Raw genomic sequence first — 72,089 nt, forward strand, 5'->3', positions numbered from 1 at the left:
GAAAGGCTTGCCTATTAAAGGCTTACAAGATTGTTAGATCTTACCCTGTTAAAGGATTTCAACACCCTCTTAGAAGTGTGTGTGATTAAAGGACTTAAAACTCACAATGAAGTAAGCACCCTGTTAAGGATTTACAACAACCTATTAGTACTACTATGTTAAGAGATTTAATTGATTCACTAGTTAGAATATCTCATCAATGATCTTGCGATTAGCACTCTACTGCTAGATAGTAGATCACCTCTTTCTTGATGTGTACTTGATCCTCTATGATAAAATGCATTGATTCAATGTGTCTCAATTCACAACTCCTTAGCCACCATGAATTCTCTATTTGTGCATGCAAACTTCGTTCTTCACTCCTTCCACAATATTTTCTTTTAGGGTTTATCCTCCTTAAGAAGACTTAGGTGACTTAAGGTTACGTATGAATCAATGACTATGATTCACCCATTTTGCCTCTTAATCCATCCCTTCAACTGATTGATTGTAGGTACTACATAGGGATCCTTAATATAGATTTGTCCTTATCATCTAGAATTGCAAAATGATCCTTAGTCGGCTCAAAAATGGCTTACATAGAAGTTTGTACCATTACAAACAACTATGTCCAAAACTATTTACTTGGCACTTGAAGTGACTGATGCTCAACATCCACTGTATATTCAATGTTGTAACTCAACCTCTAAATGACTTGACATCCATTGATCACTTGATGTCTACTATATGTGTGACACTTGAGTGACCTGGAACTTATTGCTTACTCAGTATATACTATCTGAGATCTTATGCTTGGCATACATTACTTATTCAACATGGACTGAGAAAATGAATTAAGTGTATTGTCACTCATATGTCAAAAATATTCTGAGATTAACAATCTCCCCCTTTGACATGAGTGGAAAAAACACTTGGTCATGCATGAATAACCTTATCTCTCAAGCATAACTTAGATAATCCCCATTTAGTACTTGGCTTACATACAAAATTTTGCAAAACTTATGACTTATCAGTCACACCTCAAAATTCTATAACTCCTCTTGAGTTGATTGTTCTGTTCTAAATTTGAAAAAAAATACTCCAATTGAGTAGACATGTTGTCCTTATTCTATACTGTAGTCTCCTTTTTTGATCTCCCCCAAAACTTATTTTCTCTTTTTGTTCATCTGTCCCTTTCTTCATTCTCCCCCTTTTGACATTGATGTCATCGGTGGTACACAAATAGTGTATTTTTCCAAGAATGATTTATGGATCTCCATCATAATCTTTAGTGTTGCATCCTAGTTGTCAGACGCTACCTTTAGAGATTTGATATGAATGTCCAACATGGTAGCAAGGGTGACTAGACCTTCATGAGTAGAAAGATGGGGATCTTTCTTCATCAATGTTTTTGAAATGAGACTGACCTTGACCAAGAGATTTTTGTAGAATGTTAGTTGTTTTCTTCAAATCTCCCACGAGATGGTCAATGTGTCTCTAGACTTCTTGTGTGAATAGGAGAAAAGAGAAAATATTATCCAACATCTTCTTCACACCATCAATTTTGGTTGCTAACTCAACCTAATGTAGTGCAATAGCACTTGATATCTATTCATTCACCTTTGTTTTTTATTTCTTCTCAGACCATTCCAATAATTTGACCTTAGTATCTACATCTTCATCATTGATCTTCTCCACAATATTTTCCAACTACTCGATGATTGGCTTTGTTTCATTAGGTGTAGGTAGGTTGAATGAATCAAGAAATATGTCCTTGCTATCATGAAGTGCTTGTTTCTACCTATGCTCCCTTTTGAGCAGTTATTGTTGTTTCTTCCTTGCCAAAGCATCCTGCAATATGTTGATTTTCTCTATTGTGATTGATGTAAGATCAAACTTTGGAAATTCAATCACCTCATCTAAGTTGATATCACCATATGATATCACCTTATCAACCTTAGATGTGCTAGGACTACGCCTTGACTCTTGTAATGGTGTAGCTTAAATGTACTTGGCCTATGAAGTACTTGGCTAGGAATAGGAGTAGTAGTGTCTGGTAAGGTAACCAATGTTTGAATTGCTATCACTTCCTCTAGTTTTGTAATCAAGACCAAATCTTCATTCCTATCCTTCTCCTTTTATTTAGTTTCTTCTCCACCTTGTGCTTGTAGTGTAGGTGCACGACTGGCTTCTTGACCTGTTTGGACTAGTATCCCTTCTTGCTCAATTATTGTAATTTTTGGTATTGAGACATTTTGTACCATGGTACTAACAAGTGAATTCATAGTGTCCTTCCTTTTGTATACTACAATAGACATTGTAAGTTTCACTTTTATAGATTTAGTGGGGGCAATTGATAATCCATGTGTCATATCCTCTGCAGATGCCAATTTTGCCTTCTCAACCTCATCCACACTCACCAAAATAGGATGACTACACATAGTTGTGCTTTGGTGGTGGAATTAGTCAATCTCTTCTGCATATCCTTCTTTGTTAGGGGATTGATGTTTTGAATGGTGGTGTTAGAGACACTCTTAATCTTTACTGTATCTGCTTATGGACTGGCACTCGACATATGTACTTCCAGTACATTGTGGTCTTGATGTTGCTCTTCCTCAGTTGTTGCCTCTGTCGTGCTTTCCCCATGTACTTCCCTTATAAATTCATCATTTGTTACTTCAACTACCTCTTGTTCTTCTCTATCTTCACCTACTTCCTTAGGTGCTTTCTCAATAGCCTTTTGTGTTGTCAGCCCATAGATCACTTTCCATAAATGTGTGCTTTTCTAAATAACCTCTTTAATTTTGTTTTGTAAAATATTTAAGGTTTGGTGTTTTGGAGCTAATTTCCCCTTATACTTGTTAATAGCCTTTGTCATTTTAGATTTTTCCAAATTTGGCATTACTCTTGCAAGTTTAGTCTCTTTAATATTTCTTATAGTTGTGAGACTATATTGTCACCTTTGATCAACTCTATCATATAGGCTAATTGGTAAAGAGATGGAAATCTCAATTGGATTCTTCTTAAAAGTTGCCATCATGGCATATATAGATTCTTCTATATTATTCATTTCTAATTTCCAAGTTTAGCAAAATTAACATTTGTAAATCCACTTAAATCAACATTGTTCTTTATATTTTCACACAAGTTGTCCAAATTAGAGGAGGGATTGTGACTTACCACTTTTAATTGGCTATTTTCATCTGACTCAATCCTCTTCTCATCTATTTCATTTGGGGTAATATATTTCCTTCTTTGCTTCTACTCAGAGTCATCTTATTTTCTAGTTGTGCTAGCTCTCTTGCCTTTAAGCTTCTGAACTTCCTAAGTCTTCTTAGTAGTAGCGCTTGTGCTAGCCTTTGTAAAAGGAACTGTAGGCTTTTTTTGTGTAGGTTTCACAACCTTTTTAGGTTTTCTTGTTGATGGCTTCCTTTCTTTTGTTTTCTTCTCTTCTATGGAAATAGGTACTTCATTGGCTTCTTCTCCCTTGACACCTTCATCAAATTCTACTTCTTCTTCTCCTTGGTCCTCACCTTGACCCTGTGTGAGAGAAAATGGTGCTTGGGTAGGTGTATCTTCATCATTTTCATTATCTTCCTCTTCTTCATATCCTTCTACCTCTTCACCAAATTGTTCCTTGAGCTTCTTCACAATATTATTCTTCTTCCTAATCATAGAAGTTATCTTCAAGTCCATTCCAATCTTTGACTTTGCTACATCATAGTTTCCTAATGTAGTAGCATTCTTATCTACTTCCTCTACTAGTAAAGTAGTGATGGTTGTAGATGCCTCATTCACATTAATATCATAAGGCAATGGCCTAAGCCATCTCACCCTTGTAACAACAACCTGGACATAAGTGAAACCAACATCAACTAGAAAAAAAACATCATTCAAATGCTTCTGTACTAGTAACACTAGAATTCTCAGTCTTTGTTTCATTGACTTCTTAAAGTCTTCAAAATAACTAGTCATCACAGTTTGCACTGCACTAACCTGTTAGTCTTCCAAGATACTTTCCCAAATGTGGGAAAAGTGTTATGGACATTAAAAAATAAATACAAATAAGTATTGAACCAAATTTTCATTGTGCAATTTTTGTCTTTCTTATGGCTCCCAATTTTTTTGATAATTGCTAGAGTTGTAACTCGACAAGGTCATAAAAATGGTCTTTCTTTACTATCTTGTAACCCAAATCCATAGCCATACATGGTACACTATTCAACCTGTTGGACTGAAAGAATTTATGTGAAATAACTCTCATTGAAAATGCAATTAGGGGATTGGTGATTGTGTCTATAATCATCCCTCTCTTTTTTCTTAATGCCTCTATATTCTTCTCAATTAGCTCTTTTGTATCACTCCTTATAGTCTTTGGTCTATCTAGGATAATCCTCTTTGTGATTTTGATAAGGTCATCCTCCAACTATATAGAGTTGTCATGAATTCTACTAAGCACAATCTTAATCCACTCTATCTTGAATAATTTAGGAAAATCTAGGGCAGCGTTTAACCCTTTTCTCTCTATAACCTTGTTTTCCTCTTTCAATACTCCATTCTCACACAATTTTCCATATAATTCTCTTATTTTTCTTTAAAACTTGTGGTGGTATTGTAGATAATGCACCAAATGGGTCTCCTTGATAAGAAATATGAGGAAAAAATCTAAAAATTGGTTGTTTGATCTCATTTCTTATCAATTTCATATTTAAAACTTCTTTTGCTTCCTTAACCACAACAACAAAAGAGCTAGCTGCCATAAAAACTAACTAGGGTTTACGTAAATTCAAAAAGCATACATCAACTCATGATAAATAACTTGAGAAATATGATTTCTGGTGTCAAGTAACAGTTGAATTAAGTATGAAAACACTTGAATAAATTTCTCTAATTTTCCTTATTCTCTTTGTGCTCTCTTCAATCTTGAATAATTGCAAATGAGACATAAATCAACCATAGAGCCCTTGAAACTTCGCAATAAATGCTCAATGCTTACACAACTATAAGCTCAACTCCAATAGAAATTTTGACTCACCCAACTTCCATGTAATTCCAACCACGCTTGGCAACCACAAAGAGCTTGGGTAATAGTAGCACCTTTGATATCTTGGAAACAACTAAAATTTCACTTGGCAACAACAATGAAACTTTGCATGCTCGATGGTAACATGAAAGCTTATAGATTTCTTCTAAATTATAACCAATACTTTGTATCTTACTACATGCATATATGATCTTTTTAGAACTAAATCCTTGGAACTGATGTATAATTAAAATTTGAATTATCAGTCCCATATATACCTCTTCATTGCCTTGTTGGGGGTGGTGTGATCATTTGATCCATTGGATGAAGTGATCTCATATGAACTTGATGTAGTTCAATCTTCCTTTTTGTTCCATGTCTTTTTCATCTGCACTTTGACTTCTTCAACATCAACCTTTCCTTTTCCTTTATCGAATTCATTGATAGGTGCTTTTGACCTTGTTGGACAATTTATGCTTATGTGACTAGTCCCATCTACTATAGTAACTTTTGAAATGTGTTCTAATGTAACTCTCAACAACATGTCCATACTCTTGAGAATTGACAACTATATCTTATATTGTAATCCCAATTGTAGGATCTATTAGTATGGTTTACCTTGGCTTGCTTGTTTGATGACTAGTTACGCTTTCATTTGTGCTCATATGCTCTATGTCCATACTTCTTATAGTTGTAACAATAACCTTTACATATTTGTGTGCTTGATATGTTGGTCTTGCATTCATCTACCTGATTTCTTTGATTGTTGCACTTATGACATTTACCCATGAATTTCATCTTATGGTTCTGATTTGCATTGTTGCTCCTACAAACATTTGTTGTACACCCTATCTCTCCATAATTATGACAAGTATTTTTGTAGTTCTTACCTTTGATTCTTCTTTGTTCACCACTTTTAGATGATTTTTCTTCTTTAGTGCTAGTGTAACCCAATCTAGTGGTATCACTATTGGATTTGGGAGATCACATCAATTGCTCAAAATACTTGATGGCTTCACTAGGTCTATTGAAACATTCAACAAATTCTTTTTCTCTTTTTAGATCATTTCTCAAATGTTCATTCAACAACTTTAGTGTTGTGATCTCAATATCTTTTCCATTCAATTTGTGATTGGAAATCATCATTTGATTCAATTTTTCTTGTTGCATGTGAGCAATCCTATTCACCTCTGATATCTTCTCTTCTAGTCTATTGGTAAGTATCCTTTTGTCATCTTTAATCATGACTTTTTCTTCTTCAACTTTCTTTTTTTTCTTTCTCACCTCACATAGCAATACCGATTGGACTTGTTCTATCTTAATATTTTTGACCTCTTCAATCAGGGCTCCATTCTTCTCCATTAGATCTACAACTATTGCATTAAATTCACTTGAATTTCCATTTGCAAATAATTTAGCAGTGTCAATCTATTGGTAATGTGTGTCATTCTCTTCAATGAGAACTTCAACTCATCTCTTGCTTCATTCAGCTGATATAGGGCAAGCTTGATTTCAATCTTTTTATTCTCAATAGTCTTTCCCAACTTGTAGACTTCTATCTTCAAGATCTTTCCTTAGAGTTGCAAAGGTTTCCTTTCTAGAGAACTACACTCTAATACCAATTGTTGGAAATACAATAGGGAAAGTAAACTCATAGGGGAGGAGGGAGAGTGAATCAATCCTTCAAAACTTTAACCCTTAAAACATACACCACACATTTATCTCACAATTTGCATGTAAATAGAAGTAGCTAGCTAAACATATTCATTCATAGCATGAAAACAAGTAACATTCAAGACATATATGATACAAGATATTTTCTTACCCAAAAACCCTCCAACGAGAAGGTAAAACTGAGGTGGGGATGACACCCACAAATCTTTACTATTGTAGTAATAAAGTGTATCCAATGAAAGCTACAATGTTTGATCATAAACTATGATCTACCCTATGAAAAGTTTTCCATGTTAAAGGCTTACAAGATTGTTAGATCTTACCCTATTAAAGGATTTCAACACCCTATTTGAAGTGTTCTTGATTAAAGGACTTAAAACTCACAATGAAGTAAACACCCTATTAAAGTATTTATAACAACCTGTTAAGTCTACTTTGTTAAGAGATTTAACTGATTCACATATTAGAATGTCTTAGCAATGATCTTGTGGTTAACACTCTATTTTTAGATAACAGATCACCTCTTTCCTGATGTGTACTTGATCCTCTCTGATCAGATGTATCACTTCTATCCTCTAACTCTTTTCCACTATTTTCATTTAACTGATTTTGTAATGTATCTCAATTCACAACTCCTTAGCCACCATGAATGATCTATTTATGCATGCAAACTTCATTCTTCACTCCTTCCACACTATTTTCTTTTAGGGTTTGTCCTCCTTAAGAACAATTAGGTGACTTAGGGTTAGGTATGACTCAATGATTGTGATTCACCCATTTTTCCACTTAATCCATCCCTTGAAATAATTGGCTACATGTAATGCATAAGGATCCTCAATATAGATTCATCCTTATCATCTAGAATCACAAAATTATCTTTAAGTTGGCTAAAAAATGGTTTATATAGAAGTTTGTGTCATTACAAACAACTATGTCCAAAATTATTTACTCAACACTTGAAGTGTCTGAAGCTCGGCATCTACTATATCTTCAATGTTGTAACTCAGCCTCTAAATGACCTAGCATCCATTGATCACTCAACATCTATTATCTGCTCGACACTTGAGTGAATCGAGACTTACTGCTTACTCGACATATACTATCTAACATATTATGCTTGACATAAATTACTTGTTCAAAATGAAATAAGAAAATTACTTAAGTGTATTCTCACTCATATGTCAAAACCATTATGAGATTAGTAGATTATTGTTATTACTTGTCCTTTCAAAACCAATCTTTACCAAAGAATTATGCAGCCTTTTGTACCATTCTCTTGGGGCTTGTTTTAATCCATAAAGAGCTTTGTTCATTTTACATACCATATTCTTCTTCTTTGGATCTAGAAATCCTTCAAGTTTTTCAATGTACACTTTTTCCTCAAGTATACCATTTAGAAATGCAGATTTGACATCCATTTAATATACATTGAAATTCTTGTAGGCTAAATATGCAAGAAGAGTTATGAATCCTTCAATTCTTTCCACAACAGAAAAAAATTCTCCATAGTCAAATTCTTCTTGAGAATAACCCTTGCATACCATTCCTACTTTGTTTCTTGTGACTTTACCATTTTCATTAAGTTTATTTCTAAAAACCCATTTTGTTCCAATAACATTATTGTCTAAATAGGTCTTGGCACTAAGGTCCAAGTATTGTTCTTCTCAATCAATATAATTTACTCGTTCATTACCTGAATCCAATCTTCATTATATAGAGCATCTTTTATTGATTTGGGCTCAAATTCACAAAGTAAGCATTTATCATCTTTCAATATTTTTCTTGTCATAACACTTGATTCAACATCACCAATGATTTGTTTTAGTTTGTGATGTCTTCTTACAAAATTTTATAGCATAGTTGGTTTCCTTTTCTATTCTTCACTAGGTTCATCTTGAAAAATAATTTCAAACTCTTTTTCTTTTTCTTGTCTAGGTTCTAGTCCACATTATGCATGCTTAGGATTGTCTATCTCATGGTCAACATTTCCTATCTATGACTCACCATCCACCATCTATAGCTCGGCAACTTGTTGTTGCGCTTCGTCATTTTCAGTCTATTGGAAAACTATAACTTTATTTTGTTGTCCACTTGGAGCTCTAGGAGTACCATCATCCACATAGATGAATGTACTATAATCTTCAAGTTTTTCATTGCATATAATGTCATTTATTTCTACAATCTCATCAACTTTCACATTTGCACTTTTCACAACTTTGTTAGTGCTAGAGTTTAAACACTAGTAAGCTTTACTCTTGGTGGAATATCATAGGAATATACCTTCCTTACTCTTTGCATCAAGTTTTCTATTCCTATTATCTTTAAGTATATAGCATTTACTTCCAAATATTTTGAAATATTTCACATTAGGAGCATATCCATACCATAGTTCAAAAGGTGTAGCATTTGTGCCTTTCTTGACTTGTACTCTATTTAGGATATAGACAATAGTACTGATATATTCTCTCCAATACTTCTTTGATACACCCTTCTCCATCATCAATGTTCTTGCATAGTCCATTATGATATGTTTCTTCTTTCAGCTATCCCATCCTGAGAAAGGGTCCTTGGTATTGACATTTGTCTTTTGATTCCTCTGTCATTGCAGAATATATTGACCTAATTGGAAATGAATTCACCACCTTTTTTATATCTCAAACACTTCAGACTCTTCCCTATTTCTTTTTCAATTCTAGCTAGATACCACTTAAACAATTGAAAAACATTAGATTTAGCTTTAAGGAACATCACATTCATCAAAAAATATAATGAAATACTTATCTCCACAATAGCTATGAACATAAATACGTCCACTTAGGTTAGTATGAACCAATTCCAAAATATCACTACAAGTGTATGTTTAACTCTTGGAACTAAACTTGGTCATTTTTCCTAATTGACATTGTTTACACATAGCATTTTTAGGCTTCTTTAGTTTTGGAATTCCTCATGCTTTCCTCATTTTACTAATTTTCACCAAATTGTCAAAGTTCACATGACATAACCTCTTCTACCATAACCAAAGATCTTGTTGTGCAAACAAACATGTCTCATTAGATAAATCTAGATAGAACAAGTTACCTCTTGTCTAATCAGCACTTCCAATTAGCTTACTATCAACATCATATATATCTTGGCATCCCTATAATGAAATTCAACTCTGTAACTTGATTTGTTTAGCTATGAAACACTCAATAGATTATACTTATGTCTTTCAACCTAGTAAACATTGTCACATTTGATCTTGTCAGTTAGTTGAATAGTACCTTTACCTTTACAAGCATGGAATATCATTACCAGATCTAACACATCCACCTTTGTCCTCAAATTTATCTTTATCACAAGTCATATGATTGAAGCATCCATTATCAATTATCCATCTATCACTTTTGTTTACATATGGGATTAATGCAATTTTCTCATCTTCATCAAAATATTCTTTCATAGCAACATAAACAACTTCATCATCATTACTTTCAGATTCATTGCTAGTTTATTCTTCAACAATATAATAATATTTCTTACCTTATTCATCCTTGTTTCTTTTGTAGTCTTGGTCATCTCTTCTTCCTTTGTTTTTTTTTTTTTTTTTTTTACATCCTTGTCCTCTCTGTCATCTTACCTAGCAACAATATGACCAACTTTGTTGCATGGAAAACAAATAATAGGTAGTTTACCTTTGTATTTACGTCTTTCTCTTGCAAACCTTTTTGTAATAAGGACTTCAAGTTCATCAAGTTCATCATTAGAACTATCATTATCACTCTTTATATGTTTTCTTTTCTTTTTGATAAGAACCAATTATGACTTAAAGGAATATTCAAAAGCAGCAGGTGTGTAGTTATCAATGTTAGACATCTCAAAACCAATAAGTCTACCAATTACAACTTCCAAAGTGAAATTGTTAATTGGAATGCATCTCAATTCTTGAATTGCAGACACTTCAATGATGTATATAGGAAGTAGAGTGCTCGATACCTTTCTTATCATTATTTCATCTTTGATTTCTCCATTTATACCATGAATACCATTAACAAGTTCTTTGACTCTTGTGAAATATTGCATTATGTTTTCACCTTGCATCATTCTCATTTCATCAAATTTACCTCTTAGGCTCTTTGATTTGGCTCTCAAGACATTGTCATCACCTCCATATATGGTTTTCATTTTGTCCCACATTTTATTTTCACTATCACATTCTTTGAATTCAACAAGTTCAACATAGCTTACGGCTGAGGAAATCTCCAACATTTCTTGATTGTATTCTTGTTTTTGCTTCAGTTGATTAGCTATCAAAGGACTAGTTGTTATCTCAACACATACTCATTTTCCACAAAGTCGATAGCAGCAATACTAATACTAGATATATGCAATTTCATCAAGGATTTCCATGTAGGAAAGTTCTCCTTGTTCAACTTTGGTACCTCTCTTTTGTGAGTCGTGATCTTTAGCAAGTACCTTCAAACTTTTCTCTGTAAATAGTTAGCTCTAATACAAATTGTTGTAAATGTTTAGAATAACTAATAGGGAAGGCGGTTGAATCAGTTAATCAAGGTCCATAAGTACTATTTGAACAATAAAACATCAAAACATCCACTATTCTACGTATCATGTTGTTACTCAATCTCTACTGTACTGATAAGTAAAATTATTGTCCTAAACATAACATACTTTGTTGAATATAAAATTCATTAGATGAAAAACATATAAAACATTCAACACAAATTTGACACTAGGATTTTACATGGAAACCCAATTTGGGAAAAACTTCCAGCAACATGTCACCACTATTTAACTCTTTTGAAGTGAGCTCTATTAGGAGTGACACAATGCAAGGTAGGAGAATCTCCAAAGCAAATGTCCTAGCCTCCAGAAAATAACCACATAGCTGAAACACAAAAATAAATAAAGATTTTTTTACCAAATCACAATAATTTATTCATATATATAATTTTTTACATGCAATATGCCTGGTTGTAAGGCCTTTTAGGTTAGTGCCAAATGAAAAAAAAATTACAAAATAGTTCTACAAGATCTTGTAAGATCCAATCACAACTCTAGCTAGTCTAGATCTACACTCTGGAATAAAACCCCAAGGAAATCTAAAATTGTGCTTGCAAGCCCACTAAGCAATCTCCTAGTTTTCTAAGCCACAACTACTAGCTCTTCAAATTTCTCTCCTACACTTCATCCTCTTCTCCAAGCTAGATGACTAATCACTAAAGACTCTAAAAGACCCCCTACTTATACCCAACTAAGCCAAAAGTCATCCTAGCAATTATAAATTAAATAAACCCCTTGCATTGAATGCATATTTAAGCCACAAGTTAGCTCACAACAAACATTAAATACAAAATGTTAACCCTCACATTTGTTGTAGTTAACACATGATATAAACACACAAAATACTTAGGAAGAGCCCCCAAGTTTACAACCATGATTAAACTCACATAGGATAGGTAACAAAGACCACATAAACTCCCATATCAATCCATGTCATGATCACATGCTACGTGCATTAAATGGACCAAGTCAGTAGATCCAATTGGCAAAAACTCCACCCTAAAAACTACTTTGCCAAGCATTAGTAAAACCATAAGAATAGTTGAGATCCCACAACCATTTCTGAGTTTCAAAGCATGCCAATCACAATAGTGAGTGCCGAAAAACCAACACATGCTAAGCACAATAGTGAGTGTCAAGCAATAGAAGATGTCCAGCTCCTTTAGTGACCGAGTTCCCTACAATGACTGAGCTACTCAGCCAAATCTAAACCCAATAGAGATCAAGAATCACTCATCCTTTGACCGAGTACTAGTCCAAGCATCCTCCAAAGAAACTATTGAGCCTCGTCCCATGAACTCTAAAGTAGTCATCAAGAAAATTGAAGATGCTCCTAAGTCAAGGAGCCAACCCTGTTAAAGGTTACAATATGTACACTATTAAATGCTAGTTAGAGGATTTAATCATCTTGTTAGGAGTGGCCTTATCAGAGGACTTTGATCATTCCATTTAGAATGTCACCTTTCTAAAGGATTTACATAGACTATTAAGTCTTGTATTGTCTTAAAATGGAAGCACTTCTATGTTAAGAATGTATGGCCCTCCGAGTAAGTGGTCTACAGTCATGTCAACTACCTTGATTAGGTCTTTGCATGGATCTAGCTCTTTCCCCCCAGTTCTTCTTTTCTCCCCCTATTTCCAATCCCTTTTCCACTTTCTTTCTGCATTTTTCTAGCATTCTTGACTGAGATCTTGAGATGTGTGACCTCAAGGTCAAGGTAGGTCTTTTAGGTCAAGATTGGCCTCAATCTTGACCTAGGTCAAGGTTGGCCTCAACCTTGACCCTAACCTAGGTCAAATTTGACCTCAACCCTGACCCAAGGTCCAAATTTTAAGGTTCCATGATTTTCAGACATCAGGTTTTGGAAATAATTATTTTCTCACTTCTAAGTCAGCTATTTTGGTCTTTGAAATGGTAAACTCTTAAATTTCATTTAATCTAGGTTCATTTCTAGGGGTTAAGGTTAATTGAGATTTAATTATCCAATGTCAACGTCTCTAGAAGTTTGTGCCCCATAGATAAGGAAACATCCTCTCATTTTCTCTAACACGATATATTAGACGATCCATTATTTACACAATCAAGAAAGATCAAGCAAGCATTCCATCAAACATTTTAAAGGAATAGTCTAAGTCATTGTCTCCATTCAAGTTCTTATTGAAATCAAGGATTCAAGCATTCAAGCCTTTGAAGGGTCTTAGTTCAAGCAGTCAAGATTCATCATTCAAACGCTAGACCTATCCATCATAGTGGTGTGATCTTCCTTCAAGATGCTTTGTTCATCTTCAAGATCTATTCATTCTTCCCTCAAGGTGGATTTCAAGCATGCAATCATGGAAGTTTTGATTTGCATTTATGGTTTTGATTTACATTATTGAGTCCAAGCTTTCATATCAACATACTTTTTTACATTTCAAACATAGTTGCATATCTATTGAATATCCTAGCTTCATTGTTAGATTACTTCTACTACTTTCTAGCATTCTCTATTTTGATTCCATTATTAAGGTTGATTCCAAACCAGGGTTTTACCAAGGTAAACCCCTCATCTAGATAAAAAAAACCATTTTTCTTGAAAGCATAGGTATAGGACAAACAATTGAAGTTTATATTTGAGTACCCTTTTCGCCAAACTTTTGGGATATGCAAACATAATTTTCGTCAGAGCAATGCAAGTCAAGGTCAACTTTTTGGGGTAAAATTGTGCCTCGAGGTAAGATTGTGCCCTACTATCTGGGTTAAGGTTGACCTACCCTTAGAAAGAAATTTTTTTTCTAAGTTTTCTCTATCTTGGCATTTCTAGTCCAAAACATGTTGTAGAATTTTTGAAAACTATGCACAAACATCAAAAATCAACATTTTCAATATTTTCCCTACTTTGAGCTTAGTATAATTTGCCTTCTATTCATTCAAGATTTTAAGTACATACTTTCTATAATATATTATAGGATTTCCTCATTTCTTCATATTCTCTATCATTTGATTCATTGGTACATTGATCACTTCTTTGTGATCAATCCATTTGTATCTTTCCTTTTGGCAAATTGGATTAAGGATAGGTCCTATATTCACCCTCTTAAATCATCACTTTCATATTTAGCCCACTCACATCTACCCATTTTTATCCTATTCAAGTCCTTCAAATGATTGTTAGGTCAACCTTTGATTAAAAATATTTCAATACAAATTATTTATAATGATTAGAAATAAAATAGTAGGATTTTTCATCTGTATGATTACATTTCACTTTTGCAGGTTAAGATCATTGTTTAGTTCATGTGTTGATTCATTGATAAGCTCCCCATTGTCATCTATGTTCTTGATTCTCTTAGAAACTCTTCAAGTAGTCAATCTTCTCCTTCCAACTAAACTTAATCCATATTCTCATATTCACTTATCAATATCAGCAACATCTAAGTAAGAAATCTCCTTTTTCTTTTCTCTTGCTCTTACATACTTTCATTCACCCTTGTGCATCTCTATTCCACCTTCTCTATGTGCATCCTCATAAATTTTGGCTCTATACCTCCTTATATAGGTAATTCTTTCTTTTTTATTTTCTATGATCATCGAAGATCTTATGGTTTACAATCTGGCTCATCAAGTTAATTGTATATGTTCATCTTCTTTCTTTTATAGAAACTTCTCGTCCTTGAATAAGATCATATGTTTTATACCTAATCATCACCTTGAATTTAATGATCCAAATCATCAATCTTATCTTTAACACAATTTCCATATCCCAAGAAATAAATTGAGTCAACTGGAAATCATGATTCCTCAAATTCATTCAAAATGTTGTTACTCAACAATCACCAAGTTTTGACACTCGATCATCACTTAATCACTCATTCACTATAAAACTTCTAGCTCAACATCAACTATCTTGCTTGGTTGATATTGATGCTTAGCCAATGCTAGATTTTCATGGCACTTACTATGGCTCAGTTGACATTAGCATCACTTGGCACTCTTTGGTGTTTTACTCTATTGCTCAGTTAAGCTTTACTTCCATGATATAAACAATCACATTGTCTTATCAAAGTCTAACTAATCAATTGTCCATTGTAGCTTTCTTTACATAACTCAACCTTTCCTCTAGGTGCTATTGTTATAAGAAATCTCTCAAATCCACCTCATCAATCAAATAGATATGACATTTAGATCAGGGAGTAATATGTCTTATCAATAGAGTTGACATTAATGACAAAAAAATAATTGTTCCAATTGTAAATTTCAAACAAACTTTTTTTTTCCACTATTACATAAATTTTTTTTTATAAATATTATTTTGATGTATTATTATAAAATTACTTCTAAATTCATAATATTAATACAAAGTTAATTATTACTTTTTATTTTTTACTATTTATGCATAGATTTATATATTAAATAAATATTATTTTATATATGTATATTACATTTTTTACATTGTCATTGCTTTCATTTATGTACTATAATTGTATAATCAATTATATTTCTACAATGTATTTTTATAATTAAATTTTTTATATTAAATATTATAACTATAATTAAAAAATACTAGCCACTATGTGGCACTTATTTTAACATTACCTCCATTTTATAAGGAAAAGCATGTGAAAAATGGAATTTCATTCCCTTGTAGGATTTTGATAAGTGTAAAGTTAGGGTGTTCAAGTATTGGGTCCTCTCCCCTATAACATCTTATTCATTGTATCTAGTTATCATTTCTAGGCGAACAAGTTATGTGTATGATTCATAGAGTCTGAGTATGTTTATTTTCATAAAGGGATATGCAAAAATGAAACCCATGTTGTCATGACTAATGCATTGTTTTAATTAAATTGATTGTCATGACTAATGCATTATTTTAGTGAAACCCATGTTGTCGTGACCAATATCATCATCTCTTTTGATATAAAATTTGCTACCAAGATTTTTGAAATACTTAATTGTAGGTGAGTGGCCAAACCACAATTCATAAGGGGTCTTGTTTGTTTCTTTCCTGACTTGCACTCGATTCATAGTGTAGACTGTTGTATTCACAACTTCTCTCCAAAAAATCTTGGATACATCATTCTCAACTAACATAGCTCTAGCTACTTCTGTTATTGACACGTTTCCTCTCTCTGCAATGTCATTTTGTTTAGGGGTTCTTGGAGCTGATAACTATCTTTTGATTACATTAGCTTCACAAAAAATGGTTAACTCATTTGAAGTAAATTCTCCCCCTCTATTTGATCTTAAACATTTAATCTTCATACCTAATTCATTCTCAACTCTATTCTTGGATATCTTGAACTTATCAAATGCCTCAAATTTTTTTTTAAGAAATACAACTCACATCATTCTAGAAAAATCATCAAATAAAATAATGAAATAACTTTCACCGTAGAATCCTTTAGTCTTCATAGGACCACTAAGATATATATGTATAATCTCCAATTTTGCTGTAGTAGTAGACTTTTGCTAGAAAAGGAAGTTATGTTATGCTTTGCCAATACACACTCCTTACAAATTATGTTAGTAAGCTTTACAATCTTAGGAAAATCTATAACTGCAAACATACAACTAGTCTTCACAATGTTGTAAAAGTTTATATGAAAAAATCTCTTATGCCATAACCAACTGTCATCTACCTTTTCAACAAAACATGTTATTTCAGTAGGATTTAGGTGAAATACATTACGTCTAGATCTAGTTCTTGTTCCAATTAACTTTTTATCTTTGTCTCTGATCATGCATGTCTTCTCTATGAATTGTATTTGATAACCTTTATCCACTACTTCTCCAACACTTAGAAGATTGTGTTTCAAAACATCAACAAAATATACATCCTTAGTGTTATTCTTACCATCAAGAGTTATAGATCCAATACCTTTAACATGGCATTTTGCATTGTTTCAAACTCTGACAATGCCCCTATCATGACTTTTGAAGTCAACAAACTTATTCATATCACCAGTTATATGATGTGAACAACCATTGTCAATTATCCAATTAGATTTCTTTTCAACCTATGATACCAAAGCCATTTTCTCTGGACTTTCCTCTTTAATTGCTAAAAATCTTATTTTATCATCACTAATGATAAGGCCAATTATTGCCTCTATTTTATGTTAATTTTAATACTCTACTTGTAATGTTGTGAAGACATTTGTGAACTCATAACTAGTTAAAATTATGCTAAAGTCCAAATAGAATTGTTAAACCATGGGTAGATAATTATGACATATTTTGCCAATATTATACATATAATGCAATATTTCATATAACTATCAAAATGTGTGTTCTAATAGCTAGATTTAGTTTGATTATGCTTATTTGCATATATATTTTGTATTACAACTAACTTGCTAGGAAAGGGAGAGTTGGACAGTGGATGAAAGCATTCAAGGAGGAGTGTCAAGGTCGAGTCACAGTGGAGAAATCGTCATGGCACCAGAACACATGACTACTACAAAAGAGGAGCCATTATCTAGGAATGCAGGGATGAAGTGTTGCTATATTCCCTCTATGTTTAATGTTATGTTGAGTTGGTTGCCCAAACTTTATTACTTACTCTATGGGTTGTTATATTTTCCCTCTTCTTCTCTGGTGGATCTCTTGATAGTTTGTTTTTCTTTTTGTTTTAGAATAAGTGTCAATCCTCTATTTATAGGTATTAGATCAATAGTTTTAGGAGTTGGAAAAGTTTATGAAAAATGTTGTTTTATCTTGTAGCAAGTTATCTGCAATTTTATGTGTTGTTCTCATGCAAGGAGAGATTGAAATATAATGTAGTTCTTGGTTAACATTTCGTGTTATTAGATTAGTAGAAGCTGACCAAGGGGGCCCACTTGGGAGGTGGATTATATTAGAGTAGTGTAGATTTATTCCCAACATCTACAATATTTCAGATAGAAGTTACAGTTTCTTCTTGCAACATCGTACTTTGTGAATGTTCTTGTAGCATCTGCAAGAGTAGTTATAGTGGATGATCTAGGTTGAGATATAGGTTAGCATAGAGATACATTTCTAGCATTCATTTTAATAAGGAGTTAAGTGTGTTACTTTCTTGCAACACTAGTGTAGATTCTTTATATGAACTTTACTTTCCTGCAGCATAAGCAAAATTACTCTTCAAAGAACCTAGTGCACATACTATGTTGACCATTTCAAGTATACACCCCTAGGTTGACAAATTAAATACTCCTCATGTTAGGAGAAGTAATCCTTAGATTGAATAAACTATTCCTAAGTAAGGATTTGGGCATGATTATCACACACCTATTCTGAGGCAGATCATTTTTGGCATCATTATCCAGGATGGTGTCAAACCTAGGATCATTTTTGAGTCATAGTGTTTTTTTCATAGTTAGTTTTTGAATAAGATTTGCAGTCCTAAAAAATAGCTTCACAAGTGTGAAGAACTCAATTACATGCATCGAAGAGGAAGACAATGAGATGAATATGGTAGATTTCTTCTACAAGGGACTAATAATTTGAATGACGAAATTCAAGAAGTTGAGTTTCCTTTTATGGACATGAGCCCTGATTTTTGTGTAGCATCTTCCTCTAGAGAAGAACCTTTGGATATAAGCAGTCTTTAGCCTTTTGCTAGAATATGGGCTAGCTTTCTTGATAATTTTGGTCCAAAACTACCTATTGTTAACCATCCTATAGCTAATGCTCCTTTTTAGTAGCAACCTCATAATTAAATACCTCTAGTAATGGCACACCCTACTTTTTCATTCCCTCTCCAAAGCTTTATAAACAATGCTAATCTCAAAAATATACCCATAGCCACTCTTCAAAAGTTTTATAGCCTTCTAACTAAGGATCTTGATACTTTCTTGTTTGATTTTGACATACTTTGTTGTGGTTTTGATGATAACACTAATGCCCACAAGCTCAAGTTGTTTCTAGCAACACTAAAAGAATCAGCCTTATAATGGTTCATGGACTTAAGAGCCAATGCAGCAAGTACCTGGGATGAGATGTAGACTATATTTCTAGAGAAATATAAAGAGTATTGCAAGCAGAGTGATTCAAGAAGAGAACAAATTTTTAAAATGTCACAAAAAGAGGATGAAACTTTGGAAGACTATGTTTCACACTTTTTGTTTACACTGCAGAAGAACCCGCAGCATGTACTAACAGAGGATTCATAAAAACTAGTCTTCTTGAAAGGAGTCAATGATAATTGTCTAGAAGAATTAGAACTAATGGATGGTGGTGATATATACCAATCTTCTTGGGATGAACTTAAGAAAATCTGTCTCAACTACTCAAGGTCAACTATGAAGAAAGGCAAAGGGTATCGACCCACCATCACAAAAGGGATTAGTTAGGGCATTTCAAAGCTTGAGATATCTAATTTACTCTCAAATTTTAAGCAAGATATCATAAATGATGTTGCTACCCATCTCAACACCATGATTGCAAATAAGAAGTATGCAGAAACTAAATCACAATTGGTGGAGTATTGTCCTCACTGTCATAAATAAAAGCAAAACTGCACATGTAAGCTAGTATCCAACCTAGAGAATCAACATTTGCCAACTAAGTACATGAAGATAGATGGGGACAATGATCAAGTGTTCTTTGTTGCTCAACATCAACAATGGGCTTCAAGACAAGGTGTGCCTCAAGACCCTCTACAATTTTCAAATCCTTACAATAATCAATGGCAAAACCAAAGTTGTTAGAATCCTTCTCCATACTCCCAACCTCCTTGAAAAAACTAGCAAAATAACCAATGGCCTAATAATCAATGGACAAATCAGCAAAACTACTAATGGGAAAATCAACAAAATTAATGGCAACCACCGCAAGGAAATTGGCAGCCAAATAAACAATCGAGGGGACCTCCACAGTGGTCTAACCAAAATTTTGGTAACCCACAACTACCACCTCTAGTACAACCACTTGCAATAATGTCACTTCCTACACCAAATAATGCCAATCCTAAGCCAACCCAATTGCCTACTCAATCTCAACCAAATCCAAAAAATGCAATAACAGTAGGAAGTGTACACTACTGGTACTTAGTAGTGCCCTACTTATTCATAAGAGATATCCGATATCCATTTGAGATCTGGTACAACTTTGCCTACACCACAATATCCTATTATCATAGAAGTTGCAAACACTCCTGCAACCCTACTTATAGAAGCTACACTACCAAATCTCAACCTGTCAACTGATGTACCTAGCAAGACTACTGACAACACCTCAGTAAATCCTCCCTTTCTGCATAGGCTAAACACCAAGAAATCTATATCCCAAAAGGATGAGACATTTTATATTGTAGAATAGCTAAAAAACATGCACATCCAAATCCCTTTGTTCCAAGCTATCAAGGATGTCCCTCTTTATGGAAAGGCTATTATGGATGCATGCCTTAAGAAGCTAGGGTGGAAGAAGAAAGATCCTAAAATATTCCATGACATTGGAAATTAGTGGATATCATGTTAGGAAAGGTGGTGATGCCAAAATATTTAGATCCTGGTAGTCTAGTAGTTAACCTGATCATAAATGGGCAGGCTATGAAAAATGCTTTAGTTGATTTGGGAGTAGCAATAAATGTAATGAGTAAAGATACAATGCATAGGTTATGTATAGAAGGCTTAAGGACAACTACCACAGTGTTACAACTTGCTGATAGTTCAACTATCACTCCAAATGGTCTAATAGAAGATGTGATAATAACTTTAGATTCATGGGAATGCCCTGCTGATTTTCTTATCCTATCACCTAAAGTAAAACTTACTGGCTTTTATGTCATATTAGGGAGACCCTGGTTAGCCACCATTGATGCTCAAATCAATTGCAGATCAAGTAGTATGACAATTTCAAATGGTCAAACCATAATGAAACTAACACTATACCCTCCTGCCCAACCCCAACCAGACTTGGGAGAACCTATTTGGCCAAGTTTAGGGGACATAGAGGAAGAGCTGAATTTTGTAGCCCAGCTCATGATGTTGCATAGGCAATCTTTTCTAAAAATGTAGGAGGAAGATGATGTAATATAGAGCATTCTTACCAATTAATTTATAATGGCCAGAGATAGTGCTGAGAGTGCTATCTTAAAGCTATGTATTTATGAACATTGTGTCTACCTAACAAGCCCTGAGATAATTGATCAATTACTACCAAGTGAAGTATCCATGAGCCCAATACTCAAAGTGTTAATGGTAGAGTTAACTATTACTATCAAACTTTCTCCTGATCATAATCTCCATGTAAACAACAAGTTGTCCCAATCACAATTGGGATTATTAATCGAGCTCCTCAATCAGCATGAAAAATATTTTGCTTGGGATTATGGGGATATGATAGGATTGAGCCCTAAAGTTTGCACCCATAGGATCTACATCAATGATGGAAGCTTGCCACTCCAACAACCTTAGAGGTGAATAAATCCAACATTATGCAAGATAGTTAAGACTAAGTTGCAGAAATTGTTGGATGTTGGATTCATCTATCCAATCTCTGATAGGAAACAGGTATCACCCTTAGTTATTGTACCTAAGAAAGGAGGTAAGTGGAATCTTTATTGGCATTTCACATGACTACATGGAGATATACATGGATGATTTCACTACATTTGGTGTCACATTTGAGGAACTCTTGAAGAACTTAGAGAAAGTACAAATCAGATGTGAAGAACACAACCTATCTCTCAACAATGAAAAATGCTTTTTGATGATGCAAGAAGGTGTGGTCTTGGGACATTTTATCTTTAAAGCTAGAATCTAGGTAGACCTTACAAAAATAGAGGTATTTCTCACACTCCCTATTCCCATAAAGTAAAAATAAGTCAGATCTTTCCTAGGACATGCTGGCTATTATAGGAGATTTATCAAAAAACTTAGTTAGATAGCTAGTCCTCTATATACTTTTCTTACCAAAGAGGCTAAATTTTCCTAGAATGAGGAATGTGATGACTCCTTCTGGCAGCTTAAGTCATTGTTGACAACTGCACCAATACTTAGGGGTCTTGATTAGACTTTTTCTTGTCAAATATATATAGATGCTTCTAACTATGCCATAGGTGCAGTCCTATGACAAAAATTTGAAAACCTTGAAAATGCAATCTACTATATCAGTAAGAGCCTTCATGGACCAGAATTGAACTATACAGTGGCTAAAAAAGAACTATTAGCAATAGTTTATTCTCTAAAAAAATTCCGGCATTATGTAACTGGTTATCCCATATTTGTCCATATTGATCATGCAACAATTAAGTATCTCTTAAACAAACCTGCCATCACACATAGGTTAGCAAGATGGCTACTTCTTTTGCAAGAATTTGATATTATGTAATCATTGACAAACCTAGGAAAATGAATGTGGTAGTTGAAAGCCAATAGTATTTCAACATCTAAGATCATAGGGCCGACTAGGAGAACAAAATCACCAAGGTTGAACAAAGAGTCCAAAGGATGGAGTTCTTCCACCAGAACCTGACAAATCAGGTGATCGCCACCTTGAATACCCTAAACAAAAATATTAATAGCCTAGGTGAATCACTTATTAATGTTGGATTTGGTGGGGAAATTTTGGAGAAGTCTAACCTAGAAAGTGGGCAGGCTAAGGATTATCCGAAAGAAACTAGGGACCAGGTGGATGCTCAAAACTAGGACTGGGAGGATGCGAACAACAAGAAGAGCATAGAAGCTATATAATCCCTGTAGGTTCTTGATAAAGAGAATTGATAGTTAGGTTGTTGTTTTTTCCTAGTGTAGTTGGCTCTTTTTTGTTCCTAGCCCCAGGCCAATTTTTATGGTTGGCTTTTGTTAAGCTGCTTCGTTTATGCTAAACATTTCTGAATATTTCTATTTTTGATATGCTATAATACTTTCATGTTTCAGGATACTTATAAACCTATTTTACTTAATAAAAAATAATGCTACCCATTGAATTTGAAAACAAAACTCTAAGAATAGCATTGGAGTTAAATATTGGTCTTCATGTAGCACAGAGAGTGCTTATTGCATATTAATTCTTTGGATGAATGCACAAGTCTCCCCTAGAACACACAAAAATCATTTAGAAGCAAAGAAAATAATGGCATGACTCCCACATTCAGAGTAAAAAATTTCAAGTTGGTGACTAGGCATTATTTTATGATTCTAGATTCAAAGATATACAAGGCAAGCTACAAACATGATGGATGGGTCCTTATGAAATAAGCCATGTCTTTGCAAATGGAGCAATCTAGTTAATCACCATTGATCCAGTACACTTCAAGTTACTAGTCAATGGACATCGGCTAAAGTTATATCACTAGCCCCAAATGAAAGAAGAATTCTTGTAGAAATTTCAACAACCAATTTCAAACAAACAACATCTAATACTTCTTGTAGAAAAGGGTCCCAACCTTCTTCTTGTAACTCTTCAATAAAAATTCCTTCGAGCATGCCCATAATAAAAACTTTATGTTTACATAATGTTCAATTCTCCATTCACTTTCTGAATTCTTCTTTTTCACCTCATTTTATTTTTTTTTCTACCACCCACCCACCTTCTACATCATCATTTTCCTATGCTTCCAATAATATGGCGGATCTGGTGATGCATGTTATGGCTATTATTTTTCCACTCTTTCCATATTTCTCTAGCATGTGCAATGATCAACTTGACAAGTATAAGCTTTTCAAATTTAATTCATTTTTAGCACATAGATTTAGTTGGTTATATCTACTACTACATTAAATATATCATTGTAGCCTTAGGCCAGTTCTGTACCTCATGCCAAATATAACAAGTGAGGACACTTGTCCATGATTCATAGGGGGTAGGGAAGGTTACTAATTCTACATGGCATTCCTATTAACTCATTAAAGATCCTCAAATGTGTACTTTCCTTTTGTTTGATTAAAATCTAGTTGTCATAGTATAAAAATGTCAAGTGTCGTACCTTTATTCCTAAATAATCCCTCATTGTCAAACTAAGATGTAACTCGAATTAAATCCAATGTGACTCAAATTAAATTTTGAAATGCTTCATGCATATCTATGATTTATTCTGTTAAAATTATATTATTATTGTTTATGATGGAAACACTAGAGGAGTATAAAAGGGTATGTGATTTTCTAAAGAAAAAAAGAGAGTTTGAAATTCATAGAAAAGAAGAGGGTGATCATTGAAAGTAGAGCAAAGGTTGATATTGGTAAGTGCAAATGGGAGGTCAATTGCAATAATGTGAACCAGTAGAACTTAGTGTTTTACTTTTCGATGTAGAAGTAGTAAGAAGATTCAATGCATGTGGTTGGCTAGGATATTTCTTAAAATTAACTGAGTTTGATGAAGAGGAAGCTATTGCATTTACAAATACATTTGAGGAAGGTGAAGAAATAGTATGGGGATATACAGTCGTTGCCACAAAGGAATGAATAGTGGAAGTAACTGGGTTGCTAGCAATAGGGGAACACTACCCTAATGAGCATGATGGAAAATCAGCTAGGGCCCTATTTACTATACCAAGTGACCCTCAACTAGAGATTACAAAGCAAGGGTGCGAAAGAATGTCCATTCCTCTGTCATACAATGAGTTGGCCATTGATATTATCAAGTATTTTACTTGAGAAGGAATATTTTATAATTTGCATGCACATCATTATAAATTACTCAGTCATATAAGGCATAATCTTTTGGTGAATATCCCCGATTTCTTGTTCAATATGTTGTGCATTAGTGTTGAGGAAACCCAAAAAGGAAAGGACAATTCTGTTACCCACCATGCCCTAATCAAATTTCTCATAGAAAGATCTCTAAGGGACACCTCTCCTATGTCATGGGCAGAATTTGTCCAACATAATGCAGCCTTAGATTCCCCCTAATGTGTAGCCTAGCCAAGATAATGCAACCCCTATTGACACAACTACTGAGCAAGGCACCCAAGGCACTGAAAATAAAAATGTTCAAGAAAATGTGCCTTTTCTAACTCAAGAAAGCAATGTACCTACTTCTACTCAAGCAAAAAGAAAACAAAAATTACAAGATGAAACTTTAGTTCCTATAGCTGAGAAACAAAACCCTGCAGTCTCAAAATAGAAGAAAATAAAGTCAGTTCCTATAGTAGATACTCCTGTAGCAGAGACATCGAAGAGGGTTAATAGGAAAAGGACTATGGTATTTGAAGAAACCCCTATAAGAATAAGCCCTAGAATGAGAGGACAAGTCCCTAAAGCACCCTCAGAAACCTAGTCCACTTTGCCTAAACAATTTGATGAAGAATCTCCAATACAAGTTGTCCCAGATGATTCCCCTAGTCAACCTAAAAATCTAGACATTCATTAGGATCTTGATGAGGAATGTAAAGATGAGAGGAATGAATACCAGTAGAATATTCCAAGCCATGAAGCAGAAGAAGACCCAATGTCACACCAGTTAGCTTATTCAAAAACTGCCCTAGTTTCCTATAAGAAAACATGGTTTACAAATTTATTGGAATGCACATGGAGGGAACAAAGGAAGAAAAATAACCAAGATGAAGACACTAGCCCAATTATCTTACAAATGCTTCTTTTTTAGCTATATAACACACATGTGTTATCAACTATCGTATGGAGAGAAGAGAAAAAGAAGATGAAAAAGATAATAATAGACTAAGGCAAAGAAATTGTAGAATTAAAAGAACAATTGGCAAGATAGAAGCAAAAGATGGATCATGCCCTTAAGCTAGCTAACCAAATAATTACTTGTAGGCCACCACCTAGAATCTATGCCATTTGTTTAAAAGAACAATTCCTCTTATTCCAGTTGATGATGACCCTCAAAGATATAAATACATAATTTAAATCAGCTCAAGAATTTTATGGTTTGTACTAGACTCTTCCATCATGGCAGCAAAATTTGCTTTGTGAATTGTATATGCATAATTTCATTATCCCTATAGAAACTCAATGGAACCCTTTACCTTACATAGGGGATATACACCTTAGGGCTCTAATGTCTTGTATGCATAATGAAGCTAACTATGATAGACAAATGGACAATTACAGAGAATAGGAGAGAACATAACCCCTACCATTAAGAGCAGAAAGAAAAACACTAGAATAAATCCTTAGGGATTGGTTGAAGCTAACCTATGAAAGGATTCACAAGGAAATAAGAAAACAAATCTTTGATGCTAGAACAAAAGTGTATGTAGAATATGACAACATGCCTTACTTTTTTCTTTTAGAGAGCCATAACCAGTACCAGTAGTAGATAGAGTAGACTACCCGAAGGATTCAAAAGGTCAGAACTACATAGTCCTATCAACCTTGATGTAGCCCTTCAGTGCGCACCAAAATACATGTAGCTAGGAAGGCAAGTCAAATAAGAACTATGGTGTCCATTAATGATGTAGCCACCCATGCTCCTTTGGGGCTTGTATGACATCAATGCTAACTGACTTGATAGGTGCAAGAGGATCACAAGAGGGATATTTGGGAAAGAAAAAGGGGAATCTACTACACTTTTAGGAGTAACAGGTGAGGGAGGACTGAGGTTGGATATTTTCACTCACTTGCTAGAAGATGCAGTGCTTGAGGACAAGCATTAGAATTACCAAGGGGCAGATGGTGAGGCTACTTATTGCCTCTATTTTATAACCAATTAAACCTATGCTAAAGTCCAGATAGAACTATTAAACCATGAATAGATAGTTATGACATTTTTCCAATATTATACATATAATACAGTATTTCATATAACCATCAGAATGTTTGTTCTAATATATACATTTAGTTTTATTATACTTAGTTGCGTATATATTCTATATTACAACTTTCTAGGAAAGGGAGAGTTGGAGAGTAGATGACAACATTCAAGGAGGAGTGTCAAGGTCCAATCGCAGTGGAGAAATCATCATGGCACCAAAAGACATGCCTACTACAAAGGAGGAACCATTATCCAGGAATGAAAGGATGAAGTGTTTCTATATTCCCTCTATGTTTAATATTATGTTGAGTTGATTGCCCAAACTTTATAACTTACTCCATGCACTATTATATTTTCCCTCTTTTTCTTTAGTGGATCTTCAATTAGTTTGTTTTTCTTTCTATTTTAGAGTAAGTGTTGATCCTCTATTTATAGGGATTAGATTGATAGTTTTAGGAGTTGGAAAAGTTTATTGAAAATGTTGTTGTATCTTGTAGTAAGTTATTTGCAGTTTTATGTGTTGTTCTCATGTAAGGAGAGATTGAAATGTAATGAAGTAGCTCTTGGTTTACATTCTGTGTTAGTAGATTAGCAGAAGCTAACCAATGGGACTCACTGGGGAGATGGAATAGATTAGAGTAGTGTAGATTTAATTCTATCATTTACAGTATTTTAGATAGAAGTTACAATTTCTTCCTGGAGCATCGTACTTTGTGAATGTTCCTGCAGGTCCTGCAAGAGTAGTTATAGTGGATGATCTAGGTTGAGATATAGGTTAGCATAGAGTTGTATTTCCAGAATTCATTTCAATAAGGGGTTAAGTGTGTTTCTTTCCTGCAACACTAGTGTAGGTTCTTTATATGCATTTTTCTTTCTTACAGCATAAGCATAATGGCTCTTCAAGGAACCTAGTGCACATACCATGCCAACCATTTCAAGTATATGCCCCTAGGTTGACAAATTAAATACACCTCATGGTGGGAGAAGTAATCCTTAGATTGAATAAACTATTCCTAAGTAAGGCTTTGGGCATGATTATCACACATCTATTGTGAGGAGGATAAACTAGCACTTACTACTTGTTCATTAGAATCATCATCTTCATTTGTATACAAACACTCTCTATCACTTCTAGGTTTAAATTTTCATTTATACTTTTTCTCTCTTTTAGGACACTTAGATACATAATGACCAAACTCATTACAAGTCCAACATTTAAATTTTTTCTTACCATCCCTTTCTCTTCTTACCAGAAGGGTTACTCCTTCTATGTTTTTGTCCTCATCAAATCTGCTACTACTAGCAAAGTCTCCTCTAGCAATTGTGCTCCTGCACAAACTAGGTCAAGTATTTATGGCATTGAAAGATATTTCTATTTTAGTCAATTATTTAGACTATCTAAGCTCATTCTCAACTTCTTCAAGTCTTCCAAGTAATTTCTCCTTTGTGAATTCTTTGGTACAAGAGATCTTGACAACTGTATCATTTGAACTACTTTCTTAAATGGTGGTGTTAAGCTTTTCACTATCTTCCAAATCACCTCATCATCTTCTTTGGTTCCTCCTTGAGATCTAATACCTGCAGTAATTTCTAATATCCAACCTACATATGTTCTTATAGATTCATCTTCCATCATTTTAGCATCTTGAAATGCATAAATCTAACTTTGTAGCCTCAATTTCTTAGAATGTTCATCACCTTCAAAACTATTTTCCAACACTTACCAAATAATATGAGAAGTATTAAGTGATTTTACCTAGTTGTACTCAATTTCAAGAAGTTTAGACAATAGCGCTTAGCTAGCTCTCATGTTGCACATGAAAAGTTCTCTCTCTTCCTCGATACAAGTTTCCAAATCTTTTTTAGCAACAATTATCTTTTGTAATTTTGTCAAGATCCAATATCCTAGACCCATAGACAACAAATTTGTCTTCATCTTTTCCTTCTAGCTATCATAATTTTTTCTATTGAACTTCAGACTATCCTTTTTTAATGTGTTTTCCATGGATCTCTCAAAGTTGTTAAGCTTTATCTTCAAGGACCTGATGCTCTCACACAAATTTTTAGAAACAATAGTCCACCAAGATAACTAAGAGGGGGGGGGTTGAATTAGTTATCCAATAATTAAAACATTTATCAACCTTAAATAATCTTAACCATTCAATCAAAGTAAAAAACAACCATACTAAGATTGCACATACACAATTACACAAGATATTTTAACTAGGAAAACCCCTGATCAGAGGGAAAACCCCAGTGAGAATGATGCCCATAAGACAATGTACTAATATAAATATTCCTTGTTAGAGGATGGACCCTGTTAGGAGTCTATTACAATATTTAATACATATGAGTCCCTGTTAGGAGACTTTGAATCCCTGTTAGCAGACTCCAACCTTGTTAGGAATTGTGCCAACCCTATTATGAGTTATGAAAGGCAGAAGGACCTACTATCCAAATAGCGTCTGCGGCAAAACTACTAAACTCATTGTCCAACTGATCTCTCAACTATTCCATGCAAAATAATTTTCTGTATTGTACTTTAACTTCTTTCCCCTGTCCTATCAACTAGACCAATCACTGTCAGACCTTGTATACTAGGTCATGAACCTTGGATCCAAATACCAAACCTTAGATAATCAAATAAAACTTTGACAATGAAGTTCTTTCCAACTTCACTCTGCTCTACTTATCTTTGCATTTTGCTCTTTGTGCTTCTTACAATCATTCACTTACATCCATACATGATAAAGGAAAATGTCCTTCCTTTATACCAAATCCATAAAACAATTCCCCAAGTCAATTGTTACACCTTCTTAATTAATTATTATAGGACCACATTAAAAACACATTACACTTAGCAATAACATTAATCTTTTGCCTTGTAACTTGAATAACTTTCCGTACGTGTAACATTATGATGAGGGAGATTAGACACATCATCTCCAACATGTCTTCTACACATCTTTAACTTCAGCTTCTCAGAATAACAACTTTGCTAAGATATATAACAAGTTTACCTGAACAAGCTTCTATAAACTCTATCTCAGAATAGTCTTCTCTAAAACTTGCATAACTTCTTCTAGAATTAATATCGTATGCTTTCAAGGTTAGCTACAAGTACTAAACAATTAGTATTATCTCCCTTTAACCTTGCTAGTGCAAGTACTCAACAATCTATCTGTACCAACTTGATCTTTTTGTTGTTCTTCTATTAGATAGCATAGAAACTACTATGTTGACATCAATGACAAACATAGTCATGAATGTAACATATCATCATGATAATGATCTAATCATGTTTCTACAATACTCCCCCATAGAAGTATCATTAGCATTCATGCTTTCAACAATTACTAGTGGTTTTTCCCAAATTGTGTTTTCGCATTAAATCCTGGTGTCATACTTGTGTGGGTGTTATTTAAGATGTTTAACTATTAATATTTTACATCTGCAAGTTTGTTACTATTAGGATAGTGGACTACAAGTTTTATGTTGTTGATTATTTCCTATAGAGACTGAGCTACTTCATGATTAGATCTGAATTATTTGAAGTGATTAAAAGTTTAATTGGTTCATCTAGACTTGAGGATAACTTATTCACCCCCCTCTCAGTTATTCTAAATCATTCTAATAGATTAAATAAGCAATACTTAAAAGAATTGATTAGATGATTAGAGCTAAAATTATAATTATTTGATAATGAGATATACCAATAAATTTCTATATTAAAAGGTTTTTATTTAAGAGTATAATAATATTAAAATTATATTCCAATTTAAATGTATTGGTATATAAAATTGATTATTACATCAATGTTATATAATTTTATTTTTTTTAAAATGGACATACCACATCAGTATGCAATAATAGTTATTAACTCTAGGATTAGCATTATAATTTGTTTATATTCTAAAATATTACAATATTAATTTTATATTGTTAATCTTTGAATGGATAGTTATATTTGTCAATGGTTGCCCCAAACAAGACATCCCTAGAAGAGTTTTCATAATGATATAATTTGTCACATTATAATAAAATCTTTAAAGTGCAATGTTTTGACCATTCACTAAATATATTATAAATTTGAAAGTAGTTAGATGGTAGTACTAAAATTCATTCCATCCACTTGTTGGGTTATTGGGATTATTTACCTGCTAGGTTATTATGATTAATCTTAGCACTATTTTGTTATAATTATCATTATTAACCATGGCGCTCAATGAGTTATTCGACCATTCTCCACAAATATATGAAGATACATTATATTCATACGTGTACTATTGATCAAAGGTATTTGAATTAGTAATATATTCACTAGAGAAAAAGGTCATTTCCAAAGATGCCTCACCTTCTCGTATTTGCATTACAATTACAAAAGAATTTTTCTTTCATTTTTTTTGTTCTTTGCTACATTCATAACATGTTTCATGTTCTTGATAATCTTTACTATAGAAGTTTCAAAGTTATGCAGTTTTTATTGAAATATTTTTTGTTGGTTAAAATTATTATGCTCTTGTCTAATTTTATGTTTGTGTTTCTTAGAACACCTAACAACTAGGCTGTTTTGTAGCTTTATGTTTGTTCCATCACACTTGCAAAATATAAACTCTCAATTTTCCATCCATTTTACCAACAAGTGTATGTCATAATTTTTAATACTTTACCTTTTTAATCATTTGAGGACTGCAAAATTCATTTCAACTTGTGTAGATTTTACATTGTTTGCAGTTGTATATTTTGATTGATAATTTTTTGTCTCAACATTTTCTCCCCATCAATGAAAATATTGACAAAGCATATCTTTCTATTGACATACCATTTTTACATCTTGTTGAAGTGCAATTGTTACTAGATTTAAAAATTGTAAAATATAATATACTATTATTAAAACATACTAGATTGCGAGTACTCTTCCACCATATTATGTATTTTTACATTAACTCCTTTTTGCAAGGAAAACCGCGTAAACATGTTATTCACTTGCCTCTCTACTTCTTCACCATCGTTCACTTGATTGACTTGACTCCATCGATACTTACATCAAATTTAATTGTTTTTAGTGAGACGCGTTCTCATGAATTTCCAAAAGACTTTTGACTTCCACCCACTAGTTAAATCACAGTCGTCAAGTCGAGAATAGTTTTCTGACCTAAAAGTCAAAAAAGACCTGCAGTTCGTCTTCATCGAGATTATTTTATTTCTTTATTTGACTATTTCATAGATAAAGAAGGAACATTACAATAAGGCCACAGGAAGCATCCGAAGTTGTGGAAATGGGCGTCCCTTAGCGCTATCATTTAAATAAATCACCATTGGAATTTTCTTTCCATACTCGGTCAAAGACAACCCAAGAATGAGAATTTATTCACGGCAAACATTGGATATAGAGTCTTATTCATTGTATCTGGTTAAGTGTACCATTCATAGAGTATGAGTACGGTCCCCTTCATAAAGGGACATCCACAAATGAAAATGATGATGTATTGATGATGTCATGACCAATGTCTTAATAAGATTATTTTACTGAATTGATTGTATATTTTTATATTAAAGATTTTTTATTGAGGTTCAAATGGGTTCTATAGGTGACCTAAATTCGATTGAACCAAATCTCTTAAATTTCAATATAATTGACTACTTACTAAAAGTACTTGAATTTATTTTGGATGTTCTTGCCAAGTACTTCCATCATGAATATGAAAAGGTAAGGGGGAAGGAGATCTCCTAGTCGCAGACCTTTTCAAGTGGAAAAGAACCCCAAGGGGAAAACATTGATCTAAACAGAGAACATAGCCACACTAACACAACGACAATAAGTTTCAAATAAATTATCTTAAACCCATATTTAACCAAAAGAGGTTCTAGATAGTTCTAGTTCACTCAATCATAAGATTCAAAGATGTCCTACTTGAGCCTTATTCCTACATGATTGCTATAACTCGGAGTGAACCATTTCATGAGTAGAGATGATGGCATCATGGGTATTTCTTCCTCCAACAAAACCTTTCTAATAAATTTACTATCTTAGATATTAATTAATAGTTTGTTATTTCATAGTTTTCATTTATTGGGGTCTTATGCTACCATTCCATTTATCCATTATATCTCAAAGTGGCTTAGTTTTTCTCATACCTAACATATTTTGAACTAAATGCAAGTAAATAACATTGAAGAAATTCTATAGAAAATATCTAAATATGAAGAAATGGTGTTCTTCTAGGGAAAAGAGGCAAGATGTTATGAGCTTTGAATGCCCTTCAAATGATTAATTATATTTAAAATTATTGTCAGCAAGTTTACATAAATGCAATTTTAAATGATTTAAATTAGTACCTATCTATATGATTATGCAATCTCATATAAGTCCATTCATCCTGCCAAAATTATGCAACTCAACTAATTAGAATTGAACCATTATCATGTTATGGTGGATGGGAAAAAAGACACACTGAAATAAAAACTACAAATGAATAACTAACTAGACTCTTTTATGTACTACAATGCCTCTTTCTTCTCATTAATTAAATGACAATAATTACTATATGAAAATACAACATACACAACCTAATAATGATTTATAGATCAACATTGTAATCCAGTACTAAATTCTTACAGAATGCATCTATATAGAGAGGTCTTCAAATTCATAAAAAAAAAATTACACATTTTTTTTTGGAAATTACAGACCTTTCTAAATTTTAAATTGACCACACAAATATTTAATATTATTCTTTTATAGAATATTTTCATCCCTATCTAGAAACATGCATAAATTTTGTTTTTTTCGAAGATATTACAGATTTTAACAAGGTAGACAAAATAGTTGCTATAAAATCTTATTATCTAATGCTAGGCATCTCACTAGTACTAAAAGAGGCAATGGTATGTGAAGCAGAATAATTGTTATCACCATATGCAAGCATCACTGCTTCTTTCAATTCTTTAGCCACCACACTCATTTTGGGTCTTTTTGTTGATTCCCCTTCCACGCACATGTATGCTATCTCTGCTACTTTCCAAGCTAATTCTACATTATATTGACCACCCAATGAAGGATCCATAAGCTCATCTATTTTTCCACATAAAAGCAAATTGTGTGCCTGATACAATGATTATTTCATTACATTGTTGATGAACATATCCAAAACAATTGAAATCACTTAATTTGTCTACAAATATATAAATTACCGATTGTATTATTCCATCCTTGGGTGGTACTCCAGATATAATCTCTAGTAAAACCACTCCAAAACTGTAGACGTCGCTCTTCTCATTTAGTGATGATGTTGCAAAATATCTACAATAACATCCACATATTAATCTATGAGTTATTTGTTCCCTATGTTTTTAATTAGGTGAAACACACATTAAGTGTAGCTAAAATGTTTAAGAAAAAAGAAAGATAATGGTGTTATGTGAAATACTCGGGATCAAGATAACCCATTGTCCCTTTCACTTTAGTTGCTATATAAGCGCTAGCACTCTCTACCAATTTTGATATGCCAAAGTCAGCTAGCTTGGCAAACATTTTGTTATCCAATAGTATATTACTGCACTTTATATCTCTATGTATGATTGGAGGATAGCAACTTTGATGAAGGTAAAGTAAACCTACAAAACATGTACAAAATAGTTGAGACATGGTGTTTTTTTTAAATATAAAAGAACTGTTGCAACCAGAAACAACTTACCATCTGCAACCTGTCTAACAATGTTCAATCTCATAAGCCAATCAAGTGGAGTTTCCAATTTGGCCTTGCCTACAAATAGAAAAAGAAATTTAAAGTAATATGTAAGGTCAATCAATAAGTAGGAGACGTTTTTATTTTCTATAGTAAGTTAAATTGTGATATTACTAGGATTCAATTGTGTAGGTTCTTGAGTCAACTTTATTCATCTATGTTTCATAAGTAGCAATTCATTCGAACCTATCTTTCATAAGAAGGAATGGAATACTTAACACTCATTACTACTCACTGAGGTGGAGCACCATAACTTTCTTAGATATGACACATCTTATTACTATTCATGAAATATGAGTCAATAAATTTGACTTGAAAAATTATATAGTTAAATTCTAATAACAATATCACAATATAAATGAAATTCAACGCAAAATACCATATAATCGATCAATCAATGTTCCACATGGCATGTATTCATAGACCAATGCCATAATGGGTTGTCTGCAATACCCAATAAGATTTACAAGATTCTTGTGATATATTCTTGACAATATAGCTACCTGAAACCATCGAGAATACATGTTAGAGAAGAATTTGTACCCCAATGGCAAAATAATTACGAGTTTCAAATGAGATTGTATCATAGACGATTAGTTGAATCGAAGTAGGAGTACTAACCTCATTCTGGAATTCTTTCCGGCCTTGATTAGAATCAGTTTTGTGTATTTTGACTGCGACCTCAAATCCGGAAAGTCTGCCATAAAATACAGATCCAAAGCTTCCGTTACCAATGGGTTTGGAATAGTTATTGGTAGAAGTTTTAATATCTTCCTCTGTGTATTCTACAGCCAGCCTGTGATAATTGTTTTCATTTTCTTCATCTGAGCAAGAACAAATAAAGAAAAATTACTGTCAAAGTCCCCAACCAGGGTAAAAGTGAAAGAAAAAGGCTTTTCTATTTAAGAATATAAAGACTAAATAGTTGTACAATTAAAATGGATATGCTTTTCACGTACTCAATATTGGAGAAACATCTGCAAATGTGTGTTGTTGTGATGGAACTCGACCATTCGAGGTTTGAAATGGTTGCGATGGGTGTTTGTGTTTCCAAAGGAAAATTCCAGAAAGGATGCCTAAAACTAACATCACCGAGCACACAATTGAAAGCCCAATTACCCAACCTTTTATTTTGCGACTGCCTACCACAGCATTATTTTGAGGATCGACGCTGCAAAGTAAAATTCACAATTAATAAGCATATCTGTTTTCTTGTCAATCGTATGATGCGTCATGCTAAAGAGGAGGCAAACATAATAGATAGTACAGTTGTAATTTATAAGAATTTTTGCATACCGAAGCTCCAAATTGGGTCTCACTAATCCTCTGGAGACGGTTCCTTCTAATTTATTGCCCTGCAGAAACCTTTTTGAGGAAAATGAAGAAACTCAATAAGAACACCTACTTTCAAAGCTTTACCAGGCAAGATGCAATGGAGTGACATAGGAAGTGTAGTGAGTAAACATACAGTTGAGTTAACATTTGAAGCTTCTCCAATGATTTTGGAATTTCTCCGGTAAATTGATTGTTTTGCAGTTCCCTTTCCCGGGCCAACAAAGCTGCAAACATTAGGAAATGTGTAGAAAAAGTACCTTTCTAATTCATACAACAAATTTCAGATGGTAGGCAGTCATAGGTATCTTACAGAATTCTGAGATTCTTCAATGAACTGAGATCTGGAATATGGCCGGACAAACTGTTGTTTCCTAGCAGCTACAATAGACAGCTTAGATTTAGTAATACTGTATAAAGCAATGTGATTTTTATCAAAACCTAGCTTGACATTCTTATTTCAAAGGTAAGTTAGTATACAGCTATGAAGAATCTTACCAGTTGTGTTAGTGCTGTTAAGTCCGCTATATCTTTAGGTATGACGCCCCCGAGATGCAGATTTGTTAGATTGCTGTCGAATGTTTTTTTTGAAATCAAACATATTAATAATAGCATAAGATATATAATTCAAAGAATTAACATTATTAGATTTTCAGACTTTATTAGTAATATAAGTTTTTTTCTAGATTTGATCCTGTGTATTTTTAATGATCAACTATTCAGATCACACAGGATGAAGAAAAAGTGCAGGATTAGAAAAAGATGCAGATGAAACCTAATGAGATATAAGAAGCAAAGAGGATAGGATGGCATTGTTTTGAGTGTCATCCTCTATTCTCTTCTTAAATCTCTTGAGCTAGGTTTGGTCCACATCTTTTAAATCTCTTGAGCTAGGTTTGGTCCACATCTTTTAACTATTTGTAATGCTCCGCTTTGTCATGTGATCAAAACATTGATGATAAAAAAATCACAATTCAATCTAGAAAAAAATTACTCAAATTTGCAATTATGTTTACATGATAATGACTCGCGGAGGATCATCGTGACTGCAGGTGATCCCTGTTGAAGAATAACCAGCTGGTAAACATGGATCTCCTCCTGTCCAATCGTCTGGAACATTTATTGCCTCTGCTATTTTTCTGATTGCAGCCACTGAATTCACACAATTCATACAAACATTAGTGTGCACATAGTATTGTCCAATTTAAATGCACAGCATTTGGAACATCGCCATGGAATGGGGAAAGAGGTTTTACCATCTACGGAGTATGTAGTTGTCTGCACGTCCAGCTTCCTATACATTTCTGCTCCGTTTATGAAGGGTCCCGACTGCGATGTAGAACTGGGTTGTAAAATTATTTTTATAGGGTCGGCAATGTCAAGTTGTAGCTGTTTACTTGTTTGTGAGCATTGCAGAAAGTTTAGATGTATGACATCTGATATCTGGTATTGATTAATGGAGGCATTGAAATCGTGTGTGAGGTTTGTCTGGATGATGTTGCAGAAATAGAGAGCAAAATAGTACATTCCTGGCTCAGCGAAATCCAATAATGGATCTGTAAATTTCCCTACTATTACACTTGCAATAGCAGTTCTTGATACGTTTTGGGGCACTTTATTCGGTAACTCGCTACCTAGAGATTTTGTCTGTTCGTCATTGATGGTAATATTCCTTGCCATGTGGAATGCGTATGAGAATAACCATATGCGGTCGAATGGATCCTCTGGGTACCTGCCGAATGCCATTACAATTTTGGAATTAGATTAGGGAAACGATCTAGTAGCCAGCCGTGCACATACAATTCATATTAAAATTTGCTAATTTTTTTTGTTGAATGAGTGTAGTGTTTAAAGATAAGCTTTTAACTTTTCTACATTCACCGAACTTTCTGTAAAATTCATAGAGTTCGAGGTGGTCTAAAAGTGTTATTTTGAACATTTGTCCAATACCCACTACTAAAACTCCCAAATAGCCCCTCACCCAAAAATAGTACATTTTTGCACAAATTGACAAATCAGGAACCAAGAAAAATAAAATTGAACAAAAGCAAACGGCTATTGGTGCACTCATATTGTAGTACTCATTGGATCTAGGTAATGTTTAGAGAGGTGAAGCACTTCCTGGGATGTGACCCATTCCAGCACTACTTTTGAGCACGGTTAACTGCCGAGTTTCTTCCATGGTTAAACTTGGTCTGCTTGCAACCCACTTGTTAAGCCAGCAAAGTGGGTTTAACGATGGAGAAAACTCTGTAATTAAGTGCACTCAAGCTGGAGTGTGACCTCCCAAAGTCACGGTGTTTCACTTCTGTGAACATCACCTAGATCTAATGGATGATAAGTGTTCCATTGATTCTCATCAAAAATAAATTCAGTAAATTACTACTTTGTCAATAAATTTATCTCAAAAATCTCAGAGTGTTAAATCCTGATAGTAATACCATCATAACGCTTACCTTATGTATTTGAAGATGCACCACAATTTATGCGATTTGCGAGACTTGTTGGTGGTATTAATTTCTACCATTAATAGCAGACAATCAATCTATCGGCAGCCCACAACTTAGCCGTCTAGCCCACCGTCCAGCCCACACTCCAGCACCATCCATATTAAATAAGAGACAAACAGCCGTCCAAGCACCGGCCAACACACCAACCTCACCGTCCACTATTAAATGTACATTTGCTTATAAATATCATGGATTGAGCTTGTGATCAGCAGAGCCCATTTTGGGTTTCTCATGGTGGATCATGAGTGGATGGAATGTTGTAGCATTCTATGGATTTATAATAGATTTCAGTTATGTTAATGAATATGAAGTGCTGTAGCATAGCTTGATGTATTTGTGTTTTGCTTATTGATTTGAATATTTATTGTTGCATTCATTTTTATCTTTTATCCACTCTATCCACCTCCTTCAAGAGGTATCAGAGCTAATGGGAGATGATCTTGGAGATCATGGAGAGGCCAATGATCTTGAAGTGTTTTTTGGCAAATGAAAAGTTTCAGCCATTGAGTATTTGTCATTAAGGTTGTGGCATCGTAGCCCAACAGGCAATGGCATTTGAAGTTATCTTCTGCAAAAATAAAGAGAATAACAAGTCAAGAGATTGTTATGAGAAACAAAGAAGCTGTGAAAAGAAGGAAGTCAAAATTGAAGTGTGTTTGAGTTAGCATTATGTGACATTGGCATTCATAGATTAGATGCATATGGAGCATCTTTGTGCAAGCGGGAGTGCCAGAGAATGCATACATATGACATGGAAGATATTGATCATGGAAATTTTTATTATGTTTGTGTATGAAATATGTGTGTTAGTTGTTATGCATTAGTTGTTAAAGTTAAGTTGGTTATCTTAGGTGTAACATGTTGAATAAAAGGTGAGATGGTGTGCTAAAGCTCGTTGTCATAGTGCAAAGGTCTCTGTGAGAGCTGATTTGGAGTTTAAGTGTTGGAATCTGGATGAGAAAATGATTAAGGCTTTGTCATATCAAATGTGGTCATGTAATAGTAGATTGCTGAATTGATATCCCCAATCAAGTGATGGAGATTGAATGAGAATTGTTTGTTAATAAGCTATTGTAAAGGGTGCATTATCGGTTGTACCCGACACCCTAGAGTTTGACTGAATGTATTGATGAACCATGTATTTGAAAAGGATTTCTATAGAACTGGCGAGTACAGCGGCTAGGGACCCATGTATCTCGGTAGATGGATTTCTTTTTATATGGACTCAATAATTAGTTTGGTGCAGGTACAAAAGAGAAAAGCTCAAAGTGATGATAGTTTCCCTGTAGTGATGATTCATGGTCAGTAGAACCAATGAATGCTTGGTTTGTAAACCATTTGAACGCAAAGTTTATGGTGATCTTGAAACCATATTTGTGATGTTTGAGAAGTTTGTGGTGAACTTGAAACCACTTTAGAATTGCATTGGTTAGGGGTAAGCCGTAAAACCCGAGGTAATTATAACAAGGGAAAACAATGTAAATGCGGTAGCATTAATGATAGAAATTAAGGGGGAGTGTTGGTGGTATTAATTTCTACCATTAATAGCAGACAGTCAATCTATCGGCAGCCCACAACTTAGCCGTCTAGCCCACCGTCCAGCCCACACTCCAGCACCATCCATATTAAATAAGAGACAAACAGCCGTCCAAGCACCGGCCAACACACCAACCTCACCGTCCACTATTAAATGTACATTTGCTTATAAATATCATGGATTGAGCTTGTGATCAGCAGAGCCCATTTTGGGTTTCTCATGGTGGATCATGAGTGGATGGAATGCTGTAGCATTCTATGGATTTATAATAGATTTCAGTTATGTTAATGAATATGAAGTGCTGTAGCATAGCTTGATGTATTTGTGTTTTGCTTATTGATTTGAATGTTTATCATTTCATTCGTGTTTGTCTTTGATCCACTCTGTCCATCTCCTTCAAGACTCAAGGCGTACTTTGCCAAATCCGTTGAGATATACATGGAAGATTCGAGTGGGCGCAGCTCGATGCTTGAAATGAAAACAACACTCTCTTTTTCTGTTTGCGGATTGCGGGCAAGGCATAAACTCAGGTTCTCTCTTTTGGCGGCCAAGATGATCTCGTAGTAACGGTTGGTCTGACTGTTTAGACCAGATAGGTTTACACTCCTCCACTTGATTCCCTCGATAGTTAAATCGAAGTATCTCGCCAAAGGACTTGTGGAATCGGGACCGAAAGTTGCTCTTACCAAGTAATTTACACGAGGCTCTACGGGGAGCATGTAGCAATACTTTTTCACTCGTAGATTGGTAAAATAGGCAAATGTCCGGTATTGCAAATAGAGGCTTCCTGATGAACACAACAACGAAATGTTGCGAGTTTTAAAGAAAGGGGCGTCGGAAATCCAGAGTAGGCCATTGTCAGTTTGATTATTGATGGCGCCACAGTTGATGTTGAGGAAGCCTATACGGAATAAAATATCAGACGCTTGAATATCACACATTAAGTTTCATTTCAAAACTGAAAGTATTAAAATAGTTAAAATTGATTTATTTTTTCTAAACTCAATTTTCTAAGTATGATGTTTAAATATTGTCCAAAAATGTAATTAGTTTTATGTAATATCGAAATGAAATGAGAATCAAAAGAATGTTACCATCTGGATTTGAGTGTGTGAAACTGAACAACCCAATGAAAATAGTGATCAGCAACAAGCCCGCTCTCATCAATTCCATGTCCGACAACTCTCCGACCTGCTAAAATCTGGATATACAAACTCCGTCAGAAAAACAACAATAAAAATGAATGCTAATTTGATTACATAACAAGAAAAAGTCTAGTCACAATCATATTACTCTTATGAAAATAATGCTGCATGGGATGTGCCAACTAAAGGCCTCTTAAGGAATGCTTTGCATTTTGATAAGAGTTGGATTTACATATATAGGGAAAAAGTTTTCATTTATCCCCGTTTGGAAGATAATTGGAAAAGGTCAACAAGGTATGAGAGAAGCTTCGTAGTCAGATGATAATTGGAAAAGGTCAGTAAGGTATGAGAGAAGCTTCGTAGTCAGATGAAGATTCCTAGTGACTGCAAACATTAAAAGCGTCTGGGGTATGAGTGAATCATGACTCGAAAATAGTGAGAAAGACCTTGACCTCGAGTACGAGAGCTCATATTTTTAAATAACTTCATCTACCTATTTAGAATTATTTAATGGTAAATATGACCTTTTTCTGGAAAGGCTTTACTACTGTTATTTTATTAACTTATATTTTTAGTTTTATGGTTTTGTTTTTATTATGTTTCTATTCATATTAATTTGAAGCTACCACTTCTTTATAGATGCTTTTATTATACAAACAACATCATAGCAAACAACTTAACTTCTTAAGAGAAGGGCTAAGGACATGAATGATAAAGAGTGCATGTTGAGGCGTACTACTAAATTAAAGAGTAAGAATAGGAGAAGTATGCTAGTTCATAATATAGTTAACAAACCGAAAAATATTATCGTTGAGTGTGCTCGTACAAATGATAGCCTAGTAAAATATTTGTGGTCTATGTGGATGTTAGTCCATTGTACCATTTGGTCTTTTTTCTTGTTTAGCCTTGTATGTTTAGTTGTGTTGGCAAAATGTTCAACGCACCCCTTGAGATTCTTGACAAGGGCTTAACCATCTCCGTAGGCTTTATCTTCCTCTACATCCATCACAATAATATATTTTTAGGGATATTAGAATGGTAGGGCACTCACCCCCCCTTGCAACATGGGAGGAGGCCCTATAGGGTGGGTGGTGTGTCCCTCCCACAAGAAATCTAGTTTAGGGTGGGTGGATATAGTTGGTGGGAGGAAGGGTTGGGTAACACTTACTATTCTAAGGGAAAGTGTCTAGGTGGGAGGAATAGCTCTATATCCACCCGAGTGAGAGGGAATCATAGGCCCATTTAGAATAGTAGGCCAACCATAGCCATTAGGGCACTGGGGTTAATAATAGTTGGGGCCACCAAACCCCTTCCCCATGTCCATTAGCTATAGAGACAGGGAGCATTGATAGACCAGTCTTTTGGTGCAATGACAACCCCACTCTAACAAGTGGCATTAGAGCTTGGTCATAGGTTTGAATGCTCAAACCCTCGAGTAATGTTGAGGGGGAGATTGTTAGCAAAATGTTTGGCACTCCCCTCAAGATTCATTTCAAAGGATTAACCACCCCCTATGTACTATAAGTTGAGTGGTTGTATTGGGCATTGACATAATAGTCTTTTGGTGCAATGACAACCACACTCTAAAAAGTTGTTGGTACTATTTTTTATACATTTTTACCTATTTTGTAAAATCTTTATTTTCCAGCCTCTATAAATCCAATTTTCCTTTAATCAAAACTAATTTGACCTCATATATTGTAAAATGTATGGAAAATAGGCCAAGTTATTTTTAAATTGACCTTGCCCAACTTTTTGAATGGAACAAACATAAAAAAGAATACAGACTAAGAGTATCATAATAGATTTAGATTATTCTGAGACTCCATGCTTAACACCCAATTTGCAACCATTATGAACATAGAGATAGAGAGGGGACAAATATATAAAGACTCTCTCTCTCTCTCTCTCTCTCTCTCTCTCTCTCTCACACACACACACACACACACACACACACACACACACACACACACACACACACGCATGCACCCCACCCAACCCCACCCCACCCACCTTTTGAAAACATAAATAAGCTTCTTGGTAATATAACCAAATTATCAACATAATTGAAAGGTTTTATTTTAGTCATGCTTGGATCCTAACATGGATCCATAGTAGTTTCAAAGCTATCAATTCCTCATTTAAGTCCTTCATTGCACAAAAAATATTTTCTTTTGACTATAGTAATTAACTTCATGTACTACACCAATTTTGCATACTAATAATTCACCAATTTTATCCTTGAATGGTTTTTTATATGTCTTGTAATTGATTATAGCATTCTCAGCATTAATATAATTTCAGCAGTTGGTTCAGCTTTTGGGCATTCCTGGGTGTCCATTACAGTGGTATTAGAGCTTACTTGCAAAGCGTTTCATGAAGTTATAATCGATAGGTGCCCATTACAGTGGTATCAGATCTTACTTGCAAAGTGTTTCATGAAGTTATAATTGGTAGGTGCCCATTACAGTGGTATCAGAGTTGTTTTTAGGGTATCCATTACAGTGGTATCAGAGTTATTAGTCATGCCATCCTGTGGAGTTCTTATAGGGAATTTGGAATGACAAGATAAAGGGAAAAGAGTTTGACAAAATGTATACCAGTCTAGATCAAGAAAATGCAATGCTTAGGTTACTGAGTTCATTAGAGGAGCATAACAGGCAAATGAATAGACAAATGGATATGATGTTGCAGCTTATGGCTAGACAAATAGGCATCAATATTGACAATATGTATGTTGCTCCAGTGTAGAAAGATGTTGTTTCGTCAAGTGGGATCGAGACAAGTATAGAGCCACCTAGCTCTGATGTTGGTGATGTGAGCATTTTAGCAGAGTCAGTAGAGACATGCGTGCAAAGTTAGGAACCACATATGAAGCTTTGTCGAGAGATGGTGCTGTAGTAATAGTGGGATTAGGAGAACATGAGGATACTATCATATCAGCATCCACTTCTGTGTCAGTTGAACCATCCAATGAGGAGTTTAATGGTATAAATGCAGTGGTTGATGTATTTTCTAATGAAGCCACACATGTTGATGATTATGAGTTTTCATCAACTACAAATACGGTTCAGTTTTCTGTTGCAGTAGGTAATGTTGTTTCTATGTCCATATATTTTGATGCGGCAACACCTATTGTTGATAGAGTTAGCATGAGTACATATGGTTCACCTACAGCTACATCTTTTTCAATGCATGATGGTGATAATATGCATTCCACTCCAATATATATTATGTGGATGGATACAAGGAAGAAGATATTTCATAAATCTTCTATGGAGTTGCCTTATGGTGACATTCTGACTTCATCTGCACAAGTTTTGAATGTTAGGCTACAGGGGTTGGTCCTGATGATGCGGGTTTGCAGTTGGTTTAACTTCCATATGGATATCACATATTGGGATCCAGGTGGAGGTTGGAGTCCATTATGTTACTTAATTGCTTGAGGACAAGCAATTTCAAGGAGGGCATATTTGTAATGATCCCATCTTTTGGCCTTTACGTTCTCCAAAGTCTAAGTGGAGGATAAGAAGAAATTAAATTAATTTGTTATAAAGTCATTCAATTAAAGATTAAAAGGTTACTTTGTATTTAATTAATTAAATTATTGATTATAAGGGAGTAGCTTCTAGGGTATGTATTAATTATTGGAAGGACGGAAGCCTCTCGTGATTTAATTAATTGTCAGGGAGGAATTTCTAGAGAATGCATTAATTATTGGAAGGAGGAAGCTTCTAGCTCTTGCAATTAATTAATGTTTTAGTTCCTTCTAGAATGATGAAGAAAAGGATAAATAGGGCTGAAAGTCTCATTGTTGAGAATGGGATTATTGTATCAGATGATTATAACTTGCATTTGATAAGAGCTTGGATGTGTGAATCACACTCCTTTTTTGGCAATAGAGAACGTTCATTCTCTGTTGTAACATTCTAGACGTCATTCCCTTAAGGTTTGGCCTTTGGAATACATCTCTTTGTACTTGATTGCAGCATTTTTAGAATGAATATAATTTCAGTAGTTGGTTCAGCTTTTGGGCATTCCTAGGTGTCCATTACATGTCTTCTCTTTGGTGTACCCATTGCATACTAGTTACTTTAAAATTAAAATAAAGCAATTATAATGAATGGCTTACTAGAGAAGTATGTTGATTGATTGACATTGTAGTAATTTGTATTTTAGAAAGATGGGTGAGAATGGCTACAAAAGTATGATCATATATTTTATGCTATGAGAAGCTAAAAGTTTTAGCACCGAAAATTGCAAGAAATTCATTTTTACTTCCTTTTTAGTTTTTCTTCACAAATAGGTCTTATGTTTATTCTTTTTTATTTATTAATGGTTATAAGTTTATGTTTCTTCTTTATAGTGTGACTATATCTATTCTACAAGGCTTCATCATATATTCAATGTGACACTTATATTTTTCATTCATTATTTAATGCTTGTTAATTACCTTTTATATGAATTTAGTCTTTCTTATTGCACATCTTATATTTTGTGCTTTGTGAGCCATAGAATATCAAATCACAACCATCCATCTCTACTTGATCCTCTTAAGCCACTAATAAAGTGACACAGATCAAGTAAAACTTTAAATGTATTTCACGTGTTTGATGTTTTTCTATTTTCTATCAAATTTAATTGTGCAAGTTTTCCATCAAATTTAATTATGCAAGGCCTACTAATGATCACCTATTGTAATTTCACCCCTTTATTAAATGAATTTTTTCTAGAAATCTATAAATAATCCCCATTGTGTCTCGATGTCACCTATTCAAACTCACAAAAAGACTTCATCCATACATGCTATTAACGTAGATGTTTAGAATATCATTTTTTCCCTAAAAGTTTAGATTCTTCCTAGAGTGTTTTTCTTTGACATTGTCGAGGCTTAAGATAGAATATTTCTGACCTTCTCATAGGTATTTTTGATTTCATTTATTTATCACCTCTTGACATCATGCTACATGTTTTTCTCTCTTCCATAGCCATTAGTTATTTCCTTTTTCCTTTGCTCTTTTTTCCATGCACCTTGTTCCAACATCTTTCTTCTCCAAACTATTCACATGAACTATTATGTCCTTTCCATCCATGTTTGTTATTGAATTGTGTTTTATCTTTCTCCTAGTTTCCTCCACATCACCCTTTTCTAATTTGCAGGGTTTTATATTCTACTACTCTTGTTACCATATTCTATTGACATTACTATGATTACACATTTTATATATTATCATCACATAATAAACTAAAAATATTCCATTAAAATGTTAGGGTTCCTAATACATTAAACTTTAGGGGCATTTCTGATAAGTCGCAATATGTCCTACTTGTTGTAATTATTGCTGAAATTAACATATGATAGATATAGTCTAGTATCAAATCATAATAAATGACACCAAATAAGATGTGAAAGTGACAAGGGGGATTATTTATTATATATTTTTTGTCCAAGCTAGCTTAGGTACTATGTGATATATCATATTTTATGGGAAGATTATAAACAGAGGATCAATAATTTTAGTTGAATTAAGACTTTACATGGTTTTCTCTATTATGAGGAAACAAATACAGTTGTGGAATGCATAGGGATAATATTTTAGTCCATTTCAATATAGGTATAAAATTCTTCTATAATACATATGCAACATGTGTGATATTCAATATGGAAAGTTCCTATTATTTAGAAATGTATGACAATGATCATAAGTGTATCACTTTTTATTTTATTTTATCCTGAATCATTCTTTTGACTCTCTATTCTACTTTATCATTTTTTATCAAACATTATTCCATATATTAGAGGTATAGTTTAGTATACTTTGTGGTCTTTTACAAGTTTTCAGATGCTACCAAAACACATGTATTATCTTGATGTAGCTTACCTTTCTTATCCATACAAAACAAATTCAACCTAAATGAAAATAAATAAATAAGAAATTCTATAATAAATACATAAATACAAAGAAAAGTTATTATTCTAGGAGCACGATCATCTTTTACTAGTTTCTTATAAACATCATTCAACTAATCTATAATCATTAAAAAACCAATCAAAAACTAGATATAAATGGAGATTAAATAATACCCATCCTTCTCACATGACTATGTGTGATTACAAAAACTCCTATAAGTCAATTTTATATGCTTATAGATGCAATATAACCTAGCTAATTATAATTTAGCCATAATGATGCCATGGTCTATGGAATCAAATGTATCTACAAACATATGAACATAACTAAATTTGATACCAAACATAAAAGTAACTCATCAAATCAATTGATAGATTAATGATATTAAGATTTTCATAATCAAAGATTTAGATTTGATAATGCTTCTAAATATAACTATGTTATGGATTTTAGAACAATACTCAGGATCATATTTTGTGATTCATCATGATGATACAAATTCTTGTACTATCTTAAAACAGAAATGCTTCATTTTGATATCTTTGAACCCTCCTTAGTGTGCTTTTGGTCTCTTTCTCTTCTTTCAATCTTTTCCATATTTATAGGTCATCTCTTATTTCTATGCATGACCCTCATAGGTTTAATTTTTTCACCTTTTTGGCCATATCTTCTAGTGCTTTCAATAGTTCCCTTTTCTTTCTAGACTTTCCCCAAGACCTCGAGATCATCCTTTCTTGGGATAACCTTAGGTATAGGTTAACCTAGTTCACTATTGGTATAGGCCAATCAAAACAACCTACAACTAGAGGGATTTGATCTTGGTACCCATGTTATTTTCAGTGTTTAAATTATTTTATTTTATGATCCACTCGACAAACTTTATTTTATCCCAAAACTAGTTGTTAGTAACTGATATGGTCACGGTTTTAAAACTTGTAATTCATGTTTTCGAACCACTTTGAACCTCAGTTCAAAGTAGTTTGAAGTGGTTCAATTGTTCGGTTGACCCATCCTGGCTCAAAATTGTCAAGTTCAATGATTCAGAGCAGAGGTATAAGGATCATTTAATCCAGGTTCAGAGGACTTCACAAGAAGTTTCACAGTTTTAAAACTCTTAGTTTCAGATGTTGAACCTCTTCGAACCACTTCGAACCAAAGTTCAAAATAGTTCAAAGCAGTTCGACAGTTCAAATGCTTTTGGAAATGCAGATTGGTTAATTTGAAAAGGTTCGGAATTTAGTCCCTGTTCATGATTCAGTTTCGGATGTTGAACCTCTTTGAACCACTTCGAACTGAAGTTCAAAGTAGTTCAGAAGGGTTTAGTGGATCAAATAACCCATCCTACAGGTTCAATATAAATGAAGTTCAGATTCTGGGTTTGAAATAAAGATTCATTAATTTAAAAAAGTGCAAAGGTAGACCCGCAAACCCAAGGCATATATGCAGGTAGAGAGACATGTTCAAAATAGCATTCAATGATCAGCAGCTGGGAAGTGTAATTCAGCAAGTCGGATTTTTTGACAGTCATATAGACCCTCAAACAGAGACCTGTAACTTTTGACTGAGATAGTATTTTTAAAATCGCCTTGGTGACGATGTGGCAAACTAGGATTGTGACAACATATCAAAAATTCAGAAAGATCCCACAGTGCGATAATTAGTTATGCCCCCTGAAAACAGGCCTATTTTTACTACCAGAATTACGTCAAATCCGCCCAGCATCTTGAATAGTCTGTTTAAAATTAGATCTTTCACATGACAGGTGGCATATGAAAACTCTCTCACAAAATGTTAGTATATGATAGGTGTCAATTAAGAGGAATGGACAATGTTTAAACATTGTAAAATTTTATATCAACCTTTAACATCTATCACAAGAAAGGTGGTATTGGAAAATAATAACACATGGAGATTATTATTATTATTTGAGCACAATGAAACATAAGCTACGAGGCACTTACCTTTTATGAAATTTATTTTCTTTTTCAAACTGGAAAAGTGACACCTGTTCTTGCATGTATTATAATGCTTCCCAAGAATCAGTTATAAAAACAGAATAGTCTCCGACAGCAGGGAGGAGATAAAAAAAAGGCAACAGCAAGAAAAAGGGGTTCCAGTTTTTCTGAGTTTTGTTGTGAGACTTTGAGCAGCAGTAGGATTGGGAGAACTGTGAATACAGTTAAAGAGGGTTCCAATTCTTTTTCCTCTTCTTCTAGATTGGAGATTGTGTGTTTCAGGCAGGAGGAGAGGAAGTTTTTGACAGGATGGTTTCATCTTCTTGAGAGGCCAAACGAGTGCAAAGCACGAGCATAGTTCTTTTCTTTTCAGAACTGTGTGTCTAAGATTGGGTAAAAGTATTTGACGCTTGATGTAATATGAGAGGAAGAATTTCTATTTTCATTGAATATTAGTTGGATTGTAACCTGTGAAAGAAGCTTTGTGGTCTACACAGTCAGAGAAGGGAGGCTGGAGGTGAAATGCATTTAACTTTGGCTATAATGTGTTTTTCCTTCCACTGAATTCGTACTTTGAGGCATTTTCAGTTTTCTCTGAACATTACAGTTCAATGTCATTATTCTTTTATCATGTTAAAGGCTCTGATTTCAATCCTTTCAGGAAGATGAAATAGTCAATTTTATTCTTATTACATGATGCAACATTCAACAAATGAACTTTGTGTCATTTGCTGTTCTTTAGTTTCTTTTCGTGCTTTAGTATAGATTTTCACATCTATGCTGTACTTATGAGTGGATGTTTGATATCCTTTTATGCTTTATGGTAAAAGCATTTACATTTGATTCATTGAATACCTTGTACGGGGAGCTGTACCCAATAAAAATTTAGAGGAAGGTTATTAACCCATGATAACCTATCCAACTGTTGGTGTCAAGTTGTCCTTTCACTTGGGCATTCAGGGTTGGATTTCCACACAGTTTCTCGAAGGACAATCTGTTCACTAACAGATTTTTGGCGACTCTGCTAGGGAAGAAGAATCAAAGATTTGAGTGCCTAACAATTTCTTCCTTAGTTTTGTGATTATATCTGCATGGAAGAGATTGGCGACTCTACATTTTTAACCCAGTGAATCTTTGATTGTGGGGTTTCAGCCTGCATTATGGCAACAGCTGCAGCTCAACCATGGGGAGCTCAAATCGAACCCTTTGCTTTGGCTCAATATTCAGCCTTACCAAAAAGGTCGTGGGAATTTCTTCCCAAGTTTCATGGAGATAGAATGCAAGACTCGGCTGATCATATCAAAGCGGTTATTGTTGCATGCGGGATTCTTGGTGTGCAGGAAGAAGATGTATTTGTCAGATTGTTTGTCCAAAGCCTCATGGGAAAAGCCACAAAGTGGTTTCAGCATTTGCAAGATGGATGCATTACAACTTGGGATGATCTTGAGCAAAGATTCCTCGAAAGATTTTAGCCTACAATCAATTCCCATCAATTACTGGTAAATCTTTTGCAAGTTCAAATAAAAGAAGATGAATCTGTAAGGGAGTTCATTGATAGATTTAACTAGATTGTTGGTAAAATTCCTCTAGCCAACCAACCAAGTGAAAGTAATCAAGTATGCTTCTTTATTGCTGCTATGGATGTTGAAGTCAAGATTTGGTTGCAACGCCTTGGAATGCAAAATTTGGTAAATGTTCAAAAAGAAGCAATTAGATTAGATGATGCCTTAATTCTTAGTGGCATGAAATCTATGAAGACTCCCCCAACAAAAGAATACCTTTATGGTCAGCAACAGTACGTTGATGAGGAAGCCAAACCTACCCCCAAGGTTGCTCATTTTCAGAATTTGATGGTTTTTAATGATGGAGACTTTAAAGAACCCTTGTTGGTTAAAGATGGTCCTTCAAAGATATCAGGATTTTGCTGCATGCATATTGAAAATGATGAAGGGGAGCAAAGCAATGCTAAAAAGCTTGGGAATTCAGGTAACATGGTTTTACCACATCCTCTCTTCAGCCAAGAAACTAGATCTCTTAAATCCACAAGTGCAGAATGTTATCTAGTTTCAAATAGTCTTGATGGTAAAGATTTTCATAACGGTATTCAGAAGTTTAGTCTCATAGAAAGAATGAATATGGATGATTCTTTATATTCTAAAAATTGTAATCAGCAAGTTGAAGAGTCTGTCATATGTGATGCTGAAGCTATATCATATTCCTCTTTTGAAACTTGTGCTGATAGTAAGGTGTCATATGCTGATGAGGATAAAATTGCCTGGAGTGACCCTAATTCACTTTTCATGCCAATGGAGTTTGAAGAGAATATAGCTATCAAAGAAAATCCTCTTTTTTGATTTCAAGATTCTCACTTAAATAATGAAAACCTATCCTATTTTTCTTTATTGACAAATGCTGAAATTCTCATGGAAGGAGGACAAGTGGAGGTCAGTCTCCAACCAGCTGAAAACTCTATTGAAAAACCATGTGGAGATCTTATCTATGAAGAAGAGGAAATCATAGACACGTTTCTATCATCACTCAAGCTAGACGATTCCTCTAATGGTGAGCTAAATATTTGTTCAAATCAAATAAAAGACTAGGCATTTATTGACAACTTTTCCCTTCATCCATCTATGCACAATGTTGCTGATTTGGATCGTAAGAAAAATGCTGAGATATGTGATGACAGCCAATTCCTTGAAAGTGGTGAAGGAGATATACATCTGAAGGCTGATCCTATGCTGAAGGAGATGTCCCTATGGCTGCAAATTGATCATGATCATGTACAAGAATTGAATTTGCATGACAATGTTCATGAGGACTGCACATCATCTTTTGATGAGGCTTTTTCATTTCATGTTTTTCAGTTCGAGGTAGAATTAGCTCCTACCGATGTAAAGGATCAATGCTTCAGTGGAGATGAATACTATGATGAGTCTTGGCTATTCGAAAAAGAGTGCTGGATCAACATGTACATGCATGCTGCCATTCTGATGTTTGGCATCAAAAGAGTCGTCATCAAGCAATGGTTGGGAGCTGTTTCATTGAGGTATGCTTTACTAATTCGGAAAGGCTCCTATTTCTCTAAACCAGTAAATGGATTTGTATAGCTTCATCCTCCTTCTGAATTCTCTTGGTAGGTTCTTTCCTACCTTTGTAAATGTTGTAAATAAGTTTTTGTTGTGTGTAGTGGCAGTTGGAATAATGCGCAAGCTTTAAGCTTGCTGGTAGTTTAGGTGTGTGTTGTTGGTTTGCTTTGCTGGTTTTGCCCTGCTCCCCTCTGCCCTCTCAACAAGTAGCTCCCGATCTTCTCTTCTAGTTGACTCTATTTGCCAAAGATTAAAGCACTGTTCTTTTCCCAAAGATTGCTAGAGTTCTCCGCTTTTGCATCAAAATCAGTCCCCCATTTAGAGCCCCTGTTAGTAACTGGTATGGTCACGGTTTTAAAACTTGTAATTCATGTTTTCGAACCACTTTGAACCTCAGTTCAAAGTAGTTTGAAGTTGTTCAATTGTTCAGTTGACCCATCCTGGCTCAAAATTGTCAAGTTCAATGATTTAGAGCAGAGGTATAAGGATCATCTAATCCAAGTTCAGAGGACTTCACAAGAAGTTTCACAGTTTTAAAACTCTTAGTTTCAGATGTTGAACCTCTTCGAACCACTTCAAACCGAAGTTCAAAATAGTTCAAAGTGGTTCAACAATTCAAATGCTTTTGGAAATGCAGATTGGTTAATTTGAAAAGGTTCAGAATTCAGTCCCTATTCATGATTCAGTTTCGGATGTTGAACCTCTTTGAACCACTTTGAACTGAAGTTCAAAGTAGTTCAGAGTAGTTCAGAATGGTTTAATGGAGCAAATAACCCATCCTACAGGTTCAATATAAATGAAGTTCAGATTCTGGGTTTGAAATAAAGATTCATTAATTTAGAAAAGTTCAAAGGTAGGCCCACAAACCCAAGGCATATATGCAGGTAGAGAGACATGTTCAAAATAGCATTCAATGATCAGCAGCTGGGAAGTGTAATTCAGCAAGTCAGATTTTCTAACAGTCATATAGACCCTCAAACAGCGACCTGTAACTTTTGACTGAAACATTATTTTTAAAATCGCCTTGGTGAGGATGTGTAAAACTAGGCTTGTGACAACATATCAAAAAATCAGCACGATCCAAGGGTGTGATAATTAGTTATCCCCCCGAAAACAGGCCTATTTTTACTACCAGAATTACGTCAAATCCGCCCAGCATCTTGAATAGTCTGTTTAAAATTAGATCTTTCACATGACAGGTGGCATATGCAAACTCTCTCACACAATGTTGGTATATGATAGGTGTCAATTAAGAGGAATGGACAATGTTTAAACATTGTAAACTTTTATATCAACCTTTAACATCTATCACAGGAAAGGTGGTATTGGAAAATAATAACACATGGAGATTATTATTATTATTTGAGCACAATGAAACATAAGCTACGGGGCACTTACCTTTTATGAAATTTAGTTTCTTTTTCAAACTGGAAAAGTGACACCTTTTCTTGCATGTATTATAATGCTTCCCAAGAATCAGTTATAAAAACAGAATAGTCTCTGACAGCAGGGAGGATATAAAAAAAAAAAGGCAACAACAAGAAAAAGGGGTTCCAGTTTTTCTGAGTTTTGCTGCGAGACTTTGAGCAGCAATAGGATTGGGAGAACTATGAATACAGTTAAAGAGGGTTCCAATTCTTTTTCCTCTTCTTCCAGATTGGAGACTGTGTGTTTCAGGCAGGAGGAGAGGAAGTTTTTGACAGGATGGTTTCATCTTCTTGAGGGACCAAACGAGTGCAAAGCATGAGCATAGTTCTTTTCTTTTCAGAACTGTGTGTCTGAGATTGGGTAAAAGTATTTGACGCTTGATGTAATATGATAGGAAGAATTTCTATTTTCATTGAATATTAGTTGGATTGTAACTTGTGAAAGAAGCTTGGTGGTCTACACAGTCAGAGAAGGGAGGCTAGAGGTGAAATGCATTTAACTTTGGCTATAATGTGTTTTTCCTTCCACTGAATTCGTACTTTGAGGCATTTTTAGTTTTCTCTGAACATTACAGTTCAATGTCATTATTCTTTTGTCATGTTAAAGGCTCTGATTTCAATCCTTTTAGGAAGATGAAATAGTCAATTTTATTCTTATTACATGATGCAACATTCAGCAAATGAACTTTGTGTCATTTGTTGTTCTTTAGTTTCTTTTCATGCTTTAGTATAGATTTTCACATCTATGTTGTACTTACGAGTGGATGTTTGATATCCTTTTATGCTTTCTGGTAAAAGCATTTACATTTGATTCATTGAATACCTTGTACAGGGAGCTGTACCCGATAAAAATTTAGAGGAAGGTTATTAACCCATGAGAACCTATCCAACTGTTGGTGTCAAGTTGTCCTTTCACTTGGGCATTCAGGGTCGGATTTCCACACAGTTTCTCGAAGGACAATCTGTTCACTAACACTAGTATATAAGGGAGTTTGGAAATTTTATTTTCATCCATTACCATTGAAAAATAATCATAAGCATGGATTTCAGGGCATATATCAAACATTCATCAAGATCTAACATTTCATGTTTGCATCAAGCATCTTTCATCAAGGTGGTAGTGGAGGTTGGATTCCAAGGATGATAACTTTCATTCACTCATTAAAGTTCTTCCATTCTTCATCAAGACAAATTTCAAGTGTTCTTATTCACAAGGTTATTAAAATTACAATCTTGGAATTAGAAACCTACTTCGAGAGCTATATGCATGACTGAGGTCAATTATACTTTTGTCTTCCAAGAAGATGGTCCTCAAGTATAACATATATAGATATAGGTCGACTAGGTCAACATGTACTTGTAGATCTATATTTTCCAAGGTTTTTTGGGTTACTTCTCCTAATTCTAGATTTGTAGTCAATTTCCAATCAGCAGTTTTGATGCAGGAGCATCTTGGGTTTGCTTGGTAACTACTTTGGAGTTCATGGAAAGAGGCTCGATAGTTGCTTTAGAGGGTACTTGGATTGGTACTTGATCAAAGAAGGACTAATGCTTGGCATGCTCTGTGAGCTTGGCATGGCCTATGGAGCTCGCTATGGTCTTGGACATTGGCATGGTGTTGGAGCTTGGCATGGTCTATAGAGCTTGGCATGGTCTTGGAGCTCGACGTGGTCTATTGGTTTCTCAACAAATGTATTGGGAGTTCGATGATGCTTGGGAGTTTGTTGTCACTCAGTAGTCTATTTGTGTCTACTAGAGTTCCTTGTGCATTTAATGCATGTAGAATGTGATTGTGATGTGGATCGATCTAAGAGTTTGTGTCTACCTATGTGTGGTCTTGGTTATCTCTCCTATGTGCATTTAAATGTATATTATAAACTTGGGGCTTGTCCTAAGTATTTTGTGTGGTAAATGTGTGTTAATAATGTGTGTTAATTGTAGGTTAACACAAGGGTTAACATTTTGTATTTAATGTTTGTTGTGAGCCTACTTGTTGCTTAAATATGCATTTAATGCAAGGAGTTTATTTAATTTGTAATTGCTAGGCTGACTTGTGGCTTAGTTTGGTATAAGTAGGGGATCTTGTGGAGTCTTTTTATTCATCCATTCATGGAGTCATTCATTCATTTTGGAGGAGTGAGCTTGGAGAGTAGCTGAAGGGTGAGTTTTCTTGAGTCTATGGATAGAGCATCGAATGTGAGGCAGTTTACAACGAGATTGTGGTAGAGTTGCAAGGAGCTAGTGGCTACGATTTAGAAACAAAGAGGTTGCTTGGTGGGTTGTGAGCACAAGTTGATATCTAGGAGGTTTCTACCAGATTGCTATTATGATACAAATCTAGACTAGCTAGGTTTTGGATTGGATCTTGAGGGATCTTGTAGAACTATTATTGTAATTATTTTTGTATTTGGCCATAACAAGGAAAGCCTTATAGCCGGGCATATAGCATGTAAACAATTATTATATGAATAAAGAGTTGTGATTTGGTATTAGATCTTGCATTTGTGTTGCATTGTTATTGTGTTTCCACTATGTGGTTATTTGTTGAGGGCTAGGACATCTCCTTTGGGGATTCTCTTGCCTTGCACTGCATTAGGTGGTATCAAAGTGAAGGTTCTTGAGTGTGTAGATAGATCGTCGAAGTTATGGCAATTTGCACTAGGATTTGGGTTGAGAGAAGTAGATATGAGAAGATCTTGACCTGGAGGTGGATTATTCTTTCTAGAGTCCTAGATCTCTTGGTTGTGAGTTGGAAAATCATGGTTTTGACTTACAATTGTAGAGGGCTTGTAGATGGATCAATGGATGTGAAGATGGAAGACTGATCTTGTTGAGGCATGATTATAGAGATTTTGCGTGAGGTGTATTGTAGATCTATATCCTTGGATTTCTGATCTAGTTCCAGATTATTCGTGCAAGGTGGTAAGTTGTGATTTGACTTGGGAAATAATTTAGATTTATCACAAGGAGCATGGAAGGATTTGTTGCAGAGGGTTTACAAAAAACTTAGAAGATGAATCCGAGAGGATTGGACCTAGGGATGCTTGTGAATCTCAAGTAATGTGGTGGAGAGGAGGTTTTTTGAGATGGCTGCTCAGTTGGCTAATCGAGTTAAGGATGTGGTGAGGAAAGAATTCTGTAGATATTTGTAGAGTTAGAGTCTATAGGTCTGGAAGAGAGTTGTCTGGCCAATTAAGAGACTTGTTCGAGAGAGAAGATAGCATGGCAAGGTCGAGGTGGAAGAGGATGGTTTTGTTGATTAGTTTGTGGAGGCTAATGCAGAACCCATAGAGAAATTAGATGTTGTTCTTGAGGGTATTCTAAACCTTGTTGATGCTAGGATAGAGATTGGTCTTCATGATTAGTTGGTTGAGTTCGGCATGGAGATTGCAAAGCACTCAATCTTGGATGATCTAGTTGTTGTTTGTGGTGACTTGTATGTTGTAGAGCATCTTGTTGTGAGCAATGAGATTGTTGGTGTTGTGAGTTTGGCATGTATTGATGGAGATCTACATATTGTTTCTGATGGTTAGTTTGTTGTTGCTGGTGTGGATTCACTAGTTGTTGATTTGGATGATGATTTAGTGATGAAGAATTATGTTCAGTTTGTTCCTAGGAGTGAGCATGTTGATTGGGTGGTTGAGATTTTGGTGTTTGATTGAATGATGTAGATGTGGATTAGGTGCAAATTGGTTTTCTTCTCCCTACTGGAGTGGAAGACTTTAGTGAAGATGAAGATGGTTGTTGATCTTTCTTTGGGAATCTAAGTGTGGGACACACTTTTCTATTTACCTGGGGAGTTTGATACAGGAGCATCTTGGGTTTGCTTGATAACTACTTTGGAGTTCATGGGAGGAGGCTTAGTAGTTGCTTTAGAGGGTGCTTGGATTGGTACTCGATCGAAGAAGGACTGGCGCTTGGCATGCTATGGGACCTCGACATGGTCTTGGAGCTCGGCATGGTCTATTGGTTTCTCGGCAAATGTATTGGGAGTTTGGTGATGCTTGGGAGTTTGTTGTCACTCAGCAGTCTGCTGGTGTCGACTGAAATTCTTGGTGCATTTAATGCATGTAGCATGTGATCATGACATGGATCAATCTGAGAGTTTGTGTGGACCTATGTGTCGTCTTGGTTATCTCTCCTATTTCAATTTATCTAATATAATTTGAGTTATATTGAGAATTATGTTTCGAAGCCCCTCTTTTTCTTATATTTGAATCTTTGGAGTGGAAGTCTCATTTAATATACACATCTTACTATGTGCTTCCATTTTCACCTCAAACAATTATATCTAGAACTAATAAATGTAAATTGTAGATTAATTTGGATCTTAATGATCAATCTTAAGATGTGATCCAAAATATTGATGAAAAAATATGACCCTATTGTATGTGAAAGCATTATCAAACCTAAATCAATTCACTCAAAATAATATATCATTACATCAATGACATCACCATTACATCATTTTAGTCATATGTATATATCTCTTTATGATCAGAATTAGGGGCACAAGAATGCAAACATTCATACTATTTTATTTTTATTTTTACTAAGTCCATTATATTTAGACCTTGGGATATTGAATTCTGACTACACCATAAATGATGCCATACATTACTAGTTCGTAAACTCTTGTCCTAGAGTCTGTCTTTGACTAAGAGTGTTGATAACACTAAGAAAGATGCATTTCTACACCATTGACTATAGAACAACTTATAATATACACCCAAACAAAATGTTAAGAATATAAATCTATTATATTTTCATTAAAAAAAATGCATGTAAGTTACACCCTAGACAATGCCTATTTCCAAAACTTAGGATGTTGCCTCTCGCCTCAAATTGTACTTTTTAAAGGAATTGCGCATCTATTTCCACAAGTATGTGCCCACTCATCGTCCATGTTGCATGGAGTAGTCAAAGTCAAGAAATTAAAGATAATTAATGTATGTAATTTAAATATCTATGAATGCATGGATGAAGACGAGGTGTACATCTTTTTGACAGTGGTCAAAAGGTAGCTGCTTAGAAAGCTATTCATGAGTCGACGTATGTGATATGACTGGTGGGCGGACATATCTGATATGACTATTATTTTGGAAAACATGAGAACCAAGATTGACTTAAATAAACTACAAATTTATGTCACTAAATATCAATCTTTCTGACTATTCTTCAGGTCAAAGCTCACACGACAAGCACCGTCCACCATTTACGTCACCATCCGTCGTTTACATTAACACTTCCGTTTCGTCTGTTCCGTCCTCCACCTGTCTCATCTGACATCTCTCCTGTTCTGTCCTAGCTACCTAACCTAGATTGATTTGATGTTTAATCTTCTTTGTTTTTGTATTCTTGAGCCAAGCCCTTTTTAGCTCTGTTTCTCTATAATTATTTATTTTCCACATAATAAGCTAATTTATTTACAGTTATAGTTACATAGCATAGTCTTGGTTTGTCTAAATTAAATGAATGGATATTATATTTTTTATTTCTTATCTTTTCAGCTATCGATGGAACTTAAGATTGCAATTCAACATTCTCCATGGAAAGCCCTATAAAAGCTCTGAAAAAGCTCTACCCTCGAAGCCTTGAAACACAACATTGAAGCCTTGAAACATCAAACCATAATCTGAACATCTCCCATGGAGGCATCGAGTTCCAAACTGACTAATCATCTTTCAAAGTACACTCTATATCCTTAACATTTGCAAAACTCTTCACCAAATACAAATATTTCCAACTATATCAAAAGGGAAGATAAATGAAAATTAAGTAATGAGAAGAACAACAATATCAAATCACAAGATAGTCATAGAAACTGACAGGACAAAGACTTTCAAAAGTAGACATGTTGGAAAACCAAATGAGATCATGCAATTCGTCATTCTCCATGGAAAGCCCTATAAAAGCTCTGAAAAAGTTTTTCCCTTGAAGCCTTAAAATATGACATTTAATTCTCTGTTTAAGGGAAAACATCAAACCATAATCTGAACCTCTCCCATGGAGGCATCTAGTTTTCAAACCGACTAATCATCTTTCAAAGTATACTCTATATCCTTGACATTTGCAAAACTCTTCACCACATACATATATTTCCAACTATATCAAAAGGGAAGATAAAAGAAAATTAAGTAATGTGAATAACAACAATATCAGTTCACAAGATAGTCATTGAAACTGACAGGACAGAGAATTTCAAAAGTAAACAAATTGGAGAACCGAATGAGATCATTCTACCTAATTCCTTTCCTTTAGTCTAAATTGTTCAAAAAAACTAGCCTAATTTAAAATTAAACCCTGCTTGTTTATTATCATTCATGGGCTCAAATCACGTATCTGATAATAAAACTTCAAAACCTTAATAAAAGGGTCTTGTTCTTATATATATTCTATATTGCATATTACAAACCAAAAGTTCTCAATAATTTACGAAATCACACCATATTATGCTCCATATTCATCGGAGGATACATTGTCCAGGCATAATCTAATTACATTAAACCCTATATTTCATTATAGCAAAATTTACTAACCCTATCGATGCCTGTTTCTTCTAGCTAACCATTATGACTTCTGGGATCTCTTTAGAGTCGTCAATATTAGCATTAGGTGGTAACTCAAAACTAAACTTCCTCCTAGATTTTTTTGAATTTAGAGTGCTAAACTCCAGAGCATTCAAATTATAAAAATTCACACCTGGTTTAATAAAGGCTTTGAACATAGTCAGGTGTTGAATCAGCCATTCTTTACCGTCATCTTCTACAATCTTCCTCCAGTGAAGTAGAAAGTGGATACTTGCCTCCATGCAAGGCCACTCTTTGTAAAATGCTAAGCTTTCTCTGATAATCAGGATTTGCCGTCGAGGTACCGTATTTAGGTCAGCCGAACCAGGGGGGGACTTGTGTACCTCTCAGGGAGGGGAATTTTTTGTTTGTCATCTATACTCAATATCGCCCTCTCCAGTCCTTTCCTCCATACTGGGCTAAAAATATCCAAACATAATTTAACTAATATCTTTTTGTCCACCCTAGCCCTCATCATAACCCCTATGAATGACCCTATTAGGTTGCTATTAGTTCTCCATGTTGCAGTGTAATCAAATGCCCCTTCTCCAATGGCTTGAGTTACTGCATATCTGGTGAGGTCATCAACAGGCTTAAGGACTCTACTCCACCTTTCTGGAGTCACTTTCCCTAAGAATGCCATAGTTCGGCTCTCCTAGATATGGTAGACATGTACGTTAGACTCCATTGAAAGAGTAGAGGATGTATCTATTGCAGAACTGAAACTCCACTTATAAATATAACAACTTCACATTAAACTATAAGTTGGGACAACTAATCTCCTCTCTCACGTTCTCAACATGTGTTCTCCTTAATTACCTTTTAATCATGAACTATTTGGGTTATAATTAAATCATCATACCAAGTAATGACTATGTACTGAAGCTTCCTCCAAACTAAATTGAACATGGATTGTATGGTAAACTAATTCATTCACCAATAATATCTAAACCGTCCATAAAGGGTGTCTCATTATTTAGAAATGGAACCTAAACTTCGAAAGATTTACCATGAGGCCGAAACAAATAGCCCATATACTCAAGGTTAAAACTAATAAAATGTGTGTTTCCTAGCCACTTCTTGATTAATCTCTATGGGACTATCTAACATGTATTTATATCTTAAATATGACAATTCCTTAATGTTAGTTGAGTTGTATTATCTATAGGCATTATAACCACTTAAAAGTCCATGAGCCTTACTACTTATCAACTACTAATAAAGATTCGCCATCTGCTCCCATATTAGCTAACCTATCCGCTATCCTATTTCCTTCTGAAAATATATGACATATTTGATACTCTTCCAATTTATCCATATGAATTAGAACATCCTTAAGATTAGCATTCAAAATCCAATTCGATGTATCTTGCTTCCTTAAGGCATTCAAAATTATCTACGAGTCTCCTTCAATGATAGCTTTGGAAACTCCTAGGGAAATGCATAGTTGTAATCCTTTATCTACTACTTCCAGTTCTGCCAAATTGTTGGTGGTAGGAGGTAGGGGGGACACTAATTTGCCTATCCAATTGCCACAATCATCTTGTATTATGCATCCAATGCCCGCTAGTCTAGGATTGCCCTTGCTGCACCATCAAAATTTAATTTGTACCAACCTTTCAGCAAAGGAATCCATTTGCAATTAGCCCAAGCCTCTTTGTTCTTTTTTCTATAAACGCAGGGCGGATTAATAATGTTTGGCCAATTCTTTTTCATTAACCCGTCCCACCATGAAAAGGATCCTTCTTCTTTAGTAGATTTTTGAAGATGTGAGTTTAAAACCTCCACAATCGCAACTTCTAATTTTAACAGAAATCTTTCAATACTTAAAGCCTTGTCTTGGAAAACCCATCTATTTCTTTCTTTCCATATTTCCCACATAATGATCGAGGGACTGATATTCCAAACTTTTGAATAAATCTTGTACTCCAAGTGAGTAGGCCATGAAAGAATGAAATCTTGAAAAGAAAGTGGTAATGGTGACGACCATGATAAATTAGATCTGAGCCACTCCCAACAGGATTGTGCAAATAAACATTTGTAGAATAAATGCTCTGCATCCTCATTACTATTTTTGCATAGAGTACACCAAGAGGGGCTTATGAATCCGAATCTAGATAGTTTGTCTGCCATCAAAACTCTATTCTGTATGGATAACCATAAACTAAAACCAACTTTTGGAAGGCATGGGGTATCCCAACATAGCTTGAGTGGCATCTCAACTTTCTTCCAACTTTGAGCATTCACCAATATCTTGTATCCTTGCTTCACACTATATCTACCATCTTTCGATCCTGCCCAAATCAAAAAATTTGATCTTTCTGATTGTTTGTAAATCTTTATGAAATAATCTTCTCGTAAGCCTTTACTAACTCAAGATCTAAACCTAAACCTTCTACCTGACGCCATCTCCATTTTTAGATTCCATCAGAGTCATATTTAACTTTGTAATTTATTACTTTATCACCCCAAACTAATAGTAAAATCCTTTTGAGTCTATCATGACAAGGGGATGACGTGATTGTGGGAAGCCCATCCCAGGAGTTTTCCCAGAACAAAGCTCTATCCCCAATCCTACATCCCATGTTAAAAATTTACCGATCAATCCTCTGCAGTTGACCATGAAATTCCAACTTTTGAAACCTTTAGGAGGTTTAACCATTCTAAAAATTGACAAAGGGTCAAAAAAATCAAGATATTTGTTATAGAAGATCTTGGCCCATTTATGATTTTGTTCTGAATATAACCGCCAAATAAGTTTGGCCCCCAAAGCTTCATTCTACCATTGGTGTTTCTTAAGTCCTAAGCATCCTAATTCTTTGGTTTGCATAGTTCATCCCATTTGATGAGCAGTAGCTTCTTTTTGTCATTCCTATCATTCCATAGGAAATTTCTAAGTTTGGATTCAAATTTCGAAGATATACAATTGGAAAGAGGGAGACAGGCCAATGGGAAAATAGGGATAGCTGACAGGACTGCCCTAATCTTCATGATTTTCTCGACCTTTGATAACCATTTATCTTTCCAACTATTCGACCATCCATCTTCCCTAGTGTATCTATCTAGATCTTTTTAGATGTCAAGCCCTTTTTCTAGGGAGATACCCAGATATTTACATAGGAATTTAGCTTTTCTATACTCCATAATCTCGCATATTCAGTCTTCTAGACTTTGCTTTGTATGCAAGAAAAAATCTCTGATTTATCTTTATTAACTTTTTTCCCTGAGGCATCCATGTATGACTCAATGATTTTCTTAAATCCCAAAGCTTCCTGCCTCAAACTCTTACTTGGCAAGATTGTATCGTCTGCATATTGTTGATGCGTGATGTTGGGAAGATTTCTGGTCACTGTGATACCAGAGATTTCCTTTTTTCGATATGCTTCAGACACCACTCTACCAAAAGCCTCTGCCATAATAATAAAGAGAGATAGGTATAAGGGATCTCCTTGTCTAATGCCTCTCGTTATACTAAAAAAGCCTTTAGGCGTACCATTTACTAGGATTAAAACTTTGGGCATCAAGATAAATTTGAAAATCAGGTTGATCCATTGTTTGGAGAAGCCAAACGCTTCTAGAACCTTGCACAAGAATCTCCGATCCACCATATCATAAGCCTTTTGAATATCACGTTTCATAAACATACAGGGGACTTTATCTCTGGAGGTCGAGTGAATAGTTTCCTAGATTGTTAAAATACCATCTAGAATAGATCTTCCCGGAACAAAACCTGTTTGCTCTTCGGAGATCACTTTTGGTAGAAGTCCCTTGAGTCTCTTTGCCAAAATTTGGAAAATATTTTATAAATTGTATTACATAATGCAATAGGGTGGAAGTCCCCTAGATGTTCTGATCCTTCCTTTTTAGGGATTAAAGACAAGGAATAGTTGATCTCGGCCAACAAAGAACCTCCCTTCCTTGATCCTTCGATTGCTTTCCATAAATCTTCTCCTACAATGTCCCAACATTTTTGGAAGAAGAAGGCTTGAAATCCATCAGGACCTAGAGATTTATCAAGGTTGATACTGAAAATAGCCAAACATACCTCTTCCAATGTGATAGGTTTATTCAGAGTGTTATTGTCTTTTGTTGTGATCAATTTAGGAATATATCTAAGCATCTTCGTTTGAGCCTCCTTATTAGAACCTTCATAATTATTTAGTAGTTTTTGAAAATGTTCAACTAAAATATCTACTATTTCTGTAGGATTACTTGTGTGTTCACCTCGATCATTGATAATACTGGTAATTTTATTTTGAGCTCTATTGTATATGGATGACTTGTGAAAGAATTTTGTGTTCCTATCTCCTTCATCCAACCATTTTTCCTGAGATTTTTGCCTCCAAAAAATTTCTTCTTTGGAGTAAATGTCTTCTTGTTTCGTGAGAAGTTCTTTTTCTAAATGATAACTCTCGACATTCATACCTTGTTTTATGATGTCCTTGTTAAGGGTTTTCAATTTTTCTGCAATCTCTATTTTTTCTTTGAAAATATTGTTGAAGTGTTGTCTATTCCATCTTAGCATTTTTTCTTTTAACATTTTAAGTTTGGAAATGAATATGAACATCTTAGATCCTACAAAATCATCTTGTGACCACCATGTCCTAATATTCTCTAAAAACTTTGAATCTTGTAACCACATTTTTTCACACTTGAAAGTATTTCTAATCGATTTCAATGGTTTCAAGAATTCCAAACAGATCAAGAAATGATCTGATCTTGCAAATGGAAGAATTGTGGATTGGAGATTTAAGTTTCCTACTAATTGATCTCCTAAAATGAAGAATCTATCGAGTTTCTCAGCTATAAAATCATAACCCTGTCTTCTATTATTCCATGTGAAGGTCCCATTCTTAAAATGGATATCAATTAGACCCTGTTCATTTATCCAAGCTTTAAATTCTAAGGATGATCGAGAGAGGTGTTGTATTCCCCTTTTCTTCTCATCTAAACTAATGATGGTGTTAAAATCCCCACTAATAACAACCTGACTGTCTTTAAACTTCAGGATCGAAGAACTCACTTCATCCCAAACTGCCTTTTTTCCATATTGACTCACTGGGCCATAAATGTTAACCAAAATTAATTTCAAATTTGACTTCAAGCTTTTCACATTAGCACACATCTAATTATAATTATGTTCTAAACTAAACACATCTACTTTTTTTGGATTCCACAGTATTCCTAATCCCCCAGACACTCATCTAGCTTCTAGGAAGACAGATTGCCATATTCCTAATGACCTAGCTAAATTTGAACCTTCATCCAAACTTAATTTTGTTTCTTGAATTAGGATTATATCTGAATTAAAATTTTTTAAATATTGTTTTAGTAACCTTTTTTGGCTAGGAGAGTTTAGTCCCCTAGCATTCCGAGAAGTGATCTTCATGGCACCTTGGGAAGGTCCTTCCCCTTCCTCGTGTAGAATAGGTTATCAGTCTTTTTCTGTTCTCTGCTCAAACCCTCGGCTTCTCTTAATTCCTTCAAAGTTTTCCTACGTCATTTTCCTTTAACTCTTCCAGATCTCAGTGAACTAATACCATCCTGATTTGTCTATATTCCAAGTTCCTGTTGGCACTTGTTCTAACTCTGTGGTAATGTAACTATGGAATTCCTTCTGTCTATGAACTCTTCCTTTTCCAATTCCCTAAAGACCTTTTCCAATAATTCCCCTGGAACCTCTTCCCTCTGTATCTTGTCATAACTCTGGTCCAAGTCTATGTTGTTCAGTTCTTGGACTTCTCCTAATCTCTTACCATGTTTTCCAAACTATTTCTGAGCATTTTCTTTTGCTTCTATTTTGAGTATATCCCTTTTGAGATCTTCTGCCATGTAATCTTTTCCTCCTATTCTAATAATCCATTATATTAATTTTTCTTTTTGGGAATCCATACTATTTTCAAAATTATCATCACTAAACACTCTAATGAGATCCTCTGAGAGTTGTTCTAATTCCTTATCATCTGTATCATGTACCTCCTCCTCAAAAGGAGGGTCTAGACCTTGATTTAAAAAATTCTATATGTCTGTGATAATTGATTCCTCTAAAGTCCTATTTCTATCCCTTATACTTGACTAATCCATCTCTGGAGTGAAGGGAGAAGAGGAATAACCAATTGGGGTCTGCCAAAACTTGGATGTTCCTTTGAAACCTTTAAAACTAGGAGTCAAAAAATTTGATTCAGCCATCTTCTGTAGGTGAGTCTACCCTTGGAACTGCTCTTCTGCTTTATAAGAGATGTTTTACATTCCCTTTTCTAATGCTGAAAAAAGAAGATTGTTTTCTGCTTCTATTAAATTCAAATTCTCAATCTGATTTATACCTCTAACTGGTCCAATTCCAACAGCCTCTTCGCTACTGTGGACTTCACCTGATTTGCATAGTGTTTCATGACTTTGACCAATTTTTGCTTTGTTACCTACCTCAGATCTGGGTATTAATATATCTTCCTTCTCCTTACTTATTATATCTTTCTAAAATTCCTGCTCTGTATGGCTCATAATATCCAATTTTGAGGGAAGTTACGCTTGGCCTCCCAAATCCTCCTTATTGGTTTTATTATTCCCATTAACCACTACTGTAAGAACTTTATCTAAAGATTTCCTTTGCTTTGTGTCTGTATTGTTCTTCTTGTTGTGTCTAAGAGTGAGCTCTTCCATTTTTTCAGTGTAATTCCTTCTGACATTATGTAGTTGTGTTTTTATACAATCAAATCCTCTAATATTAGTCTCATTTTTGTTACCATTAGCTCCTATTACCCTGTGTTCCTTTGAATTTTTGAAGGCAACCCCAACCTTCCTCACTCTTGTTCCCTCTATGGAATCTGATTTTGAAGTTGATAAGGGGCCTTCTGTCCTATCTGAAATGATGCTATTTATAGAATCTCTATCCTTTTTGAGTATTCTGTCCAATCTAGTTTTATGGATGGTAAATCTTCTTACCTTACTCTTTGTTCCTTCTGATTATTATAGAGCTCAACCATGGAAATTTGCTCCTGAAGTCCAAGGTAAGGGGAAGGACCTTGGGTCTAATATTGTGTGTTTTATCAGATCTCAAGATGTCAATGATTTTCCCTTTATAAGCTTGAAAATTAATAATATATGAAGCTTTTCTGGTTATTACTTTCTTTTGGAACTATGAAGGATGTTTAATATTAAGATTGATGAGAATTTTAACACTGTTACAATTGAAAAATGAAGCATCAATAGCTATAACTTTTCCTATTGCAAAACCTATTTTGTAAATGATGTCAACATCACATAACTCTCGGGGGAGAGACACCATGCAGAACCATAAAGGGATCATGCAATCAACTCTATCTATATGGAAATTAGGAAACCATTCTACAAATTTAACACAGTGACCTTTATAAAAACATTCAGAAACATAAATGAGCTTCTCTTTAACTGACTCTTCTTCACATTTTAAAAACAATATGTTATCATCATGGTGGAAGATACTTACCTGGTCCTAGCAGTTTCCCGACAGCCATTCCATTAGGGGATGGATATCTTTTGAAGGACCATTCCAAATAGCAAAGATCTAAGAAAGTCGAACCAAGAGTTTTCAACATCTTCAATAGTGATACTAATTGGCTTGTCATGGAGATTCAACTGCGGCGATCCAGGGGTTGTCTTAGGGTTCGATGACTGGGAGATGTTGGTTTGCCGCCGATGAGGTGGGATATAGGATGAAGGGGAGACAGATTTAACATCTGGCTCAACACTTGGGATCATGACTAGTGGTGGATTGCTCACCGAAAGGGACTCAGGCTTGTAAATCTTTGGTTGCACATATCTAGTCATATTGAAGACCCGGATCTGGTTGCCTAACTGTTCAATAGTGAAAATCGGCAGATGGGCACGGGTTTCATATCGACCTGTTGATCCATGGGTGGCTTCCACATTGTTCTTTGCTCTTGGATGCCCTCCTACCTGATGATGGCTGAGAGATTCGTTTGCTGGTTTATCCAATGCTGCGAATCTGTTGGCCGTGGGAACACCAAACCTAGCATCTGACTTTCCATACTTTATGTTATGAATTTCACTTCGGTCTACTAAAGAACATCCTTGCCTAGCAATTTCAATAACGCACGAATTTTTGGGACGCTTCCTTCTGTTCCTCTGCCTCCAATTCGAACTTGGATTTCTGGCAGGTTTCATATTCACTTTCGGCATTTTCGCAAGCAGAGCAAAGTTTTTCCTTCCTTTCAACTTTATTAGTTACCAAGGATCGTCAATTTAATTAGAAAATTAAATTGCATGAATGGAATAATGGTATCCTGCAAAAGATACGAACTCAAATTATCCATACAAAGAGTGTGTTCATGCTATTCAATCCATTAATACAATTTAATATTTGATGGCAAACATGAAATGCTTTCACTTTTATCATTTGATACTTGATTGCATAAATGAAATGCTTTCACTTAAATCATTTTTAAAAATAAAGAAATTAATTTTTTTTGGAGAGGTTTAATTAAAAAGTGAAATTAAATGAATGTATTCGTACTTTTGTAAGAAACTATGATCTATGTATTGCCTTGTAACTTTAAACTTTTCTTACTTTTCACTATAGTTTTATTAGTGAAACTTATTTTTTTTTAATTTCTTTTTATTCAATATATTTTTAAAAAAATAATTTATTTTTAAAAATAATTTCTAAAAGGAATAATTTTTTTTTGATTTCTTTTGAATCTATCTATATAGTATGAAGTGAAACATTAAAAGAATTTGTAGAGTTTAAATTATATTCTTGATTTCAATAATTTTTTGGTTGTCTTTTCAGGTGAGTTGACAATTTAATTAAAAAAATTCTCATTTCTAGGTATTAGCTAAACTCTATGTTGAGATCATCAAGTGTTGAAGCGTAAAAAATAGTCATTTCAAAGTGTCATCCAATAGTGAGTCAAAGATGCCCCAATAGCCAATCACTCAAATTTGCCACTATTGTGATCAAATGCCTTAATAGTGGGGCACAAATGTCCTAATTAATGATAAAAAAGTTAAAAATTATTGCCTATTAACATATGTATTATTATTATTATTATTATTTTAAAACTCCTTTAAAATTAACTAGAAGGTGGAACATGTGGGAAATGACACTTATTAAAATAAAGATACAGTTTTCAAGGAAGAAAAAGTTATGAGTCTATCACCTCAATTAATAATATACAAACCCAAAAAAATAGGCATAAACCACCAATAAATATGACACCATCAATTTTAAGGCACTGGCTAAATAGCCACGATAATGCACCAGCTAGCCAGTGCCGTTACATTTTCGTCCGTTAACTATCCGGAACAAAACATACTCTGACCTGCCAAATGTACTATGACAGCACAGGTTTTCACGAGCTTGGATGGCGGTGCAGCCGTAGTTGGTCCTTCTACAAGAAATACAGGAAACTGGTTAATGTGTTTGTCTTGATGGCGGTGCAATCGTAGTTGATACTGTTTGCAACCTTCACATGAAATCCTTAATTGCTTACTATCTTTTGACTTGGCTGCTAATTAGTAACACGCTACCAAGAATACAACTTGTTCAAGGAGTGAGAAAGAAATTGGGGAACGTAGTCATCGTCGTCATTGTAAATAGTTTGGCGCTTCGTTTTATTAAACCATGTAAGTGTTTGTCCCACCATCACCATTATGTTCTACACATATTCCTTGTCCCAAAAGAAATTAGAAACTTCCACTAAAAGTCACTTTTAGGTTGCGAAAATATCATGGACAATAACAAAAAATAAAATCAAATAATTAACCTTTTTAGTCCCCCAAAGACTATACTTTTTGGGGGATTCTTCTCCTATTAAATCATGTTCCGAAAGTTGTGTAGACTCTCCAAACCTATGGTCATTTGAAATAATTAGATTAAAATATAATTTATTGCAATTTTTAGAATTTATGATTGGACACAATTATTTTTGCTAGGAGTTCTTTTTAGTTTTAAGTTAACAAATTTAGTAAATACTTTTAGCAATCCATGTATCTGAGGACCATGGGCATGTGGCTAATATGTAGTTTGAAATTTTGCATCCATGCATGCTAGTCTTTGATGTTATTTCTATTTAAACTTTATCTCAAACCATATTGTTTTCCCGTGCATTCCCTTTTTCACTTCTTGGACATGGTAAAGCTTGAGCAACTAGCATGTTATTTGTTATTTTGGAATCTTCTTTTTAACTCTTAAAAGATCATATACCTTAAACAATTGTTTAAGTATTTTATGTTTCAATTTTTTTACTAAAAAACAATAATGTTAAGAGTTTATTTTTAGGTCTTTGAATGCTAGTTTATCTTGGCTTGAATAAATTAAAGCATATAGAATTTCAAATTCAACCATGTATGTGAAGAGATTCCTCAAGGGAAATCGCTCCCTATTTTTCCAGCTAATCCATTTCTTCACAATGATTGTCTATGCGGACAACCTCTAGCTTCCTATAAAAATGGCTGACATGCTTGGTATTCGTTTTAAGTCCCAATCTATTCCTGCTCTTATCTCTACAAGATTGATTTAATGTGTTTGTCTTGATTGAGGATTATGATTCACAAACATCAACTAGAGTGTTGACTATAATAGAGTGGAATCCAATGAAAATTATGCCCAATGTTCAACAATTTCAGGTACTTTGGCCTTCATGATGGACCATATTAAGGATGATTGCTTTCAATCATAGTGTTCAAGATTTTCCAACAATAGAAACTTCCATCATCCCATAAAAAAAAATGATTTAAAGAAATGTTATTTTAGCTAGTACATTGTTTGTTGAAAATTCACTAAAGGGTATTTGTTACAAAGGCAAAAAGTGCTTCTATTAGTAAATAAAATATTTTTGAAAAGAGAATTTACTATTAGATTTTTTTTACTATATAGTCTCACAACTATTCCATTTGAAAAATCAGAAGATGATGTTTACTATATATATATATATATATAGAATCTTAAAAATAATATATGATACCAAACATTCCATTTTGTTGTTTATCAATAAATAAATAAAGAGTAACATAAAATGAATAGTTTAATACAAAATATTATGGTAGTTATATAATTAAATAAATATCATGTGAACTATATGGGTGATACTAAATAAATAGAAAAATCAGTTTGTAACCAATCAAGCATAAGTATGGATTACATTATTATTTGTCAATATGATGTTTTTAAGAAATTAATTAGAGAATTCATTATATACCTGGTGTTTTCTAAAATCGATTTCTTATAGAATTTAATTAAAAAATTTGGCGCACTATTCTTATACAAAATGTTTCAGAAAGTGTTGTGCCCATCTTTGATACAATTCAATTTCATAGGCTAGATGTGTTACTATTAGCTTAGGAATATATATTTCAATTGTAATCATGTGAGAATGAGGAGTTGTGAATAATTATGTTTCATGCTTCTATTGTTTCAGTGCATTTTATTTGACACTATGAAGGAAAATTGAAATATTTGTTTTCATTTAATTCTAAAACCATAAAAAATAGTGATAAAAGTAACAAATTATAAATGTAAAATATTTTTCTTGATGTATTTAGATAGCAACCAAAAAGGGGGGACTAACCCGGTGGTACAAAGGACTGGAGACCAACTAGTAGTTACCCCCTACTATCTAACCAATCCCTTTTCTAGACATATAAAACATCATAATTTTTAAAACCATAACATTATACTTCAAAATATTAGCATCAACCATATTGCCCATAACATACATATCATGCCAAAAAATAATCGAGCAACAAAGATTGCAAGCACTGGTATGAACCTATAAACTTATTGAGTAGGGGCTTAATGCAATTCACCATGATCTTAGAGAGGATACTATAAATCATGTTGTAGAGGTTTATGGGTCTGAATTCCTCGAGATGTCTCGGTCCCTCCATCTTTGGAATTAACACTATGAATGTTTGGTTAAGTTCCTTCAATAGCTTGCTTGTTCTCACAAATTCACCAACAATATGATAAATATCATACTTGATGATATCCCAAAACTCCTAAAA

At 34.3% G+C, this 72,089-nt stretch overlaps 1 protein-coding gene across 1 annotated transcript; it reads right to left on the reverse strand.

Annotated features, from left to right (window-relative positions):
* Positions 1-33,470: 33,470 nt before the first annotated feature.
* On the reverse strand, positions 33,471-41,180 carry LOC149561090 (putative LRR receptor-like serine/threonine-protein kinase At1g67720). The gene is made up of 16 exons (XM_089824958.1): positions 41,084-41,180; positions 40,372-40,890; positions 38,153-38,192; positions 37,199-37,674; positions 36,959-37,094; positions 36,441-36,513; positions 36,256-36,323; positions 36,079-36,150; positions 35,907-35,975; positions 35,570-35,781; positions 35,232-35,434; positions 34,990-35,113; positions 34,560-34,628; positions 34,293-34,479; positions 34,057-34,165; positions 33,471-33,968 (listed from the first exon to the last, which is right to left on the reverse strand). Exons 1-16 carry the CDS (start codon positions 41,160-41,162, stop codon positions 33,708-33,710), a joined length of 2,697 nt encoding a protein of 898 aa, XP_089681084.1. The 5' UTR covers positions 41,163-41,180; the 3' UTR covers positions 33,471-33,707.
* Between the last annotated feature and the right edge of the window lie 30,909 nt (positions 41,181-72,089).

The sequence above is a fragment of the Cupressus sempervirens genome, chromosome 4 (assembly GCF_028749045.1).
Source record: "Cupressus sempervirens isolate cs-2001-9-10 chromosome 4, ASM2874904v1, whole genome shotgun sequence".
NCBI classification, from domain to species: domain Eukaryota; kingdom Viridiplantae; phylum Streptophyta; class Pinopsida; order Cupressales; family Cupressaceae; genus Cupressus; species Cupressus sempervirens.

Excerpts from the sequence above, each read along its gene's own strand:
- LOC149561090 (XM_089824958.1), bottom strand. The coding sequence starts at position 41,162 with ATGGAATTGATGAGAGCGGGCTTGTTGCTGATCACTATTTTCATTGGG. Across the intron at positions 35,114-35,231 it reads GGAAAGAATTCCAGAATGAG|GTAGCTATATTGTCAAGAAT; the intron begins GTTAGTACTCCT and ends CGATGGTTTCAG. Across the intron at positions 34,166-34,292 it reads ATGGGTTATCTTGATCCCGA|ATATTTTGCAACATCATCAC; the intron begins GTATTTCACATA and ends ATGTTATTGTAG.